The sequence below is a fragment of the Callospermophilus lateralis genome, chromosome 2 (assembly GCF_048772815.1).
Source record: "Callospermophilus lateralis isolate mCalLat2 chromosome 2, mCalLat2.hap1, whole genome shotgun sequence".
NCBI classification, from domain to species: Eukaryota; Metazoa; Chordata; class Mammalia; order Rodentia; family Sciuridae; genus Callospermophilus; species Callospermophilus lateralis.
Window position 1 is genome coordinate 187,931,129 of NC_135306.1, and position 72,089 is coordinate 188,003,217.

Below are 72,089 nucleotides of genomic sequence, written 5' to 3' on the forward strand. Positions count from 1 at the left end.
AAGCACTTGTTTTTGCCCCATAAAATTATGCTATGCCCTAGGATTCATTTAGAAACAGTCATCCAGCTTTTGGGGATGCAATTATGTATAGGTTATGGGAACTTTGCTAAAGATGTCCACCTCATCACTGAAGTTCCATTTTGAGTAGTCAGTGGAGAAATTTGTTTTTGACCTTAACTCACAAACTCACAAAAAGCTTTTCTGTTGCTAAGCAACCAATGCATGTTGATCATATAGGGTTTTGTTTTGTTTTATGTTCTGGGTTTGGTTTGGTTTTGTTTGCTGTGTTGCCCAGCTGGCCTCAAACTTCTGGTCTGAAGTGATCCTCCTGCCTTAGCCTCCTGAACAGCTGGGATTGCAGGCCATGTGCTACCAGATAGGTGAGTCCTTGGGCCTAATTGATACCATACCCGTTTATGTGTCTAATGTCTGTGGCTGCTTTCATTCTACTACAGCAGGGCTAAGAGGTGGTGCCAGAAAAGAATGGCCCACAACACAGATGATATCTATTTGCTGGCCTTTTCAGAAAAAAATTCTCAATGTCTAACAGCTACCTGAACTTTAAAATAGCTATACCTTCCTTCCTTAGGGTTTATTTGCAAGGAAACTGTGAGCCCAAAATTCTTACAATGATAAGAGAAACTTATCACACACATTCCTTTCTTTACGATTCTCTCATTCTTTTGGTATGTTTTATATCACTCTGGCATGGCGTGTATTTCTACTTTCAAGCATGTAGGTTGTCATATTTCCTTACCTCCTGATCATTAGGTATGAATATGTTGCTGACTCTGGCAAAACAAACATGAGCAAAAATTATGGATCTATGTAGGAGCCAGTGACTGTTTCTCCTTTCTTCTTGCTTTCATGCCTATGATATTCCATAGAGTGAAGAGTTCGTCTTCCCAGCTCACACAAGTGGGCCACCCAGAAGCTACTGATTTCCTCGCAAGGTCAGGGAGACCAATTATGAAATGAACCTTTGGTATATTGAGGTGTGGAGGGCACCATCCGGCCTAGACTAACTGATGCATGTAGTAAATTTTTTTCTTAATTGTTTTTCCAATGAGACATCTTATAATTAATGATACTTATAATTATATTTATATGAAAAAACATTCAGGGGTCTTCAATATTTTGAAGGTCATACACCCTTTGCAAGTTTGAGCAAAACGAAAAGTTCTGTCCAGAGAGGATAATTCAAATAGGGAGAGAGAGAAGGGAGTGGGGAGAAAGTAAGCACATTAGGTATAGATAGGGAGATAGATATAAACAAAACTTTACTAGCAATTTCAGGAAGTTATGAACCCTTTGCATACCAATGTATAGACTGTAGAATTATAACATCATAATAGAAGGAGCAAGGGGCTTGGAGGTGAAGTAATCAAGGGTGATTCTCTCTTTCTTTTCATATGTTTTATATCATTCTGGCATGGTGTTTTGTATCACTCTGGCATGGTGTATATTTCCACTTTCTATGTCAAGCATGTAGGTTGTCATATTTCCTTATCTCCTGATTTAGCCACTAATAAATTAGGTGTTTCTATTCAACTTAACTGTGAGAATCAAGTCCCTCATCTGTAAAGGTGATATTCATATCTACTTTGCTTTGGAATTGTGAGGTATAAATGGATTAGCATATAACAACACAGTGTTGAACATAATATGGGGTCAATAAATGCTCCTTCCCTTCATCATATTCTGATAGTGACTGCAATCTAGTGAAGCAGTCTCCATTTAAACCAAACCAAAGCTGGCTTGAGGATGAAAGGAAGTAAGAATGCTTATTTTTGTGAAATAATACTTTAGAACTGATGAAGTCAAAGTCTGTTATTCTTCTTAGCTCTATCATTCTGACTATTGTTAGATAAAGGCCCCTTGAAAAGCAAATAGGTATTATTGAAATAATTCAATAAAGCAGCTTTGCCTCATTGATTTCAGACTGGCAAGTTCAGCTGGCTGCTGAGATGTACTTGCTACGATATACTTATATACGGTTTTAGGTTTAAAACAGCAGATTAAGCTCAATGTTATTCCCTTTGGGAAATTGTGATATCAGAATCATCATGTAGAAAAAACAAGCTTTCCTGGTACAATACATTGAAAAGATGTGATATGTGATTCTTTACAGTTTATCTTAAATATTATAAATATTTCTTATTTTGTATCTATGATGATTATATGGCCATTTAGAAATTATTAATACAGTCATACAACCCTAGATGGTTAAGAGATGGAAGCACCTGTCTATCTATCCTTAAACTTTAGTATTTGACAGATGAGAAAGACAAAACCTAGAAATATTAGGTAACTTTCAAAGATATGGAGTGTATGCATAATAAATGAGACTAGACATATATGAGAGTAGGACATTGTATATAATTATAAGTCGGGAAGCAGAATAATGAAGATGATAATAGAAGAAAGGTCAGTAGACTAGAGCAAGGAGATCAGGGCAAAGGAAGGGGGGAAGGAAAGGAAAGGTACTAGAGAGTGATTTGATCAAAGTATGTGCATGTACACATGGGGCACGATGAATCCCACTGTTATGCATAATTATAATGTACCGGTAAAAATTAAAAATACAAAATAAAAGCAAAACAAAGCAAACACACCCTGAAATCCAAGCATTCCAGAGCTCTTTTTAATGCCCTCCACTTTTTACAATGTATTAATTCATTAGACGGAGATAGTTCAGGCTTACCCATATTCCAGCAGACTTCTGGAAGCATCTGCAGCGGGCCCACCAGCTTCCATTAAGCACAAGTGGCAAAGACATTTCAGATATTGTGGTCCTTCTGCTGCTGTCACACTTCCCCATTCCTTCCAGACTCCTAAGCTCAGGATGAAAATGGAGCCTCTGTGTTCTTAGATGTCTTCTTCCCTGGAGACTGCCACTGTACGGGCACAGGAGCTTTTAGCAGGCCATTCGGAAAGACAGGTTTGGATTGCTAAGATCAGGAAAGAGAGTGCAGCACACTAGTAAGCTATACCTGTTTAGGAGGTTGTTCGGTGCTGTTAACACTCACACTATGCAAACTTAGAATATGCATGTGTGTTGGAGAGAAACCCAGAAACAAGGTAGACAGAGGCAGAGACAGAGAATGAAAAGACAACACGAAAATACACATATCCTGAGAGAAATTGGGCCTATCTGAGAAAATTGACTTTGACGATCTTAATTGTCACATAGGCTGGAGTGACACAGCATACTGAACACTCATTAGTAAAATATGAATAATTTAGCACCAAGCTAAACACAGGTCCTCTGTCTTCTAATTTTTAAATTTTTAAGTGTTTAGTTATCCATTATTTAGTTATTTTGCAAATTTGGTTTTGTGAATGTTGTCAAGCTGACCAGACAGTATGCTCCATGAGATGAAAACGTGTTCATTTCTACCATTGTACTCCTAATACTTTGTGGTGACTAGTGAATCAGTAAATGCAGATGCTTAAAATATTTTTGTGAAATGAATAAAAATTAACTCTTCTACAGGGCAGATATGATTATTTGCATTTTGAAGTGAAAAAGTTGAAGTCTAAAAACATCTTAATTTGTTTCCCCCTGCAGTCTTTGCACTGAGATCCCTCTCCTAATTCTTCCATTCTGAATATCTACTCACTAAATGGAATTATTGCTCACAATTCTGCTTAATGTAGAAGTTCTTGCTTTCTTTCTAAAGAAAGCACCTTTAGTTGGCAGAAATAGAGTTCTAGTCCCCTTGATCAAACTTCCCCTTCTATCTTATAGTTCCTCAGGTGCAAACACATCTCAAAAATAAGTAGCTATAGTGACATATTGGAGGATTCCATTTATATGACTCATTTCACCAGATTTTAATGCACGAGAGGAAAATTAAAGTACAGAGGTAATCAACTAGGCATTCTTAATCACTATATCAGATACTTTTTCTGTGTAAAGATGAACCATAAATTCTCAGTACACAAGAATAAGAATTCATTTGTTCCTGGGTCATCTTGGGTGGCTCTGCTTTGAGGCTGGTTTGATTTAGAGCTGGAGTTTGGTACATTCTGCTTTGAATTATTCTAGACCTAAACTCAAGGGTTGTGGCCAACGCTGGGAGTGAGAGGAATATTTCTACTCCTGGATGATCACTGAAGCCCAAGATAGCGAACCCAAGCCCACCAGCAAATGGCACACCTGCTCATCATGTTGAAATCATCACAAGGCCAGGGCCAAGTCAGTAGGAGGGGGAGTGCATGCCCCACGTAAAAGAGGTAGAGATACTGTGTATGTGTGAGGGGGAGAGGGAAAACAGCAGAGAGAGAGCAGGGTGGGGTGATTACTTGAGGAGGGGAGTCTGATCTTAGTCATACTCATATCTGTGGACGTTATTGCTATTTTCAGTGAATTGGACTAAAATTTGCATGTGAAATGCATGGATTCCTTCATTTACCTTCATTAAATGAGCAACTGGACTGCTCTAGAGTTTGACTGTGCCTCCTCTTCCACTTGTAGCATCCAACTTTGCCTTTCTTTTCAGGATCTTAGTGTCTCACTGAGTGCCACTCAAGCCAAATATCTCCAGTGAGTACTTTGAGGGAAACTATGATGGCACAGTGAAGATGGTATCATCCTACATTGACAGGAGAAAGAATAAAGAATGAAAAAGGAGAGAGAGAGAAAGAGAGAGAGAGAGAGAGAGAGAGAGAGAGAGAGAAGTAGGAAGAAAGGAAGGGAGGGAGGGAGGGACAGAGGAAGGGACAGAGGGAGAGAAGGAGGGAGGGAGAGAAGGGGAGAGAGGGAGGGAAAGGAAAATCACTAGGCCAGGGAAAATGGCAAGAATTGTCATCATAAATATATGTGGCATCATTATAACCTAGGCATATCACTAAGCATTTGATTCCTCCTTCACAAAGTAAGGTTAATAAAAAGCATTTATTCTATGAACTTGTGGGAATAAGAAAAAATTTTAAAGTCCTTTTTTCGAGTTTTGAAGATGGCAGTTCATTTATAAGTGCTTGATAATACTGTTATTTTTGTGATCATCATGATTTTGGGGCAGGTAGACGTCTCATTCCATATGCTGAGATATGCAACAAATTCTCTTTGGTTTCACTTCATTTCTTTTTAACCTAAAAGCATACTGTGTGGCTCCTTACTCTCTGCAAAGTTCATGTCACCCCTTAGGGCATAATAGTCTTTTCTAGAGTGTTAGTCTGTTTGGGGCTGTTAAAACACAATACCCGAAACCAAGTAATTTCTAAAGAACAGTTATTTACTTCTTTACAGTTATGGAGGCTGAGAGTCCAAGGGCCTGGCACTAATATCCATTGAAGGTCTTCCTGCTGCCTCATAACAGAGCAAGGAAGCAGAAGTGTGCAAACTTAGGCCTGTCTTCTTCTTGGAAAGCCATTAATATCATGATGGGGGCTCCACCTCATGACCTCATCTAACCTTATTACCTCCCCAAAGCCCCATCTCCACATGCCTACATGTGAATTAGAGGATTATGCTTCTAGCACATGAACTTGGGACAACACATTCAACCACAGCATCCAGGCTGCTGCTTTTCCCACCACTTAAGTGCTCCAAGTGGCCCTTCCCTTTCTGGGTTCTCACTGCCACCCCACTACCAACACTGCACCCAGAAGCAGTGACCTTCTTCTTTCTTTTCTTCTACTCTAGGTTAATGACCTCCTCCCCATTTCTATCTAAAATGCTTTGTCTGTATCTTGAATCCTGTCCTTCTCTAGTCCTTGGATTTTCAAATCCAAAGTACAAATATTACTGCTTTGAGCGCCACAACCTTGATGGAGGAAAAACAGAGGAGACACTCCCTGCTGGAATGGGGGTGAAAGATGCAGGAAGAGTAACCCAGGCCGGCCTAGGTTGCCACTGTCATCGTCAGTATCCCTGGTCACTTCCTCCCATCCATTATGGTTATTAGCATGGACAAGATCACCCGAGTCCCAGTTAACACACTTCTCAGAACCCTCAGGCCACAGCAGGTGCATCATACATGTTGCCGTTTTCTTACAGTTCAAAGAGCACAACTTTGCAACTCAAGATATGGGTGCAAGTCCTCACGCTGCTCCTCACTGTTCCTGAGTACTTAGATGAGTACTTTTGCTATGCCCGTCTCCTCACTGGTGTAGAGATGGAAAAAATCATCATGTTTCAGGTTTTTCTTTTTATGGAGAGCAAATCATTTATCTAAAGCATTGAAACAGTTCTGGCAATTATTTAATAAATGTTGGCTAGCTTCTGCTAGCAAGGAAGGAATTATTCCCTGATTTTCCGGCAGTTCTTCAATATCTGAGTGCTCCCTCTGCAGGAAGGCTCTGGTTCAGGAAGGTGAAATGCCTTGCTGATCTAGGTTATTTGTTGTGCATGGTGCCTTAAAGCAGCTGCTGTCAATGCTGCTGGTCTTATTGCCTTATTTAACATATTCTGCCTCTTGCTGGGAGCCTTGTAGAGTAAATGCCAGAGGCTCCAGGGTCAGGAATTAATTACAGGAACAGCAAAACCCATTGGCAAGAGGAGCCCCTGTAAAATGTCAATTTGTTGGCCACTGTTGGGGAAATGAAGACAGTAAGCCCAAAAGCCACTTCCTTTCCCTTTGGCTTAGAGCACTTGCCTTTCATTTATGAGGCCATCGGGTTCAATTAGATCTCTGTATAACAAGCTGTCAGTCACCATCAAGGCACCTCCCGGATACATGTCAAGGCAGCCTCCTCCTTGTCACTTGGATCTCACACTGGAAACCTGTGAGTGGGATTTTAAAAAGTTGGGCTGGTGCACATTGTATAACACTCTGTTTTCCTCCCTTTCTCCCCCTAATGTTTTTCCAAAGTCTTCTGCCACTGCAGGCTGGGCATTCAGGGAGTAAGGGGCACCACAATTACAAGTCATCAGGGAGTGCCCACCTAGCTGAGCCTTGACAGGGACATTGAGCTGGTAAGTGCAGCAGCAGCTACACCAGAGTGAGCAGCCCCTGGCCACAGCTGTTTGAGGGTTCACATTAACCCTGTAAGGTGAAAAAAAAAGAGGAGCACAAATTCCAAAGAGCAAAGAAAGAAACTTTCAGCCCTCTTTCCTGATACTCTGAGCAGCTCCATATTGGCTCGACTCTTGTCACCATTTTGAACAGCTGTACTTTTTTCTCCATCAGATACACCTGATAGACGATACTCACATGTGTGTCACTTCTATTTGCAATTTTCCAAATTAGTGTAAACATTACCCCTTTTGCAACCACTCAAGAAAGTGTATCTGAATGCAAATGGGAGAAGAATTTATTGTGGAGATAGCTTTGACTCTGCTTTCTTTAAAGTAATTCCTGGTATGCAGAAACTTTCTATTCTGGATACTATCAGTAAAATATTTTGGGGGGCATACCTCACAGAAGATGAAGGCATACTGTATCATGGTGCTGTGGCTAACCTGGTTGGATGTTTGATGTTTCAAGGAAAAAAAAATTCTTCTTTTTCTCCAAGTCACTCTAAGGAGCATGCAGAAAGAACCACACAGATGATACCATGTCCTCTGATTTTATAAGACAGAACCATAATCCTGTGATAGGTAGAGCTATTCTGGGAAAAGTCCATTACACTGGACCCAAAAGACTGAGATTGCATCCTGCTTTTTGAACTTGATGATATCACAAAAGTTTCTGAATTTGAACTGGTGGTCTTTGGTTTCCTTCACTGGAGAAGAAAGAGATATAATAAGCTCAGAGCTCGTATAGGGATTGAATAATAATTGCTAACTATGATCCATGCACTAGATCAAGAGCTTTGCATGGATTCTTTTGCTCTTAACTCTGTTTGATTCCTTTATAGAGATGAGAAAACTGAGGCTTAGAGATTTGATGACAATGTGCCTGGGACGAGATTCAAACTCATGCTTCCTGACTCTGGAAAATCATTCAGCTGTATTGCCTCCATTTGTGTAAGTGAACAATTGTTAGCTATTGCTAAAACTTAAATAGAAATTTATATGTGTGCTAATGCTGAGAGAATATCAGGAAATAATTTACCCCAAATATTAGAACTACTTCTTAGAAAATTATACATAAATGCATATAAATGATTACCACATTTATGTACCTATTAAGTAATTGTCAAATTTTAGCAATGAAAGAAACTTTAGAGACCTTATATTTTAGCAAGTTACAAACTGCATATTATGGATGGAGTTGGAGAATATCATGCTAAGGAAAATAAGCCAATCCCAAAACAACACAGGACAAATGTTTTCTCTGATATGTGGATGCTGATTTATAATGGGGTGGGGAGGGCACCAGGGGAAGAATGGGGGAACTTTGAATTGGGCCAAGAGTAGTGAGGGGGAGGGGAAAGGGTATCGGGGGGAAAGATTGTGGAATGAGATGGACATTATTGTCCTATGTACTTGTATGATTGCATGAATGGTGTGACTCTGCATCGTGTACAAGCAGCGAAATGAAATGTTGTATTCCATTTGTGTTCAATGGGTTGAAATGCATTCTACTGTCAAGTATTACTTATTAGAACAAGTACACACACACACACACACATATGACTTTGTATTTTTTTAGTTCTCAATGAATAATGAATTTCTGTAGTTTGGCCTTCCAAAATATCAAGTAGAATTTACATGTCTAATTTTAAAAACTGTTTATATACATCTACATGACATTCATATATAAATATATAATGTCTAAATTATAACTAAGTATATAAAACTATCTTTCAAGTTGTTTAATAGGAAATTGAGAATTTTCTTTTTCTTCTTTTTCTTCAAACTTTAATGATTTACTTCAAAAAGTCTTGCCTGACTTTTAGGGTAGGTATTATTCTCCTGTTATACTGTATTTTTTTCTCAACACTCTTGCCTAAAATGTTTCTTCTTTGTCCATTTGAAATCAGTGTTAGCCTATAAGTACCTTAAGGATATGATTGTGTAGAGTTTTCCAAGGAATCCATATAATCCAAAGGCATTTGTATAATTCCATGGAATTTTCTTTCCAGTATATTTTCCCATGTCCTTCCTTCCCATTTCACTTAAAAATATAATAAGTTCTCCAAGATCAAAATCGAATAAGGAAAGGTATTTCTGCATCCCCATGAATATATTGTTTTCACTCTTAAGCTATTAGTCTTTAGCTCTTCTGAACTTGAACTTATAAAGAGTAGTTCAAGCATCACTTTGTCTCTCCATCTCACAGGCAAACTTCATTACCGTTTCTTCTGGGTCTCCATAGCTTTGTGGTGTCTCTTTGGGAACTAGTCTTGAGGACTAGATAAGTCATCACACTTTGGGGATTTTTACAGTAAAGAAAGATAGATACAATACCTCTGTCTTTTTCTTCCCAATATGCTTCCCCAGTCTATCAGCAAATCTTTTGGGGGAAATCGTAGCTTCGGTGTAGACTTTGAGATATAACTATTGGGAGGAAGAACTGGAAATCTATGTTTAACTCTTCTCTCTCTTCAATCTTAAATTGAAATATTTGTAGAATTATTTGGATTTCTGGCCTTACAGATTCCAAGGTAGATCTAGATTACTACTTTCAGTTGACCTTTTCTAGGAAGCTTATTTGGAAAACCTCTTTCAGAAGTGATGAAAAGAACTGGAATAGCAATATAACTGTAGATATATTTCTGCTCATAGAATTACTTTTACTGTCTCTGGGAATTGACTTCCTTGACTGAAGGCACAAAGGTGGAGAAAAAAACATACAGTAGGAAGGGACAAATGAACTCATTAGTCAGTAAATATCGTGCATATCATGGACTCAGTCCCTATTGTTTGGGTCAGTTTTCCCGTATGCCACCACTCAGGGAGGTAGGAATGGTTGCTCCTTCTTTGGCCCATGAGAAAAATAACAAAAAAAGATAACAACAGCAATGGCTAGCATGCATTGAGCACTTTTGGGAGACTCTTTCCTGGAAGTATCTTAGGTATTAGATTTCCAAACATCATTAGCTAATTTTTCTCCTCACAGTAGATGGTCACAGATCGGTACTATTGTTTCCTAGATTTTACAGTTGAGAAAACTGCAAGGTTGGACAATTTATTCAAGGCCACACAACTTATAAGAGAAGAATGGTACCATCATTGCTAACCCTCTGCCCCCTCCCTTCCCCTCCTATCCCTCTGCCCTATCTAGGGTTCATCTATTCCTCCCATTTCTCCCTCCCTACCCCACTATGAATCAGTCTCTTTATATCAGAGAAAACATTTGCCATTTTTTTGGTGGGGGGACTGGCTATTTTCACTTAGCATTATCTTCTCCAACTCCATCCATTTACCTGCAAATGCCATGATTTTATTCTCTTTTATTGCTGAGTAATATTCCATTGTGTATATATGCCACATTTTTTTTTTATCCATTCATCTACTGAAGGACATCTAGGCTGGTCCCACAGTTTAGCTATTGTGAATTGTGCTGCTATAAACATTGATGTGGCTGTGTCCCTGTAGTATGCTGTCTTTAAGTCCTTTGGGTATAGATCAAGGAGAGGGATAGCTGGGTCAAATGGTGGATCCATTCCCATTTCTTCAAGGAATCTCCATACTGCTTTCCATATTGGCTGCACCAATTTGTAATCCCACAGCAATGTATGAGTGTACCTTTTTCCCAATATCATCACCAACATCATCACAAACAACTTACTGTTGTTTGTCTTCATAATAGCTGTCATTCTTACAGGAGTGAGATGAAATCTTAGAATAGTTTTGATTTGCATTTCTCTAATTGCTAGAGATGATGAACATTTTTTCATATATTTGTTGATTGATCATATATCCTCTTCTGAGAAGTGTCTGTTCAGGTCCTTGGCCCATATATTGATTTGGTTATTTGTTTTGGGGGTATTTAGCTTTTTGAGTTATTTATATACTCTAGAGATTAGTGCTCTGATAGACATCATTATCCAAAGTACATGTATGAAGACATGAATTGGTGTGAATATACTTTATATACAACCAGAGATATAAAAATTGTGCTCTATATGTGTAATATTGTTAGAGTCTGTAAACAAGACAGGATGGCGCCTGGCATTTTGCCAGAGAAATGTTAGAGTCTGTAAACAAGTCTGGATGGTGCCTGGCAAAATGCCAGAGGGAGTGGTTTGTGAAGTAAGGCCAGCGAGCCATTAAGTGTGGAGATTCCTTATTGGTTGACTGCTGTATCTAGTTTATGCTAATTAATATAAGCTGTGTGGAATGTATAAATACCTCTGTTGTCTTACAATAAACGGCTTCCACTCCTGCTGTATCAACGTACACAAGTTGTTCGTCACCCCCTGGTTATTTTGCCCAGCCAGCCGGACTGCGGCATAATATGAATTGTAATAGATTTTGCTGACATTTATTGAAAGAAAGAAAGGAAGGAAGGAAGGAAGGAAGGAAGGGAGGAAGAAAGAAAGAAAGAAAGAAAGAAAGAAAGAAAGAAAGAAAGAAAGAAAGAAAGAAAGAAAGAGAAAGAAAGAAGAGAGAGAAAAGAAATCCTGCTTAGTTGTCATTAAAGTATAATTATGTCAACCCAGATTCAAACATATCCCAATGTCTGCAGTCTCAGGTCATTTGACTGGCCAGGTTCCTTGGAGACAGAAAGATAAAGATACTTTCCATTATCCCAATGGAATTTAGTAATAATAAATAAATAAACATATATTATCTTTTCTTAAGAGAGAGAGAGAGAGAGAGAGAGAGAGAGAGAGAGAGAGAGAGAGAGATATGACAGTTTGAACAGTCACTCAGCTGAAACCCAGACATGGGAACCTGAGGTTCAGAAAGGTTGTGTAATATGTGTGAAATCATCCTTCTTGATATAGATTTCTGGGTCTAGAATATAGATATATTTAATAGTACTTTCATAAATCTTGTTACTGATTTTTGTTTTGCTGTTCTGCTTTGCAATTCTAGACACTACTACTCAGGGAAAAAAAATAGTGGGGTCAGAAGGAGAAGTGAAATAAAATGTTTTTTTTTTTTTTATTGACATTATTTTAGAGCAAAATTGGCCTGAGTAGTTGAGCTAGCAATCCTAATTTCATATTTTCCATAGAAACCTCTGGAACCTTAGCAGTATATTTTCTCTCATCTCTTTGATCAAAAGCAAAAGTCGGAAACAAGTGAAAAGATGGCTTTCCTGTCCTTCCTAGAGCTTTGTCTCAACAAACCCAAAGCTTCCTTTCTTCTGTGTTCAATGACACCTTCATAAACCTTCATACCATGTCACTTATGGTATCCATTCTCACTGCCTGCTCTTCCCAAGCAAGTCCCTTAGGTGGGAATGAACCTACTGGATTAGTGAGAGAAGCTTCTGGGCCCCCAGATTTCAGTAAGGTACAACAAGCTTTCTTCAGCTCTATCTTCCTACAGACAAAAAATAAACAGGAGAAATAGGTTCCTACATAAAAATGCCTGATTATCACTTTCATTTCAAGTCTTCCTTTAAGCAGACAGATCTGACTCAATTTACTCTTCTTGAATGACCTTAAACGGCCTTTTGAAAACTTTGCAGACTTAATTACTTGTCCTTGAGCAATGCCACCTTCCTGGGAATCCTGGCTGGAGGAGACACAGACTTGTGGTCAATACTCACATTGTTGGCACATAGACTCCCATGTCGAAGTCCCTTGTGTTCTCTAAAAAGAAAATGCTTCAGCATTCTGAATGTAAAAGATGGCTCAGTGTTTATTTCCACTTATAATGGTGATCATATCCCATTTCTGTGTTGTGTTTTCTCAACGTTAAAAATATGCTGAATTAATTGAAATCATGTGAGATACCTGCCGTCCAAATGACCCCCAAGTCCTAGGAGTCAAATCCAATATGATTAATCAATTAAATATTAGCAAAGAATCTTTTGGGGTAGATGGGTTTCTTTTTGTATTTTGTTCTAGCTTTCAAGGACATTAAGTAACCTACTTCAGGTTCTAATTGAAATGTTAGCCAGTTGATCATGCAGGTAAAACAGGTTAATTATTAGGTTGTTGCTGAATAATTACCTAGCAATTGGCATCTTAGATTACTGTTATAATTATTTTGGCCCTCTTCACCAAAACACAGATTGTCCTTGATAATTACTTATGGATTCACTGAGCATTATTAAGAGGGGGTCTGTTAAAGGCTGAAAACTAATTGTAATTATAGCCCTAAAATAAAAAGTACAAATAAATAAAAGAAAGCTCACATAGTCCCCCTCCCCCCCCCCAATATTGAGTAATGGTTTTGCTTGGGCATATTTAATACTGCATATGGGAAAATACTGATAACTAACAGGGACTTAAATTGGTCATTTAAATTTTCATGATTCCTATAGAAAAGAAGAAGAAAGATAGAGAAACAGGTCAGAAGAGATATAAAGAGGAAAATAAATGGGCTGGGAAAAAAGAGAGAAGATATAGCAGGAAAGTCTAGAAAGGAGAGGATAAAAGGAAGATTTGCTAAATATTAATGGAAAGCAAATGGTCTGGTAGGCTCTCCCTAAAGATATCCACATCCTCACCCCTAAACTATGTCAATCTTGCCTTATGGCTACTTTTCAGAAATTATTATGTTAAGGATGTTGACACAGTGGGATTATCCTGGACAATCTGGTGGGGCCTAAATGCAGTCACATGGATCTTCAGGAGAAGAGACGGAGGGAGATCAGAAAGAGACCATAAAAGACAAGCCAGTGGAAACATGCAGGCAGACAGTGGAATGACAGTGACCATGAGCCAAGGAAGACTCCCATCCTAGAGCTTCTGAGGAGGCACATTCCTGCCCATTCCTTGATTTGGGATGAGTGTTACTGATCTGGGATGTGGGCTTGAAGAACGGTAAGAGGATAAATTTGTGTTATAAGCTGCCAGGTTGGTGGTAATTTGTTACAGCAGCTCTAAGAAACCAATACAGTCATTTAGACATTCACAATTTTTATTTATGGCCTATAAGTACCAGGTGTTGCTCTGAATACCAAGAAAAAGAGAGAGAGAGGAAAGAGAGATGCTACTGCAAGAAAGACAAGCTTGCTTAGACAAACACACAGACATAACAATAAGATTCTTTCAGACAGCAATAAATTCTGTGAAATATATAAATGGGAGAAATCAAAAAGAATATAATGGAATAATGGGGGAGAGGTGCATAACAGGGGACCAGGAAAGCTCTAGTGAGAGGAGATATTTAAGACAGTCTTTTCAGGATACAGTATTTTTCTAGCACCTTTGAAATCATCTCAACCTTTCAGTATCACAAAAACTTTTGCAGATAATACGTTTTAGGTATTTTACAGTTTGACAGTATAAATGAAGCTTTGAGGGCTAAAGTAACTAACCCAAGGTTACAGTGTTGTTGATGGTAGCAGTGAGACTCAGGCCCAAGTTTGTGTGTGCAAACTTTACACATTCCCCATGTGAAATGCAGGTGGGAAGGATAATTACATGGCGTGGTACAAGATGTCCCAATTTTATTTCCAACTATCATCCATGAATATATTAGATTTTCTGTTTAGAGTAATAATTTGAGACTTCATGTTACCTAGCTCATAATGATCAACAATTACCAGTTTAGACAGGATGTTATATAATTCTGAGAGCCAAACCTGCTACTCCCCTGGATAAATAAGAATCCTCCTTGACTATTGTCACCCCTTAGATTCACCCTGTTCAATCTTGGTGTGACTCAGCTCTCCTCTAAGAATGTTTCTGACATTTATGTGAAAATCTAATATGCAGATGAATGTGACAGGCAGGTTGATACCCTAGAGAGATGGAGGAAAATGAATTCTACTGCTCCAGGCCTGAGGAATCTTAATTTGATATTTAGGGCCTTTGGCTTGATTGGGCTGTGGCAATACAGAGATATTCTGTCCTGATGTGTCAGTTTGCAGACCCCAGGGAGTGAGTGGCTGTGAGGCAAGGACCCGAATGACTAGTAACCAGCAGGCAGGAACCAACGCAGCACTCACACCGCGAGGTTAATGGCAGAGCCAGGGCAGCTGGAGATTCCCGGGGGAAGCCTGCAAGCCTGTCAGTGTTCATCAGCATCACTGTGACAACTGGACACTCAGGAAGGAGCTGTGGAAAAGAAGACTAGCTGATAACAAGGCCACCTTGAGAAGTCCTATGCCTTGCGCACCTGGGGAATATCATGAAGGAAAGTTGAATGATGTGGCTCGTATTCCTAGTGTTTGGTCACAGGAATAATAAGTTTTGATGCTCTGATGAAACTTGCATTCCAGAAAGAGTTTATGCCTGAATCTGGGAAGGGCATTAGAAAATGGCACTTTTATCATGGTCTATGTGATCATAGAATGAAGTAGAAATAACAACAGCAGCTACGGCAGAACAATATTTAGCATTCACTCCATCATTCTGTGGGCCAAGTTCCAAGCACTTTGGGCACAGGAACTCATTCGATCCTCACCACAGCCCCATTTAATAGATAGTATTGTTATCCCATTCCACACTTCAGGAAAATGAAGATGTGGTACATTGCTAAACTGAAAGTATTAGTCAACTTCAAGAGGATTAAGCTCAACTTGAAGTCAAGGAAGTATGATTACCTACACTGAGATGCAAATGCTTTTAGAGGAAGAGCATTAATACTGAGATTGACTACCTGAATTGGAAACCTGTTTCCACTACATATTAGTTGGATAGCAGTGGGATAGGTGAAGTCCTTAAAATTATTCGTGATCAATGGCAGGTTCTCAACAAAGGGATGATCAAAACATTTAATCTGAAAGGCCTAGGCACAGAATCTTGCCAGCAAAAGCCCAAACCCTCTATCTGTTTATTTGTTTATAAACTGGGACCACTAAACTTGGCTGGAAGTTAAGTAAAAGATTCATAGTCAATCATGTGTTTTAAAGCCCTTTATAAATACACCAGACCCTATTGAAATACCGGGTAGTGTCAATGATATTACTTTGTCATCTGTACAATGGGATAGAAAGTACTTGGTTATGTGGTTGAGATTGTGAAAATTGAGCCACATGAAATATAACTTGCACATTCCAAGGCTCATGGCCTCTGAACTAATGTTAGTTCTCACAGTGTACTGTAGTGCGATTACAGAACAATTGGTGCCTTCCAAGCATACCCTAATGACCCTCAGAGATTTCTTTTTGTTTGTTTATTTATCTATTTATTCATTTATTTTTGCCGAAAGAAGCATATAGTACAATAGCTATGGGTGAAACTACTGCCCATTAAAGACCTTTTTGCAAGTAAAAGTGAGAAAGGCAACATCTGCCCAAGCTCTAGTTGTCCAGTCAGTTTCCACAGGGGGAAAAAAATGAGGGAGTCCCTGAAACAGTTTATTACACACACCTGTTGACTATTCTTATCCTCTGACTTCATCTAGGAAGGAACCTGGCAAGTCACAGCTGAAGAAAAAGATGAGCAGGGAACAAGTGCTTTTTTGTAAATAATTCATGGTTCATTTCCCTGCACTGCAGATAATTAAGGTGGTTGGAAACAGGTCGCTTTAGATTGCTTAAAAAAAAAAGAAAAAAATACGAAACGCCCTCTTTCAGCTGACTTAGCCTGACACGTGCTAGGTCATCTTGATATTCCACTGCAGAAAGACATCCACTGTGTCTGCTTGTTGCTTTCTGGGTTGATAATCCCCAGACACAGCTTTTAGAAAAATCAATGATCACACATAATGGTCTTTGGTATCCCAACCTGCTCTTCAAAACGGCTAATAGGCTGAGTGTGATAGGGATAAAATTAGAAACAGCTCATTACTGGAAGGGATCATGTTGAGAAGCCTTGGTCACTGGCTTCTTATGACAGCAGCTCAGGGAACTCTCTTTCTGAGCTTGCGAAATGCTCTAGAATATATCATCCTATCACTCCTACCCAAAGACCAATTAAACCAAGGTAAAGCAGAATACCAGTGAAAGAAATGACGTCTTTTGACATAAAGCCAGGACCTCGGTTCTTCTACATGAGATGGAGTTGCTGACTTTAAAAGCAGTGGAGTTGAGTGGGGGATGTGACTGCAGTGACTTAACAAAAAAGCAGGTATCATCTATTGGTTCACATGCCAGCTGAAGCACCATAAAACTCCAATAGTACCCTTCTGTTCCACTTTCTATATCCACACGTCCATTGTGAAGTGGAAAAAACAGAGACCAGATAATGAATTACCTGCCACGATTCACTCAGTGAACAGTCGACCTGAGACATGAGTGGGTGGGATCTTGACTCGGAGCCCCATTACTCTTTTCCCCTATAATGAGTTAGAAAAGGGTATTCTGGTATTTTCCAGGACCCTCTAACAATCTTCACCCTGCACATGCTCACCACGTGACTCCCGATATGCCAAGAATAATTTTAAGACTTGCCATACTCAGACACTTCACTATCCATGGTACTCAGGGAACAGATTCTAAGCTGGTGAGAGAGAGCACAACACAAATGTCACATACACTGCTGGCCTCTACTGAAAATGCAAACTAGAAGTTTCCAGGAGACTGGCAAGAATGGTGACATGACTGAGAAGGTGACAGTATATGAGGAATAATTGAAGAAATCAGAGAAAGCCTCATCCTGGAGAAGTTTTCAGAAACTCTGAGCAAAGTAAATAATAGGATCTTCTCAAAGAGAAATTAACCTCATCCTTTATGTCTCTACATTTTTAGGGACCAATGGAGCAAGAAGGTTTCAGAGAGATAAATTTTAGCTCATTATAAGAAAAAAATGTTCTAATAGTCAGGGTCAGCTTTACTGATGCCTCAAAGACTGAGCAGAGAGGTACAGGGAAGGAACCACTGAACCCAGAGAGAGGAGTCGACACTAATGAATACGCAGCTGTGACTGGCCGTCTATCCTCTCCTGGCCGCAGTTTTCTTCTTTTGCAGAAGGGTGGTGTTTGGAAAGCTTTGCAGGATTACTTCCTCATCTCAAATTTTAATTATATTCATTGGGGTGTTTTTAGAGAAGGTAGACTATTACGTGTCAGTAGTATCATAAGGGATTTAACCATCAAACGTAGATGGAATTAAATTTACATTGATTTCTTTTTTCTAACTCTAGGATTCCATTGATTTAACCCAAGCTAGATTCTTCACCCTACATTAATGGCATATTAACTAAGGCATAATTGACCATTTCACATTTATCATCTGAATCTTAACAGAAATAGAGCTAAAATGTTTAATAAGAGATAGCAGAGAGAAAGAAGAAAGAAGTAAGGAAAATCTTTGCTCCCTTTGTATTGATTTAGGGATGCAGTTATTTTAGGGTGTTATGACAAACTGTCATTCTTGACCCAGAGTCAATTAAGATAACTTGTGTGTTACATGGTATGTGACCTGGTAAGTACAGACATGAAGAACAATTGCACTTACACTGAGCTGTTCCAGTGAGACATGATAAACACCCCACTGACAGTAGGCACTAGAGTTTGCATCAACAAAATCTCAGTATGAGATACTGAACTATATGACTAGAAGATCTCTCATTATTGCATCTGGAACTTTGCTAAAGTTGCCAACTCTACTGTTTTGTTTTGTTTTTGTCACCTGCACTGATTCTGTGCATTCTCTACTTCTTTGCATCATTGATTCTGATTAAAAGTCAAGTGTGTATATATCTGATTGTGAGAAATGGAAACATACTTGTTTCTGTCTACCAGGGATCAAGTAAATATCTAGCCTTTTCAATTTACAAAATGGAGGGAATGCACTATCTCAAAAAATTGAGGCTTTGTCAAAAAGAGGAAGGAGATGGACATGGTTAGCAGCCAAATACATGATTAATATTCACTGAAGCCTCAGAAGCCAAAGAAACTGTTTTTAAGAAACAAGAAACGGTCAGTGAAGATGCCAGGAAAAAGAAGGCTGAGATGATGCTTTTTGCACTGTGCAGACAGAAAAGTATTAGAAGCATTTATGAAGATTGTTTCAGCATAGTGTTGGGATCAGAGCTAGATGTTGTGTGTTAAGAAGTAAATGCAACCAGTGGAAGTACTGTAAATAGTGACTACACGTTCTCCCTGACTATTGATTACATTCTAGACAGGGCAGATGCAATATTTCATTTTCATCAACTCGAAGGCAATTGGCCTTATTTCCCCGAGGTAATTACTGGGCGTAGGCTCTCTTGTGGAAAAAAAAAAAATCATTGACAGAATGGAGCTCAAGTGCTTTAAAGATGAGGAATGGCTGCCACCTCAAATTGTGTACCAATCAAGTCTATTTTGTGAGTCTTTATTGTAGTCTACTTATATTTTAAACTTTATAGCTTTAGCCATCTTAGTAAGGGCTCATTCTCTCTGTAAGAATACAAAACAAGGAAAAAAGGGTTATATGTGTTATGGATACAGGAAAACTGGAAGGGCCATAAAACTTGCTGCTTTTCTTTTTTCTGAGCCAGTTTCACACTCTTTTATAATTTTTATTTTACTTTTAGTTGATAAATAATAGTTGCAGGAATTTATTATGTACAACATGACATTTTCACACACATGCACACACACACATTGTGGAATGGCTAAATCAAGCTAATTACCATATCTTATCTCACATACTTCTCTCTCTCTCTCTCTCTCTCTCTCTCTCTCTCTCTCTCTCTGGTGAAGACTTATAATCTACTTGTCTTAGCAATTTTCAAGTATACAACATATTGCTACTAAGTATGATCACCAAGATGTACAATAAATCTCTTGAAGGTATTGTTCGTAACTGGAATTTTGTCTCCTTTGACCAATATCTCCCTAATTCCCTAATTCTACAAATTTCTTCACCTTCTAGTAAAACCATTCTACTCTCTGCTTCTATGAGTTTGACTCTTAGATTTTGCCTATGAGTGAGAACTTGTTGGATCTGTATCGCTCTGCCTGGCTCATTACATTTGGTATAATATCTTCCAGGTTTCTCTAGGTTGTCACAAGCCACAGCTACTGCTCTTTCACCTTTTCTGCCTCTAACACCTTCTCTGCTCACTTTAGCCTTATGAGATTGTTTCAAAGTGTTTCTGTCTTATCTGTTGAGTTTTGTTAATTTTGTTTATCATTTTCTTCTTCTCTTTCCACTTATCAGTACGAGTTACCATAGCCCCAATTTCATGGAATTCTGTGTTGTTTTTTTTTCCCATGAGAAAATCAGACAAACTCTTCAAAATTATACAATTATGAAATATTTATACTGCTACTGTGTTTGTTCACTCATTCATCAACAACTGTTTGTAAAGCAATGATCATTCATTAAGTACTATTTCTGTCAATTATTCCATTTTGTATTTTTCAGGTCTATCCCACGAAACAAGTGCTCAATAAGTGGTTGCTGAAGGAATAAATAAGCAAATAACATATAAATGGACAGAAAGTAAGGGGGAACAAATGCAATGCAAATATAGTATATAAACAAATATCTTATAAAAATAACACTGTGGATTTGGTAGCGTAAGTAATTATATGGAACTAATAGGGTTCAACAAACATCACCACCACAAAAGGTATTTAGTAAACTGATTAATGCACTATTCATACAAAGAGACAAACTTACATGCTTCACATTGATGTTATTGGTGAGGACAAAATGCAATCTTCAGACAGCCACAGGAATTCTCACAAAATTGTAGATGTCAGAACAGGAAATGTGTGATGTCAAGAAAAAAGGGAACTCGTCTGTCAGAGCATTCTGGTGAGGGTTGGGTGTCTGCTCCTGGCAATAATAATGAACTCCTCAGGGGCTGGAAGGTCAAAGTTCCAAGAGAAGAAACATCACTTGGGAAATAAATGTATTAAATGACAAAATTAATACTGGCAAGGTATCATAATACTGGGGATTTATTCCATGAGAAACAGAGCCAAAAAAGCAAGTTAACAGAACAAAACCAGTGAAACAGGAAATACAAAATGGTAGACTAGTCATGCATACTAATGTTTTTGTGGCTGGAGTATTTGTTACTTCTTGGTTAATGGCGCATTTGCATTTGCATCTCAAGCCATCATAAAAAAAATTTGCAGCAAAGCAAAAATCATAGCTAAAAGATTTGGATAATACTTATGTTCAAATGCTCACATTATGGTGATAACCATTAACATTACAGGCAGTACCTAAAATGCTGATACACGAAATATTATAAATTTGAAGCTTTTGTATTTTTAAACTATCTCTTCCTTTTGTGATTAGAAGATTTGATGCAAGGACCATCCATGTTAAAACAGAGAAAAACTTGGGTAACTGAAAAGTGAAAATGATCATTTTGAATCTTTGATCCTTTTTAGCATATTTTTAAACAAGTAGAGATGAATGATTTGAAGCTTAAATTTTGAAGAGTAACAGATCATGTTGAGACTTGATTCTCTCCATTATCAGTAGTTTGCACTTCATCTCTTTAAGACTTAATTCCCTCCTATATGAATAGACATGGCTGTAGGAATGGCTAAATGAGACTTTAAGGCACTTACCTTAATCCTTCACATATTTCTGGTTTATACTGGCCAGTGATGGTAATGCTTCTGTGAGTCAGTTTTGCATTATTATAACAATATGCCTGAGATAATCAACTTGAAAGAGGAAGGGTTTGTTTTGACTCATAGTTTCAAAGGTCCAGTCCATGATCAGTTGGCCCTGGTTCTTTGAGTCTATGGTGAGGCAAGGACATCATGGTAGGAAACATGTGGTGGAGTGACTTATTCACCTCATGATGGCGAAGAAGAAAGAAGAGAGAGAGAGAGAGAGGGAAAGAGCTAAGGCCCAACATCCCCTTCAAATCACAGCTTCAATGACATAACTTTCTTCCACCAGGGTCCATCTCCTAAGGGATCCACCACCTCCCAATAGCACGACAGCCTGGAGACTAGCCCTTTAACACATGACTTTGAGGGGCATTTAAGACCTAAACTCTAGAAATGCCGTAATAATGTATATGTAGACCATCGTCCCCATCATTCTTTATCTATTACTGAGAGAGGAAATCCATCCTTTATATTGTCTTGCTCTTTTGAATGTTGCATAAATACCCTTTGCCTTAGTTTCTTCAACTGTGAAATGAGAACAGTCATCAACAGGATTCATCAAAACAGCAGACATTTTAAAATATAAGATGTTAGGTTAATTTGATATCCACATTGCAAAAAAAAAAAAAGAAGAAGAAAGAAAGGAAAGAAAAGAAATAACTTATTATGTCAAACCATACACGCATAGCAAGGACTCTGTATATGTCACATACTTTGAAATAGAACAACTTAATGCTAGGCGCAGTGGTACACACCTGTAATCCCAGTGGCTCAGTAGGCTGAGGCAGGAAGATCCCAATTTCAAAGATAGTTTCAGCACCTTAGTGAGGCCCTAAGCAACTGAACAAGACCTATCTCAAAATAAAAAGGGCTGGGGACGAAGCTCAGTAGTTAAATGACCCTGGGTTCAATCCCTGATATGAATATAAAAAATTAATTTATTCCCTTCTCTTACTTACCCCCTGTCAATATCTCTTTAACTACTACTTTTGACCCTTTTTAATCTATAAGCTTCCTATATTTTTATGAACTTATTCATTTTGATAAAGAATTTTGTAACTGTAAGGAAAGTATTTATTAGTTCTCTTTATTTCTCAGTGTTAGCAATAAAACAGGTCCTTGTACACGCTAATCAAGTGCTCTACCATTTGGAGATACAGCTCAGCCCTTAATTTGTTTTGTTCTATGAAATTAAGTATAGAACTGTGAAATAGCATGATTTCACAATTTTGAAAAGGTGAACAAACACTGTACCATATCATGACAGGTGAAATATGCATCTAGCCAGCCCTCAGCTAAAGAAACCAAGCTTTGCCAGCATCCCATAGACTCCCTTTCCCATTCACAACTCCATGCTCCCCTGCTAAATGAAACTGCTTTCTTGACATCTGAGATAACCTCTTGCTCTTTTGTAGTTTTAATATCTATGTGTGTATCCTTCAAGACTATGGGTCAGTTCTTCCTCATCGAAATTTATACTAAATGACTTACTCAATAGGAGTCATTTCATGTTTAGACTTTTTATCAACATTAGGTTTATGCAATCCAAACACATTGTCACATTGAAGAAGACAGGAAAGAAAGAGTCACCCATATCACCCTCCCCCAACTTTGAGCTGGAGAATATGGAGAAAAATGTCTTACTCTAGTGGAAGGAGAGGGAATATGCACATGTCTTAGACTTGGAACCCAGTATCAGGCCCACCACAGTGAAACCCAGTATGAATAAAAGTCTCATGTCCCCTCTCCCATGGGCAGTGCCCCCAGAGAAACCTCTGGACCTTTCTACATGAGCTTGGCAGCCATGGGACTACCTTCACTACCCCTCCACAGCACAGAGAAAGGCTCCATCCACTGAAGGATAGGAAAGGAAAGTAAGAACCGGACTCTGCCTTGGACCAATACCAGCCTTACAATGATGAAAGTTAAGATGGGGCAGTACCCAAAGACTTCTGTCCCTAGGCAAGTGATCTATAAAAGGGGCCTCTGTGCCCATCTCTGTGCTGAGCAGAGGTAGATGGCTTGGTGGGATAGATTTATATTTTGGTTAATATCAACTCTGGATGCCTTCCTTAATCTTGGGCCAAGACTACATCACAGCAGCTGATAATAGTAGTGTGGGCCTTGGTCCTGCCTCTGAATGCTAATCTTAGCAGGTCATGGGCCCTGAGTGTGACCCAGTATTGCCATTTTGGTGATCACAGAACTGCACACTCTATCCTTTCTCTTATCTCCCCAACAAAATACAGAGAGTCATTGTCTGCTTGGGGTAGGAGGAGGGAAGTAGGTACAGTTCAAGTCTGTGGAGAAAGAATATGCTTTTCAAGCATTCCCCTGTCCAACCTGAGAAGAACGCCAAGGGCTGATTTGTGAAAAAATTAGGCTGGAGTGCTCTCTAGTGCTGAAACAATGATATTACACAAACCCCAAACACACAGGAAACAGATTTAGGGCATCATCTAGTGCTAACATACTAGCATTAACAACTGGATCAAAGAAAAAAAGTGAATGGCAGCTTAGAATTTTTGGAAGGACAGAGTCAAACAAAACCTAGTTGTGAAAGGCTATAATAAATACCTAATCCTTCAATGTATGGTCATTGTCATATACCAAAAAGCAGCAAACTTCAGGAAACTATGACATCACCTAAAGGACAAAGGAACCTGCCATAACTGAATATAAAGCATCTGATATGCACAAACTCTTGGACGAAGAGTTAAAAATAGATGTTTTGAGGAAACTTAATGAACTTCAAGAAAACAAACAATTCAATAATTTATCTGAGACATTAAATAGAAAAAAAATGTATTTGAAAATCAAATAGAAATCCTGGAGCTGAAAATTACACTAAACAAAATGAAAAATTTGATGATCAATAGCAGAATCAATAGAATATCAATAGAAGAATAAGAATAAGTGAGCTTGAAGACAGGTTATTGAAAAGATAGTTGAGAATAAAGAATAAAATGAAAGGGAATAAGAAAAGCTCATGATAACTATGGAAGAGTAAAAACAAAGTAAATATTCAGGTTGTTGGTGGTTATGGCAGATTTCAGAATGCAAAAGAGGTAAAATCCTTATTCGAAGAAGCAAATGACAGAAAACTTCCCAAATGTAAAGTATCCACCTACAGGAAGGTCAAAAGTCACCAATTAAACTCAAGTTTTCCAAGTCTACCCCACGACATCTTATAATGAAACACTCCAAGGTTAATGATAAACAACATTTTATATTATTGCTTTGCTCTAGCTGCTCAAAGAAACATTATGAGAAGTTAACAAATATTGCTACTGAGAAGTAGGACCATTGCTATGACTATATCTAACCATGTAGTTCAGAGCATTTGGAACTGGTTTGCAGAAGAAATTTAATTTAAAAGTTTGGAAATGCAGGCTAAAGAAGGTTGAGAATTTTTAAACAAAGCTTCATGGGGGACAATTATGGTATAATCTCCAAAGACCAAAATGACAATACAAAGTGGACAGTAATGACTATGATCATGAAATTTCAGATGGGAATTAGAACTCAACTTGGAATTGGGCAGCAGGCTACCCATGCTGTATTCTAGACAAGCAAATACATACCTTGTCTATATTTTCTCCCTGCTGTAACACTTTCTGTGAGGCTTAATTTAAAGTTGATGGACTACTTAATCTTGTGGAGAAAATTTCAAGGCTTAATGTGATAATCACGAGTAAAAAGAACAGAAATAAAACTTGCAGAATTGTCAGAAATGAATACATTTAAAGTTGGGACAAAGGAAGGTATAACTGTTGAAGAGACTGGCACCATTAAAGAGAAACCAAGAACTTTGCACAAGGACGACAGGAAACATTCCTTGAGGTCATCTCAGCAACACCCAATTCATTATGGGCTCAAGGTTATAAAAGCAAAAACCCACTTGAAAGGCTTTGTTTTGAGCATACATTATGAAGCTGTCCTGCTCACCTAGGGTCACTTAGGATATCATTTCTTAAGGTTAATTTTCACCATGCTCAGTCATCCCAGACACTCAGAAGCCACTTCAACCATGGTCCAAAATGTCTTGGTTTCTGCTTCTACTAGAACTAAGTAAGCATGTTTGGCATCATCCTCATGGAGCTGATTTTTCAGGTAAGAACACAAGAGTTGCAGGATTATCAATGCTTTCACCGACATTTAAAAGGAAGACCTATGATGCCTATTTAAAAGGAAGTATGACTCAGAGATGAAATTCTTGAAGACAGATCCACAGAAGTAGATGTATGAAACTATGAGAGAGAAGCATAAGTTACAATGAAGAACCCAGGAAGTTAGAAATGCCAGGGATATGAAATGTCTGTTGAGCAAAGCTGCACATTGTGAGAAAATCCAGCCTAAGAGTTATTTCCCAACCTTCTTTGGCGCACATTTTGCCCAGCATGCATACCAGATCCCAGGCATGGAACTACAGGATACAATATTTACCCTGTTGGGTTTCTATCTTCCTTAGTATCAATCTCTTATTTCTATGCCTCTAATTCTCCCTTATGGAATGGGAAAATTTATCGGTTCAACTGTATGTTGAAAGTGTATAATGTGCTCTTTGATTTTTATAGAGGCTCATAGTTATAAGTTTGCCTTAAGTCTCAGAGGAGAATTTGGACTTCGACTTTGGAGCAACTCTGGAACTTAAAAGACTATAGGGAATCATGGAGATAGACTGAATTTGGCAATGGGAAATTAGCATGAGGTTTTGAGGGCTGGGGTGAAATGGTATAATTTGTATTTGAAATGTCACCCCAAATTTCATGTTTTGAAGATTTGGTCCCCAATATGTTAAGTTAGAGCTTTGGGGAAGTGATTGGATCCTTAGGGCTCTAACCTTATAAGTATTTGGCACATTTGATGGATTAATCATTTAAATTAATTACTGAAAAGAGATGAAAACTGTGGGTAGGAGAGACATGCTTGGAGGAAGTAGGTCACTGAGGGTGTGACTTTGGGGACTGTATCTTGACCCTGACCCTTCCCTTGCTCACTGCTCTCTCTTTCTGCTTCCTGACTACATGAGGAGAAGAACTTTTCTCTTCTTTGCCCTTTTGCCCCGAGTTTTCTGCCTTGGTGCCAGCCAGCCATGGATGAAAACCTCTGAAACCAAGAGCCAAAATAAACTTTTACTCCTCTATTGTGCCAGGAATTTGGGCACAGCAACAAAAAACTAATAGAAGCATACATATAATTCTACAGGAAGATCTTACAGGAAGCTAAAACATAAGACTCACAATTTCTTAAAAAGGAGTCACACTGAGTAATTTCCCAACCACAGTGCAACAAAATTAAAGATCAATAGCAAGAAAAACTTTAGAAACTATATCAACACATGGAAATAAAAAATATATACTCCCAAAGTCATCACATTTAAAACAGCTTTATAAAAATAAACTATGAATAAATGTAATCAAAGAGGTAAACTCTCCCTAAAATAAAAACTCTGAAATGTTAATGAAAGAAATTGAAGAGATTGTTCAAAAATAGAAAAATATTCTATGTTTATGAATTATAAAGAATCAATATTGCAAACTGTTCATCCTTCCCAAAACAATCTACAAATTAAGTGTGATGTTTACTAAATATTAATGATATTCTTCACAGAATTAGAAAAAATAATACTAAAATTTATGTGAAACCACAACTACCACCAACACTACCACAACAATGAAAAGCCCCAAACAGTCAAAGCCAACATCGCCAAAAATAACAAAGCAGGAGCCATTATACTATCTGACTTCACACTACAACAAAAAGCTATAGTAATCTAAACAGCATGATAATGGCATGCTAACAGGTACATAGAAAAATGAGATAGTGCAAAAAGACTAGAAATAAACCCTCAGATCTGCAGATAACTTATCTTTAACAAAGGCATTAAAATACACATGGGGAAAAGACAGTATCTTCAATAACTGATGCACAAAAAGTTGGATGCCCACTTGAAGAAGAAAAAAAAAAACTAAGTCTCTCTCATAATATATAAAAACCAACTAAAAATACATTGAAGAATTAAATTTAAGACATAAAAGTATGAAACTACTGGAAGAAAACATAAGTGAACGACTTTGTGGCATTGAAAGGGACAAGATTTTTTTTTTTTTTTTTTTTTGGCAGGGGGAAGCACAGCAAACAAAAGCAAAAATAGAGAAATGGCTTTATATCAAACAAAGATTCATCACAGTAAAATAAGCAACCAAAATGAGAGAAAGTATTTATAAGCTATGCATTTGCTAAGGTGCTAATATGTAAAACATTCAAGGAGTTCAAGCAAAAATTCCAGCAAGTTTTAAAATGAGTAATAGGCCTACATAGATATTTCTCAAAAAGAAAACATATTAATGGTCAAGAGGTATAGAATTAAAAAGCCTCAACATTACTAATCATCAGGGAAATGAAAATCTAAACCACATTGACTATCCCTCACTCCAATAAAAATGCTCATTATTAAAAATATTGTTAGCAGGAAGTGCACACAAAATGCTGGTGGGAATGTAAATTATTCACCCAATATGGAAAAGAGTATGGAAAGACCTTTAAGAATGAAAAAGAGAAGTTCATATGATTCACCAATTCCACTACTTGGTATATATCCAAAGAAAATAAAATCAGACATTGAAGGGACATCTGAACACTCATGTTAACTGCAGTGCTATTCACAAAATCCCTAAAATGAAAATAACAAAATATTTATCAGTTAATGAATGATTAAACAATATGTGCCATATGTACACAATGAAATACTATTCAATTGAGAAGAGAAAAAACAATGTAACTTGTGACTACATGGGTGAAATTGGAGATCATTATGTTAAGTAAAATAAGCCAGGCACTAAAAGAAAGTTCATGATCTCAGTCAGATGTGAAGTATAGGGGAATTGATCTCATAGAAGTTGAACATGTAATAGGTGATAACAGAGGCTGGAGAGTGTAGGGGAAGGGGTGTGGGCAAATGTTGGTCCAAGGTTGGTAAGTCATAGTCATATAGAAGAAATAACTCCTCATGCTCCATGGGATAGAAAGGTAACCATAGGTAACAATATAGTATACTTCAAAAAAGCTAAAAGAAAGGATTTTCAATTATTGTACTCCAATAAATGAAGAGTGTTACTGGATGTGGTGGAACATGCCTGCAATACCAGCAACTTGAGGCTAAGGGCAGGAGAATTGCAAGTTTGAGGTTAGCTTTTGCAACTTAGTGAGATCCTCAACAACTTAGTGAGACCCTGTCTCATAATAAAAATTTAAACAAAGGACTGAGGATGTGTCTCAATATTAAAGCACCCTGGGTTCAATCCCTATTATAAGAAAGAAAGACAAAGTATAAAAGGACAAAATAAAGAGAGAAAAATAATGGAAAAATGAAAAACAATATGCTTACCATGATTTGAACATTACTCAATGTATACATGTATCAAAAGAGCATATTGTAGCCCATTGATATGTACTATTTCTATCTTAGTGTAGATATGTACTATTTCTATCTTAGTGTTGATATGTACTATTTCTATTTCAGTGAACAAAAAAATAAAAAGAAACTGTTGCAAATGAATTTCCATGTATTCCTTAAAAAACTGTAATTTGCAGTGGTTTGTGCCCAGTGTCCATTATTTTATGTTTAAACCTGTGTTGTTTTATCTACATTTGTATCATTGCTATTCTTGTTTTACCAACTATTGTTATCATACATTTGCATATACCTAATGTTCAGTTTTGTTATTTTATTGTATCTATAATTATACATTGTGTTCATAGACTTGTTATGAATTCGTAGTGAAATGCATCTTTTATTACAATGTGACTGTAATTGTTTCTAACAATGTTTTTGCCTGAAAGTCTATTTTTTTGTATGACGTATATATACAATTTTAGTTTTCTTTCAAAACTGTTAAGAAGCCAGGACATTGACTTTGTCTAACATATCTTCAGAGTGGAAGTTTATTGAATACTTACCTTTGTTTCTTATTACATAGTGGGAATTTTTTTTTTTTTTTTTTTTACTTTCACTGCTTTAAATGTAATGCATAAATTTTTTTGTTGTTGTTCTGGCTGTTACTTATTCCTGATTTGGTTTCATTGACCTTTTGGTATATGTAGCATAGTGTCTTTCATTATTTTTGGAAACATATCAGCTATTTGTTCTTGAAATATTTCCTAGTGTCCCTATTCTTCTTCTGTAATTCCAGTTATAAATGTTACATTATTTGCTGTTGTCACATAGCTCTGGATTTTTATTCCCTTTTTCCTTCCATCTCCTTTGTTTGTTTTGTCTTTCAATTTTGGTTTTTATTGAAATTTCAAGTTGACTAGTTACAAAGTTCTTTCCCAGATCCGATCAAGGCTATTGATAATATCAGTAATTTATCCTGGGCAGGCAAGGTGGCTCAACATTCTAAATTGAACAAATATAATTGATATAATTTTTTTTTTCTTTTAATTTTTTTTGTACTGGGAATTGAATCCAAGACCCAGGGGTGCTTAAATACTGAGTCACATCCCCAGTCATTTTAAAATATTTTATTTATAGAGAGGGTCTCAATAAGTTGCATAGGGCCTCGCCAAGTTGATGAGGTTGACTTGAACTTGTGATCCTCCTGCCTCAGCCTTCTGAGACACTGGGATTACAGGCATGCATCACCACACTTGTCAATATAAATTCTTAATAGATTCAGAAAATTCCTTTCACAAAATTTAGTATCCATTCATGATTAAAAAAACAAATTCAGCATTCTGGGAATAGAAGAGAACTTCAAACTAATATGAGCAACTTAAAAAAAAAAAAAGCTAATATCACACCTACTGGTGAGAGTTGAATATTTTCCTTATAATATTTTGAATAGAGGAAGGTATTTGTTCTCATGACTTCTATCTAACTTTGTACTGGATGTCCAAGCTTCTATAAAAGTAAGAAAATTAAATTAAAACTTATAGATTAAAATGTGGAACCAAAACTATTAATATCTGAAGAACACAAAATCACCTACACAATTGACCTGAAAGAATCTACCAAAAAATATAGTAGTCTAACAAGTCTGCTGAGTGCAAAGTCAATTTTACGCTCAATAGGGTTGTAATACTATATAGCAATTGAAAATAAAATGCCACTTAGAATAGCACAAAAGACTAAAAATGTTAGATTAAATGAAAATAAAACATTCCAGATTTTTATTCTGAAAACTGCAAAACACTGTTGGAATAAATCAGATTTAAATAAATGAAGAATTCTACTGTCCCGAGACTGGTGTCCTGGGTGTTTTGAGACACCCGATCTGATTTGAATGTCAGCTCTTTACAAACTAACCTAAAGATTTGTTGTATCCCAATAAACTATTCCAGTAGAATTCTGATTTTTGAAAACATTTGCAATTTTTAAGTGATTTTTAAGTTTTATAGAAAAAGACAAAGAATAAGAGAGTCTAAAGAATTTTTTTAAAAGAATAAATTTTGTGTACTACCTGACTTTCCATAAAGCAACATAAACAGCAGTAATCAAGATGATATGGAATTAATATTAGTTTAGACTAATTAATCTATGAAACAGAATAATCAAGATATATATTTATATACATATACATATATGCTCATTATTAGGTAAGTAAATAGATTTTTATTTCATTTTGAAAAAAGTGCAGAGGAATTTTTGACAGAATAATCTTCTAAATTAGCCGAATTTGGATAATGGGCTTTCAATATGTATACATATAGTATATAACTCAAAATGTATCAAGTGTTTTGTATTTTGTATTGAACTAAATAATGCTAAATACAAAAGTTAAAACTACAAATCTAGATAATGTTTAACAGACAATATTTGTAATCTGGGTTAGGTAAATATTTATTAGGTAGGACATAAAACCCTAATTTATCTACTCTATTGTATACTTTCATAGGACCACACAAAATCATGATTCATAAAAATGAGACTAAAGTAGACTTCATCAAAATTAAAATCTTCTGAAATAAACAAATAAAGGAAAAGGAAACAAGCGCATGAAAAGGAAAACCACAAGCTGAGAGGAAATATTTACAAGGCACATATATTATTAAAAGATGTTTCTTTATTATATAAAGAACTGTTTATGTAAATTCATGTGTGAATTCAAAATTCAATCATAAGAAAATCACCTAAAGTAAGATGGGAAAACTTTGAAAAGATGTTTGTCAAAATAAGATCTTTAGGAGGCAAACATGTTCATGGAAAGATGCTTTCCATGATTTGTCATTGGGGAAATGAAAATTAAACAGTGTATTTACATACTACTAAATAAAGCCCTAATGGGTTTATACTTATAAAATGATGTACTGGAAAAAGCAACTGAGACACTTGTATAGTTATCAAGTATGCCTGCTATTCAGTCATTATTAACCTCCCTCAAGCCATTCAGGGCACCTTAACCAGATGGGTATTTTTGAAATGCAAATTGGACCTTGTCCCTCCATCCTTACAACATTTTCAAAGGCTTCCCAGTGCATTTAGGATTAACCTTTAAATCCCTTACATTGTGGGGGTCCGCAGGCCCCCACAAACCTACCTCTTTTTCTTAAATGGTGGGTCCTTACATTAGACATTTGGTATTTCGGGGTGGGGGGGTTGTGGTTTTGTTATACATGCTTTACTATTATCAAGGGAGCCTTCTGTTTATCTGCCTGAAATTCTGTTGCTCACCTCCACCCCCCTTTGACTGGTCATCTCTTCCTATTTTTATGAATGTTGGTCCAATTTTTACAGTTCTAGAACATTTTTAATGATCCCTAGGATTAGGTCTATCACCTCTTTTTATACTTTCATAGGACCACACAATGAAAGTACAAATACTGTGAAGTTACTGTGATGACATGAAAAAAAAAAAAGAAAGAAACATCACATGCTAGTTAAGTGTTGAACCTCCAGACTACAGAGTCACCTCAAAGTCTAATATTAAAAATGTTTTAAATTATTTTACTGTATTTCTGTGATCATCTTACAGGCAAGATATCAGATTCCAAAACAATTGCTGTGATTCCCTAATTTATCTACTCTAAGTACAAGTATCATGTGAAATGTTCATTTTCTTCATCTTGTCATCACTCAGAGTGATAATGTCGAGGTCCTAACGTAATGAATGCCACATTACTTGAGAGTAATAATGTCATCTGTGCCTGCAAAGTGTTCATGATAGTGATCCTGAATCTGACATAATTGAATTACTGTTAAAAAATTTCCACTGCCTCAGGGCATTCTCTTGAAATCTCCCCATAGTCTTAGGTTGGGGCTTGCTGTTATATATATCCCACAAATTAGCAGTATTGAAATATTGAAGAAGTTAATCACTAATTACGTCTTCCGTTATCTCTATTTGAAAAACGCGGAAGTTATTACCTATAACATTAGCAACATATCACTTACCTTGTTATTTGTGTTATCTATGTTGTTATGATTGAAATATTGCCTACTATTATTAGAATGAATGTGAATTTCCTGACCTACAGCAGGCATTCAATAAACAGTAATCATGAAAGAATCCAGCAGTGGAGGAAAAAACAACAACAACAAAAAAGATACATTTTTTTTTTTTTTGGTTCCGTTTGTGAAAGCCTAAAGTGCTAGTTGGGAGAATCAATACAAGTCATTTCCTTAGGTCTTGAGGCATAATTGAATTAAAACACTCCTGTCTCCATCTGCAATTCTATTAATAGATGCCAGGCACTTTAATCAATGTGTTTCAGGCTGTCCTGCCTGCCCAGGCACATGCCTATTTAAAGCAGAGACACCTACATTTGTAAGAGTCAGAGGTTGTCACAGTTGGGGACAGCAGAATAGCACTGGACCGAAATAAATGGTTACTACTTGCAGCTGGAATCCAGCCAAATCAATACTACACAAATTGTCTTTTAAAGTGATTAAAATAATTCCACTTGTATTTCTATTTTTGTCTCTCAAGTAGACTCCCCATCATGGCAAGTTTACCACATAATCCTATCTCAAATCATTTCCATTCCCATATAAAAAGTCCAGAATTACTTATACTTTTCTTGCAGGCCACTCAAATGATGAAGTTCCATTTTAAAAACATGAAATTTGGGAAAATTATTACAGTGAGCAGCACTGTCTTTTTTTTAAACTTATCACCATTAATAAATATTCTTTTAGTTTACAAAATTAATATTAGCTCAATTTTTAATTATAACTTTTTATAATAAATTCTTAACCAGAAAACTACAATAAATGCATTGAGAAGACAAAGTTTCTTTTTTTTTTCCCCCTCCTCAAACAAAGTAGAATAGGGCTGGGGTTGTGGTTCAGTGGTAGAGCACTTACCTAGCACGTGTGAGGCACTGGGTTTGATCCTCAGCACCACATATAAATAAAATTAAGGTCCATCAACAACTAAAAAAGATTTTTTAAAAAAAATAGAAGAACAACAAAAATATCTATTCACTTCACTTTACCCTGGAAGAGGTGTTGAGGGTTACAGTAAAAATATCAATTTGAGAAGAATTTTTGTAGAGGGTGGAAGAAGAAAAAGACTTGCATTTCAACCTTGTCTCAGTCAATTTTTAGTTAGAAGACCACAGGCGCTCATCTCTTTGGGCTTCAGTTCCACTGAGTAGAATTAGGTGCTTTCTCAGGCTGTTTGGCCATTTTCATAGTTAAGAACTAATTATCATTGTAGATAATGTTGAGCTACATGGATGAGGAGGGTCCATGTTTCCCATAAAAATGGAACTGCAGCTTCTCACTTGTGAATGTTTTCAGCGTCACAACTTATCTGGAGAAAATATTGAAGAGATGTATATTTCAACCCTGAGTTCTAATGGCACTCATTTGAATGAAAGGTACAAAATAATCCTGGAAGTTACAACCTGGTGACAGAGATGCGTTCCCTCAAAGACAGCAGCAAAGTGCTGTGCTGTGTGATAGAAAGGTGAGCCCCAAGAGGACCTGAAGAACTGGCAAACCCATTAGCATAGGAAATTGACCAACCTGACTGCAAATCGATGACTCATTATGGCACTCCCCTGACAGTTGCTGAGTTTTCTCCTTAAGACAACTCTGATGAGAAAAGATACGAGGTACATGGTTTCACAGAACAATGGTAAATAGAATGAAGCCTGGATGACCTCTGTCCAGTGGTATCTGAAACAAATGGGTGGGTCATCCTTGCAAAAGCAACCGCCTCTCTCTTGTTCCACAACATGGGTATATTCTTACTGATTTAGGTAACCCAAAGTTACCTTCCAACCAGAGTTGCTGACACAGCATCTGTATCTATTAAAATCCCGGAAGTATATTTTAGCTAAGGAGAGGGGAAGTAAGAAGGTGATACATTTGTCAATGTCTTTAGTCATTCTGTTAAAAATCATACACTGGTCTTACCAGTTCTGTGAAATAACCACTGTCCAAAGGCCAATATTCAGGAGACAAGAGTTAGTAGGAAGGAATCAGTTTTATTTGAGGACTGGCAATCTTGAGAAAATGGAGAGGATGTGAATCTCAAGGTTCTGTCTGAGGAACTCAGGAGTGCAAAGGGCTCTTATAGGGAGGGAGAGGAGGTTCAGCAAGGCACTGGGCATGACACCTGCATGCTGAGCAGGGTCTTTCTCACCCAAGGCCTGCAACCCTTCACTTTCAGCCTGTAGCCAGAACATTACAAAGGACCTTGATCTCCTGAGACTGATTTTGCATTTTACTAAGGAGAGGTGCTATGAAGCCATCACATGTTCTGGGGGCTGTAAATCTAAAGAAAGAAAGATTAATTAGAACCCTTTAGGTGTGCTGTCTCTTTTGAATTTAGACTGCTAGGCCAAAGGGTATAATCCTTGCAAAATGATCAGAGGGTAACTCCACCAAGGACAACTTTCCAAAGGAGGTTCCCTGTTATATATAAAGCCCAGAAATGAAAAAAAAAAAAAAAAAAAAAGGATTGATTTACTTCCCACAAGAAAGCTCATAATCTAGCAGAAAGAAATAGAAAAACATTTCCAAAATACCAATAATATGTGAAGTGTCCTAATCAAAACACAGTATGTTCTCAGAGCACTAGAGGGACATCCTAATCCAGAGAAATGTTCCTGAATGTGTTGCCACAAGATGAATTTTCAAAGGTAAAGAGATTTAGATGGAGAGGCCAAACATCACCTTGACAGACAAAGAAGCTTATGGGCTGAAGTCTACAGAGATGGGAAGTTAGCCTGGGGAGGTAACATTTCAGAATTTCTCAACTTCAAAGATTTATTATTCAGTATTTTTAAAGTGAGTTTTATCAATATTGAATCAATATTGAAACAAACGTGTTGAAACAGTTTTAAAAAGCAAAAAACATTAAGCTTTCTTTCAAGTTGCATATGTTTACCACTGCTAATGACCTTCCTTCATGCATTAATATTCTTCCACTTTCTTCTTCTCAGGACATGCATATACAATATAGCAAGTTAGTAGTCTGCACATGGAGAACTGTGGGTCCAAGGGTTCAAAATTCTAGTTACATATGATGGATAAGTCTAGAAATCTCATGTACAACAACAGAACTGTGGTTAGTAATATATTGTTACATACTGAAGATTTGTGAATATAATAGATTTTAGATGGATATACGAATTTGCTTAACTGTGATAATTATTTCACTATATATGCAAATCAGAGCATCATGTTGAATCATATATATATAATTTTTAAAAAATATATATTTGTGTGAGACTTTCTTGAGGAAACCATGAAAATAATAAGAACAAGAAAAGGATCTTAAGTAAATTTTTATGTATCCATTGTATATTATGCACAGTGATGATAAAACAGGCAATTGAAATAATATACTACATTTAAATCTGTCATAGCAGACACATAATATGTAATAACATAGCTTTTTAAAATGAGTTTACTTTGTGTTTATTTTCATGGGAAAAGATGTATGATACATGATTGAGTACATAATGCAATTTATGAAAATGTGTGTATCATATGATACCATTTTTTAACCACATAACAATTGTATAACTGTGTGTGTATATGTATGAGTTTGTTTTGAATACACATGTAAAAGTATACCAATCGAATATTAATCATTAATGTTACTATTGAGGTTTGGGAGGAAAGAGGTTTTAGTATCTTAACTTTCAAAGAAATTTTATACATCTCATTTATTTTTTTAACAAAGTACTTTAAAAAATATTTTATGTATGCTTTATATATTATAACATATGCTCATGTATTTCTACTTTAAATATACATTATTAATAGATATATTACCTATCATCTGCCTATCTACCTAATGGTTTTAAGCCTTTTAATTTCCAACATACCTTCACTGTATTGACTGTATTTCCTTTCCTGTGTCTGACTTAATTTATTCATTTGGTCATGTAATGATTTTTATGACCGTTAATAGCTCACTGACACTCTGACTGGTTTTTGTGTGTCATGCTAAGAATAAAGTTCAGGACTCTTATAACATCTGACCTTAGCCAATCAATTCACTAAAATTGTTCTTTTTGTTTATTTCTATCACAGAAGACTTTGCAACATCTTATAGTAAAGGAAGAAAGATTGTTTCCAATCAGAGTCACTTTCTTGCCTGATCATAGTCAGGCCATGGGCAAGGTACTTTCTGTCTCTACACCCAGTTTCCATAAGAGAGGAATAAGCAAAAGAGATAATGTATGCTAAGTTGCTCCATGAAATTGACAAATAATAAGCAAGGAAATTTTATTTCCTGGATGCTATTTTATTGTTTTTGTTGCTATACAGGAAACTCTTAGAGGGCAAGATTATGACTAATACCCCTGGGAATCATCTTCATGTATTTTTCCAACAAATGTTTATTAAAAATACGCTGTGTTCCAGGCAATGATTTAGATGTTGGGGAAGTATCTGTATAAAATCATAAAGAAGTATTTACCCTAATGGAGCTTACTTCATAGTGTAAGGAGACATACCACAAGCCAAATAAATAATTAAAATATACAGTATTGTATTTCATTAATCCTAAAATTTTCATCATACAGTCAATGGCATTCTATGGTTGAATAAGTATTTCTAGGTATTTTTCTTTCTATTCTTCCAGTGATACAAACATAACTGTTGCATTTCATAGCAATTGATTTCTAAGATTTGACAGTGCATAGGGTTAAAAGCAGGAAAGAGATCAAAGAAGTCATTAGACAGTAGAGAATTCATTCCACATAGAGCTTCACAATTCGGTGGGGCTGAGTTTCAGACACAATTCTGTGCGGTTGAGTTTCAGACATAAGTCTACATGATCTGAGTCACAGGTCTCCTTGAATACTGCTCTCTGCTGATCTTAGAGGTCCTGGAATGGAAGAGCCCCTTCTATGATCCACAGAATCTTCTAAGTGGTAATTATTATCAAGAATTTAACCAAAACTATTTCGTTCTTCCAATTTTTAGGTTATTTTAATTGTACTCTTTTTGGGACATAGGTCTAATCACCAAAAAGACAAGATACCAAGTACATATCTTAAATGACAATAATGGCTACTTTTATTAAAGGTCAACTTTTGTGAGAGGGTTTGCTTCAGATGAATCACCTGCACTTTTTGCAACTCGTCAGGCTAGATGCTATCATGCCTAATTTAGAGATAAGGAAATGTAAAACATGAGGAAGATACATGAAGACTACTTTGGCAGAATGTTCTTAGGCCTCCAGAGCTATTTCTTACTGTACCATGATCATTAAGAACCTCAGTGGTGCCTCTGACATTGGGTAGATTCCTGCATAATAATAGAGAAACAGAAACTTATCAAGGGCCTTTTATTCTACATGTTTTACTAGAATACATCATATCAGATATCACAGCAAGAAATAGGATCTTAACGTTTTAAAAACTCATATATAAAAGTAAATAGAGTTTATTGATTCTTCAATATTTTTATTAATTGGAAGTCCTAATTTAGCCAAAATTCCACAGTACAACAGAAAACATGGGTTTTGGAGTGACTGGATCTAGATCAAACACCATCTTTCATTTCCCATTAATTTGCATAAAGGACTCTATTCTCTGAACCCATTTTCTTCAAATTAGTAGATGAGAAGGCTGCCTGTCACCTGTGAGGACCAAGGGAAATTTCAATGAAACATAACCAGGTCTACAAAAAGCCATTAACACTATTAAATCAATATTTAGGGAAGAAATTTGGCAAAGATGTTCATGTCCTAATCTCTGGACCCTGCAAACTCATATCATAGGACAAAGAGGAATTAAAGTTGCAAAAGGATTAAGGTTCTAATGAGCTGACTGTATAATAGGAGAACTATCTTGAAGTACATGTGTGGACTCAATATAATTGCAAGGATCCTTAAAAGTGGAAGAGGGAATGAGAAAGCTAGAGACATGGGAATATGAGCAGGACTGAGCCTGATACTGTGGGCTTTGAAGATGGAGGAAGGGGCCAAGAGCAAGAAACAAAGCAACCTCTAGAAGTGGGAAAGGACAAGGAAATGTATTCTCTACCAGAGACTTGAGAAGGAACAGCACCTGTATCATAGACCAGAGATATCTGCTAGACACTCCTGGTCTCCAAAATTGTAAGATAATGCATTTGTATTCCTTAAGTTACCGAGTTTGTTGTAATATGCTTTAGCAGTGATAGGAAACTAACACAGAAAATACTAGCTGGAAAGCCTGGGTTCCAGCTCCTACTTTGCTACTGACTAGTCCTGTTCTCTTTCAGAACATTCTTAGTCACTCCACGTCTCACTGTTTTCATGTGTTGAAAGAAAATGGTAATACCAGATACCTCTTAGCATTGAGGGATGAAGTGAGTTAACACATATCTTAAAGAGGTACAACAGTATTTGACATATGGCAATTACTTAGTAAGTTGTTACCACTTTCTTAGAAGCCAATGTTGGTGGTCTGGGTGATTTGGTTTTCATTTCTTTAAAGGCTGTAAAGTCCTACACATCTGTTTCTAAACCACTAACTGCATAAGCTTAGGGAATGGTTAATAGAGAGCAGGATTCAGATCTAGGAAGGAAAATAGAGGTCATGCGGGCAGGAAGGGCCAAATCAAGACAAAAAGAAGTCCCAGGTTGTGACAATGAGAAGCAAGAAGGAAGGCGAGTGTGTAACAGGCTTTCAACAGTGGCAGAATGGTTGCCATTTTTAAGACAAAATTTCATCACATTTGCCTTTAAAGAACAACCTCCTTGCTTTCAATCATGGGTGTGGAGAATGCACACAATTATTTATCATTTCAAAAAAAAATGTAAAAGAGCCACTAAAGTTATCCATTCCTCTCTACTAAACTTGAAACATCAAAAAATAGATGTCCCTGGCATGATAACACACTGAAGTCATTTTGAAAGAAAATTAGAATTTCCATTCCTCATTTTCCCTTCTCCCCAGTAAGGTTTCAAGCAGATGGGAATATCAATTTAGTTACTTGACATTTAGAAGCATAAATGACTTAAGAGCTTCATGATCCCCTCTCATTGAAGCATATTTGATAACATCTGCCCAACATCTTAAACTCACATCAAAGCCAAGTATGATTTAACACGAAGAGAATGGCTACAATCCAGCACTCTAGGACTCCGTAACTGCCCTGATACTAACATAAGCAGCAATCATATCTAATGACAAATACAGCTTATTATTTTTGAGCAGCTTATTTATTTTTTTTACCCTAGGTAATAGGAAACTATTAATTTTTAGAATTTAGAAATTGGAAGGATATGTAATATTTTTTTTTCAAGAAGAAAATGATATCGCTCATAGGAAACATTTTATTCAAAGTTCTAGAGAAAAGAAAACCAATCTTATTTAAGCCCTTATTTGAGAAACTGCAAAAATATGGAACACCATAACACTATGACTAAGGTCTCATTCTTAAAAAACGAAAAGCCCTCTTTTATTATTGTTTTTTTCTAAAGATATGCCACCACCTTTACTAGAAGTTTTTATTCTTCTTTCATGTAATAAATGACAGTACTATGCTTATATTGTTACCTCACTAGTTATTAGTCTTGAGCTAGGAACATAAAAATATATGTAGTCTGATCTTCCAGCTTTATAGCATCCTTTTAAGGAAAAGAAGGAGGATGTCATTCCTAAGACATTTATGAAGACTTATTGAGCAACCTCCAACAGAAAACAGCCATAAAACAATTAGCAGCATTCATCAAAATCACCAGAACAAATAGGGAGCAGGCATCTCTAGACCTGGTATTCACATCTAAATGAAATATAAATCTCTCCTAATGCTTCAGATGTGGATATTGGCTAATGAATAGTATTAACTCCTTCAGAATTGTGCCTCTCATGGTATTAGGTGTGAGCACATACCACCTCTGTGTCCTGAGAGACTGTACAACAGTCAGGACTTGATAAATTTTTGCTGAACAGACATATTAATTTATTTATTGGCAGTTCTCTGTATTTTATTGAACTGCCTTACAAGATAGAGTAATTTCCAAGTATATATGGTCTCATTGGAATTTAGCTTAAATCCCTCTGTTACATAAATAATGACAATGAAATTTGGAATTCTGAAATTTGAAGTAACCTTAAATATTACCTTATCCAATAACCTGATTTTCCAGTGTGTAGGATAATTTTAGCATTGTTGAGGACCTTAAGAAGTCATCTAGACAAAAGCTTGACAAAATACTTTATGAGAGATGGTGATCCAGTACTTGTACAAACCTGTGTGAAATGCCAATAGTTTAGTTAAAGAAATAGTTTTCATGTTACATTTTCCTTGCTTAACAATGAAATGTTATGCAATAATATGGATAATTATATAATGTTATTCTAAAGAAACTTGTGGCTTTCTAATTGTTTTTAATACCCAAAGATCTTTATCTGGATGAGGGATACACACATGTGTATACACACTTACAAGGACATATATAATACCATTTATCGCTACTTCAGAGGCGATAGTTGAAATTGGGAGGTACAATGGTTAATTTTATGTATCAAATTGGCTGGGTTAAGAGATGCCCAGATAGCTGGTAAGACTTTAGGTCTGGGTATTTCTGTCTTTTTTTTTCTAGAAGAAATTAATGTATGAAACAGTAGGCTAAGTAAAGAAGATCCATTTCTCATTGATGTGGTGAGCATCATTCAATCTGTTGATGACCTGAATAAAACAAAAAAGTAGAGGAAAGGTGAATCTTCTCCCTTCTCTTGAGCCATGACATGAGCTATGCCATCTTTCCTTTCCTACTGTCAGCATGGGTGCTCCTGGTTCTCAGGAGATTGAATTTAGATGGGACATACACCATCAACTTTCTCAAGAGTACTATGACTAATTCAGTAGGCTATTAAAGATATGGAAATGTTTCATTCAGGAACAGGAAAAAAAAACCTTCTAATATTTAAACTACATGAAGATAAAATTATGTGCTTCGATGATGTTAATTTAGCTGTTACCCAATATATTTGATCTAGTAATTAAATTTAAAAATTTAAAGTTATATACTGGGAATTCCTTTTCTGTAGAGTATAAACTCTGTAAGAATAGGGATCAAATGTATTGATGACCAAGTTCATTACTCATCCCGTTGAAGATCAGGTCATCAAGAAATAATTGACAACTTATGCATTGCCGAAGAAACAAAATGAAAAATTGGGTATTTATCAAGAGAGTTAGACCTGCTGTGATCTAAGTACAAACAATAAGGCAAAACCAGAACATCAACTGAGAAAGAAGAAGAAGAAAGTCAGGACTGTGTCAGGAAGACAGACCTTGTGACATATTTTTAAACTGACATGACATAATGACTCAGGACCAAAACATACCATAGCTTTTTGTTTGAGTATGAATCTGTCTCTACTTATCCTGACTTTATATAATTTTGTAGTCTTTAAAAAGACACCCTCCACTGAGGACTTTAAAAATGGTCATTTGATGTTTTGTTGTCTATCGTATTATCTTTTCTTATTGTAACATCATACAATGTGATTTGAATATCACTTGCATCCCAATATTGAATACTGTGTTAGGTATCTATTAGTTATCATAATGAAATATTTAACACAACTACTTATAAAGAAAGGGAGGTTTATTTAGCTTACAGTTTTGGAGGTTCAAAAAACAAGATCAGGTGGCCCCAATGACTTGGCTTCTGGAGAGGTGAGTACATGGTGGCACACAGTGGTGGGAGGGCAGATAGGAATGAGTAGACACCCCCCAAACAGGAAACAAGAGAGATACTGGGTACTACAAAATCTCTTTTAAGGGAAATCTGTCAATGACTTAAGGACTTACTGCCATGACCAGTGTGGCCAAAGTCATGGTCCTGGAAAGGGGTTATGGGGGGTTAGAAAATAAAAGACTCCTACATGCAAATTCTGAAGATAAAGCTGGGATCAGGTGGGGTGCTTCTCTCTGATGGAGAGGCAGATCTAAAGAGTTATGCCAGCAATCTTTACTTCTACATGTCTCGTTTTCAGGTTAAAGACTATACAAGTATTATACTTTGTACTTAGGAAAGCTACAGAACTAGAAACATCTATGCAGCCTTTCCACACTTGGAACCCATAGTTGCAGCGTGCAAGTATAAGAGGTTTATGTAGCACTCAAGAAGGTCCACTGTTTAAAGTTACTATTAAGTGGGCATCCTCAAAAGTAGCAGAACTGGTGAAATACTGTGGTTGTCTAGCATGAGAATCCCTCTATCCTGGGAAGCTATGTGCCTGAGATCAAAGTCGAAACTGATACTGCTCTTGCACAGAGCCTTCTCAGGCAGGGCTTTACCATAGCAACTAGGCAGCCTATGACCTTGCACAGAAATTTTCCCAGGCATGATGACCACGACCTTGAGGTCATCAGAGACCCCAGTGTCAGTCACTGCTCTCCCATTCTCTCTCACCGCTCTCCACAACCTACCACCAGGCCTCACTTCTCAAAGATTCTACTATCTTCCAATAGTGCCACCTCTGGACCATGGCTTCAATCACAACAGACCATCGGGAGATACTCAAACGCACTCAAACTATAGCAGATACAGTTTGGAAGCATTATCAAGCATGGTACACTACCGATTCACAACTAAAATAAAGACATTATCCTGTCTTAAACTCGATAATAATGATCAAAATACTGAAAATATTTGGAGTGGATTTATAGCAGTGGTAGTATCCAAAGACACTATCCAACAGTTTTTGCAACTTGGAGGTCATGAATTATCTGTTCTTTCAACTTTCTTGTACATTCATTCCTGTATCATTCTGGCAATTCAGTTTCTGGTCATGTTAGCCATAGCCAGGTTCTATTGCTTTCAATGAAGAAATTATAATGAATACAGAACTTAACATTTGCTGTATTTGCAGATTTGAAATGAGGGCTTTACAATATCCATATCAGGATGTATATATCACTTACTGACCACAGGATACTCACCGTATTCCTTGCCCTGCTTATGTTTCAGTTTTCCCATGATGGTAAAGTAATTTAGCAAGTAGAAATGGTGTAGGGATTAAATTAAATGGTGCCCATAAGCATATGATCCCTATGCTAATAGAGTTTGTATTCTAGAAACATTGATAAGAAAATCCCAAGTAAATACATGATCTTCAAATTTACATACTAGGTCAAATATATCAGATGATAGCTAAATATCCAGCATTTTGTAAATACTTAGTAAATGATAGCAGGCTAATAGAACTATCAAAAGTAAAGTGGTTCTTCTTAGAGGTATTTTAATCCAGAAAGGAAGATAAAACTGTCAGTTTCTACAAAGGGCTTTGCCATGAAATATTGAACAGGCATTGATAGGCCATTTCTCTGATTTTAAGATGCAGATTAAAAAAAAAAAAACTTCCTAAGATATTTTTTGTGATTTATCCAATAGTCATTTTTTTCATTAATATGTTAGTGTTCCTTTGTCTGATTTTATTTTCTCCCCTTGAAGTCCTTATGACATTGGAGATTCAGGTTACAACTAATAGGGCCTGAAACTAAGAAATGTAATAGCAGGAGTGGGTTTTGAATCACCCATGTACAAAATGTAGTGTGAGGGATGCCATCCATCATACTGTCTTTATTATTCTCTTTATACTCTTACTCACACTTAGTGGAGAAAGCCGTGCTAGTAATCTTACCTCTACCCTTGTGGTGACCTTCCATTTATCTTAAATAGAAACACAAATCTAGTTTGCATTCATAGAGGGAGCTGTGTGTGCAGCCTTCTGTGGCTGTAACAATTGTAGTTGAAGTTTGTTTTCTGTTGGGATAGCAGATAATTAAAGTATATGCTTGCTGACCTATGCTCCTTCCTGGTGTTTATCACCTCTGCAATCATGATCTTGGAAGAAAAAAAGTGGTCCCCTGCTGGAGCTGAGTACTGCTCATTGCTACATAAAATCATGTTAGCATTCACTGAAAGGCACTGACGTTCATTCCCTTGAGGGGTACAGGTGCATGGATGTCCGTAGCCTTTGGACAACTTGCCTCAATTTACCCACTTATTTAGTGAACTACATCCTTGCTACTGTGTAGAAGGGATAAGTATGATTGATTAATAGTTATGGGCCTGGAGATTCAAGGACAACGAGCAATAAAAAAGATACATTGTATTGTTTTGGTGGTGCTTTTTATTAATGTTGACTGAGAAGTATTGAGCCAGCCAAGCACACAGGGTTGTATTGATTTTCAAAGTGAGCACTTAACTGATGCATCAACATTAAATCTAAACATAATCCTTTAGTGGGAAAACAAAAGCCCTGATCTCCCTCTTCTAGCCAATTTCTTTGATGCAGGTTTATTTGAAGAATGAAAACTTTGGTCCCACATGTGTTAGAAGTCGTTCAATTCCAGTGTTCAAATAGGGGATGCTGCAGTGCCAAGTATCTGGTCTATCAATCTTAAGAATTAATTTGAGAAAGGCCAGAGCCATGTGATGATTTCGAAACTTAAAGAAGGCAGAAGGCTGGAACAATTTAAATAATTATGGTTTGGGAGACATACAGAAGTGGATTCCAAACCTCCACCTGTCACTTGCCTTAGACAGCTCTGTATCTGTTGCCTCATCTATAAAATTGAGATGATCTTATTAATAGTCTTTGGTAACTGTTGCAAAGTCTTAATGTATACGTCAATTAAGTACATCTTGGTTGCTTAGAGTACAATAGGTGATCCCTCTCTCCTCTGTTTTAAAAATTGGCTATGGGAGGAAATATTTTCTGTAGACTACAAGGGGGAAGGCAACATTCAAGTTAAGACCATTTAAATTTCATAAGGGAATATATGTAGTTAGTTTTTATGCAAATCAGAAAGCTAAGCCCATTGAAATTCACTTTCCTTTTCTATCAATTACAGAGTCATATCAAATCTGATGAACTTGAATCTTTTTTTTTTTCAGAGATAATTTTCTTGCACTACTTATACAGTGACTACAGGTAATTGACTTCTATGAGCATCAGCTCCCAAATGTGGTATATGGAGCAATAACAACTTATAGGCAGTAGGCGCTACATGGAGTGGGAAAGAACATAAATAGTAGTATAATAAAATATCAGGAATTGATAAGTGAGGATAAATACACAGGGGAGAAAGTATTACTTTAGAATGTTATTTTAGAATGACCTCCTTGGGATGGGACCTTTGAAAAGACTCAAAAAAAAAAAAAAATGATGAAAAGAGTCTTGCAAATATCAGGGAGATTGCATTCCCTACAGAGAGACTGATTGTGTCTGGGGCAGGCTGGTGTAAGAAACGGAGGAGCCAGCCAAGTCTCATTAGACTGAGGCAGGGTGAACAGGGTGGAGGTGGAGAGGACACACCTGAGACTTGGTCACAGGAAATGTAATGGATTTGATTTTAAGATCTGTCCAGGGCCAAGGGAAGTTTTGAGCATTGGAGAGATACGTTCTGACAACTTTAAGAGTAGGAATGGTTTGTGTTTTGGAAGAGAAGGGTGGTCAACATTTTTTCTAACGTGGGAAAACTGGAACTGGGTGCATGTGTTCTGGGCCTCTACCCACTCTACAGCAATGACAAAAATTATGCATGCGCTGGAAAACATCAAGGGAGAATTGACGCCTTAAGAGAAAGTAGTCACTCTTAAAGCACATATTTGTCACTCCCTGCGACAAGGGTACATGGGAGACAGGCAGGATCAGCCTGTCCTCTCCACGGCATCAGCTGTTGGCACCGCCCTCCGATAGAGGTAGTGAAGTGCACTAGACCAGCTAGTGTCTCCGGGGCTGAGCAAGAGGGTAAGTGTCACGGCCCGGCCCGCCACCCAACGTGGCCCAGAATCACACGGAATCGGGAGATGAGTCAACCGTTAAGGTGCAGCAATCTCCACTTTATTGTGTCAGGGACAAGGTTATATAGTGATAGAAGGAGGGAGTAAGAAGAGACAGTAGCAAGAACCAATAAGGAGCAGTTATGTCACTATCACTAAGGGGCCTAGGCAGATTTCAGATTAAACCATTAGGCGGGGCTAAAGTCAAAAACCGGCGCACGGGTTAAAAGCCTGCGAACGCCAATCCAGCCAGGTCCCATATCCGGAAATGCTCTGGAAGAACCCATGAGGCCACCTCAGCCAACACGCAATAATGGCCGCTGTCCCAAGGGAGGTAAAAGGTCCCAACACATATTCCATCAAAATACAAATATCTTAGAAGGGTGATTAAAATGTGTCACCCTTCCTATTATTGATGATACTCCTATGCAAAGTTTCCAGGAATAGTTTGGGGTTTTGGAGTATTTTACTAATCATTATGGGTTTATTCTGGAGAGCATGCCCTGGATCTCTAGTCATTTTTGTACTTGTAGCTCTTACTACAGAACCTAGAGCTATGCAAATTCAATAAATGATAACTAAATTAATGCATTATCAAGACTAATATTTGTACATACACTACCATTGATAATCCAATTGCTTTCATGTTTATTTTTGTCTTGAATCCAAGAATCATCCTGAAAGGACAGCTCTGACATCTTATTATGCTTCCTTAAAGACGAGATGACTGAGGCTCAGAGAAATAAGCAGATGTTCAAAGTTACATATTCAAAAGCTGCAAAAGGGAAATGAATGTAATCAGATGACCTCTCACCATGATTCTATACCACATTTCCCTCAAATGTCCTTCTGATGCTTACCTCCTGTGCTAACTCTAACTCTGTCAGCCTATATCCCAGGACGAATCCTAGCTAGAATTCACACATGAGATGGCTGCAGGTCGATGCAAATTAGACAAATCTCAAGTATTTGGAAACAAGTGCATGGCGTAAGGGCCTCGGTAAATTTTTATTTATTAGCAAGGTCCACTTCTTGCCTTTAATGTATTAGAACAAGGATCGTTAAAATTAAGTAAGTACAGTGGGTGTTGAATGCAGACTGTAATATGGAAAACTGCCAGCTATCCACAGATTTCATTTATTCATGCAATTTATAGTCTATAGCTATATGAAGGCTTTTCAATGTGCTGGCAGGTAAAAAGGCTTGATGTCTTCGCTGTTCTTTCTACTACGGCAAACTGTGTGTCTACTCCCTACCAGACACCATGTTGACTAATTTTCATTTATAGATATCAAATTAGCTTCTCTCTCCTTAACTTATACCTTGCCTTTAATAAATCTTGAAAAGTGCCACACATGCTGTTCACTCACATTTGAAACCCTGGGAAATTACAGTCATTGTTGAATGAACATTTAAGAAGCTTTTTAACTACTAAGAATCTCTGGAGACAGAGCTATCACCCCATCCGATCCTCTCTCCTCTTCATCAGTGACTCATGGGGTCTCATTATCTTCTCTGATATTTCAAAACTGAAGCAATTGTGCTAACACCCAGGGCATTGCTCATTGCCACCAAATAAAAAAAAAGACAGCAAAAAATATGCCAGTGTCAGCATGCAATGAGGGTCTAAAAGAGAAACAGATGCACACATGATTCATCATCATCAATAGGACCTGTCAAGATGAAGTGAAAAGGGAAAAAAATTAGGAACTCCTTCCAAAGTGCTAATGATACTGCTGTCCAAGACTGAAGGGGAGAATACTGCTCCCAATATCAATTAGACTTTGCTACTTGAATTAATTTTATCAACCACTCAACGCAGAGGTTCAGAGGAGATCAGTTTTCACATGTTTATTTAGCACACCAAGAGCACTGACGACAGCTTTGCACTATGAACTCTGTCAATATTTAACTTATTTAAATTCAGAAATTCTTGGTCATTTTTCTTTTCTTACAGATTCTTTCATTTCTCTTTCATCTTCCCCTTCTTTATTTTTATCACGTTACTTCTATGGATTTCAAAAATCCAACCTTTCCTCTAAAAGAGTAATTGACACTCCTGCCCTTACTCTAAGGACATTAAAGAAAATAATTCCATGCATATTTTTATCAGTAAATTAATTTTATCATTAAATTCAATCGAATTTTTTAAATTCTAAACATGCTACTATAAAATTCTTATCTACTGAAACTTAGTGACATCTGTCGAGAGGTCATTATTTCAACTTTGGTTAATCCTGCGATTCTTTCTCTCTGTATACCAGACCCCATTGATATATTTCATGTTTAAATGAGAGGGGAAATAGTTGTTCTAACACTGTTGTAAAAATTGCTAGGAAGCATTTGTTTATAGAAATAATCTTGTTTATTAGAAGAAAAATACAGCATGAAATACCCATCTCCCTCAATAAGTGATTCTTCCAGGCACCTGTTTGGATAAAAAAGAAAATGATTTGTGTTTTTCCCTCTTTATCTACCAAAATCGTCATTTGTTCTGACTGGTAAATAGAGACAAGTTAAAAAAAAAAAAAGAGTGAAATTTAAAAAACAAACAAACAAAACAAAACAAAACAACAACAACAACAACAAAAAAAAAAAAAACGCTGGTCTATCTCTACTTTTCAACCTGTAGAAAAAAAGTTGATCTTGAAATGAGACCATCAATCAAGGAATAGCCAGTGTTGGACTTTGTGGCCAGTGTGTCCTCTGCTGTGATGAAATTTGAATATGACAAAGTGACTGTTTTCCCTGTGAGTTCTTCAGGCAAGTGAGGGGGCGGAGGGGGAGGGGGGAGTTTGTGAAGCTCTACCACCGGCACAGATACTGCTGTCTTCTCCTGTGTGAATGTATTGAATCCTAGTGACACAGCTGACAAAAAGAGTTATGTCTTCTCATGAGCTCGTGTTCTTTATTGCTCACATGAGCTCTGGGGGAAGGAAAAAAATACAAGTGAATTCAACAGGCTATACATCTTCCCTGACATACAGGATGATACTGTCTCCTGGTGGAAGAGAAGGCAAAGGGCTAGAGCACATCTCTCTACCCTAGAACATGTGGGAAGAGAAAGGGAATGTTGCAATACCAAGGCTCTAATCTGCCCCCTCGGGTGGTCTTTCCCTTAGTTCCAAACCATGCCAGTAATGATGGGAGATGATAGTGATCACCAGCAATGTCACTAAACTGGTGTCTCTTTGCTCCTAAGATGCTGAATCTATTTCAGAGAAAGCAAACCACATTAGGGAAATGTGGTTTACATAATTGGGGTTGAGGGGACAATGGAACAAAACCATTGGAAAAAAATAAATCTGGTATAATATAGATACATGCTAAAAGTTTTCACTGGTGCCTCCAATAAATTTTTTTAAAAATACACACAAGATCTAAAAAAGAGTAAAAGCTATCAACTACAATGTAAATGAGAAATAAGAGCATAAAGCAAAATGTGGAGTAACTTTCTAACAACAACTTAATTATAAAGATAGTTTTAGAATAGTAGTATAGTAGACTTAAAGTCTTAAACTAAGATGGAATTGGATTTTTCTCGTTTACTGAGACAGAATAGCCCAGATGGTCATAGTATCTCTAAAAGAGTTTTATTCACTGACCTTCCCCCAATTTTGCTCTAGGGCATGGGATTCTCTTAAAATAAATCAGTATCTATCTATCTATCAATAATATTCCACCTATCTTACCATCTACACAGATATATACACACATATTCATGGACACACATGCATATATATACACACACATAAGCACACATGCATCTATATGAATTTGTCTTCCTATTGCTTGGAAACTAAGTTCTAAATAGTTAAATAAATATGTATCTTTGACCTCTCATCCCTAACTATACTTATTTTATGTTGGCTCATTTCTTACTATGTACGTCTATTAAGAGACTCTGTATTTGTAAACTTTGCTGTAGTTACAAATGGCCACAAAATCCCACTGGCTTACAACAACAAAGATTTATTTCTCACCCATGTTACATGTCAGCTGCGAGTCGATGATGGCTCAGCTATAGCTCTTTTCAACTCAGCTGTGTTCCAAAGATTTTCTTTATAATAAAATCTTGCTGAAGAAGCAGCTCTAGTATGGAATATGATATAAATTTGGCATAGGAAAAAATAAGTATTGAAGAGCAGCAGATTCAGCACTGGCCCTCAACTGACATATGATAATATGAAGATTGCACATTTTGTTTCTCTCCAGAGCCTTTGAGAATTTGAGGCCACTTATCAATATTGCAAAAGTGACTAAGTTTGTACTTAGATATGGAAGACTGTTAAAAAACATAAATAAATAACACCTAGAATTCGTGACATTGGTTTCAGGACTGGGTGTTGAACTATGAAGGAACTGTGAATGAAGATTGGAAAAATGATTTCTGTTGGCTTCCTTTCTTTCTCCAACTGAGAATATTATACTGGAAGAATATTTCCTAAGGTAATTTAGAGGGAAAAATGCATCTTTTTATGACTGAAAGAAAAGGAATAGCAAAACTAAATTATATACTTTGCCTCAATTGCTATTAGGTGCGCTTGGCACAGTACTAAGCAAGATGAGCTCAAAATGCAACTGCCAGGTTTGCAAGCGAGAATTACCCGCAAAAGAAATAATACAAAAATTCATACACTTGGAAGGTGGAAAGATGCAATAGTTTTTCATTACCAAAAATAAGAAATAAAAATGGGGAAAAAAATAGAAGTAAGAATGAGTCATTAAGTACCAACCTTAGGAAAGACGAAATCAATGGCATGTTCATAGAGCATTTGTTTAAAGTTTCTAAAGAGAGCAAGGTGGGCCCCAGGAAATCCTCATTTCAACAAAATAGCTTAGGGAATAAGAACAACTAAAGACAATTTCATGGAAGTCTGGTAAGTTCATAGTACTTGCAATTAAGTCTAAAGTGCAAGATAGACTAGAACCTAGAGTAGCTTCAGTATATCCCAGCTTCTGTTAGTCACCGTCTCATATGATCTGCTTCCTTTATTATCGTCAGGACAGTGACTTCTTTGTAAACAATAAATTGTGAAAAAAAATAATGAAATATTATTGTCATTAATAAGACTCCTTTTTTGCTAGTACACTGTGTCTAGAGATTCTTCTTTGTTGGCTTGATTAATTAAGCAGCCACACTGGGAGAGCTGATGTCAGGAACTGTGGGAATCCTGTCATTGTTGAAGGAAGCCTCCCGCCAAATTTTAGAAAGAACCCAGGTCCCTTGGAAATAAAGACACACGTGGAGATGAGGTTACTAACAACCTGAAAAGGCACTGAAGAAGATTTTTCTCCAGTGGAGCCATGAAGTCTAGCTGACACTGATTCTAGACTCAAGAGACCCTGAGCAGAAAACCCCGTTTAGCTATGCTTGGGCTCTACACTTAAAGAAAACGTGCATTAAGAAATGATGGCTAGAGTTTCAAGAACTATGTTAAATAGACATGGTGAAAGAGGGCATCCCTGTCTTGTTTCAGTTTTTAGAAGAAATGCTTTCAAGTTTTCTCCATTTAGAATGATGTTGGCCTGGGGCTTAGCATAGATAGCTTTTACAATGTTGACATATGTTCTGGATATCCCCAGTGGAATATTACTCAGCAATAAAAGAGAATAAAATCATGGCATTTGCAGGTAAATGGATGGGGCTGGAGAATATAACGCCAAGCAAAGTTAACCAATCCCAAAAAACGAATGCCAAATGTTTTCTCTGATATAAGGAGGCTAATAAATAGTGGGGTTGGGAGGGGGAGCTTGGGAGGATTAGATGAACTCCAGATAGGGTAAAGGGATGGGAGGGTAAGGGAAGGGGATGGGGTAGAAAAGATGGTGGAATGAGATGGACATCATTACCCTAAATACATTATGAAGACACAAATGGTGTGGATATACTTTGTATGTAACCAGAGATACGAAAAATTGTGCTCGATATGTGTAATAAGAATTGTAATGCATTTTACTGTCATATGGATCAAAGTGGAATAAGAAATAAATTAATTTAAAAAACTAAATTCATGGTTGTTTTAACCCACTCAGTGTGCAGTCCTTATGATTCAGCACTAGAAAACTAACACAGTAGCAGAGGTCCAGATAAAATATATATATGATGAAAAAAAATCTACTTTTATCTTAGAAAAGATCTATCTATACAGGGGAGAAGGTCAGAGTATTCCAGGCCTACTGTATGTTAACAGGTTAATTCTGAACACAGTATCCTAGAAACCAATCATGTTTTCATCAAAACTCCTTCATACACAGAACACATGGCATCCTTTGCATTGTTCTTTGTAGTTAGTTGTGGCCATGGGACTGACTTTAACCCAGCGAGATTTTGGAGGATATCATTACACAACTTTCATGCTTGGCCTCTAAAACTTTCTTCAGGGTTCAGGGTTCTCTGCTTTTTCCGTCTTGGATGATCAGTGTTGCTGGGGAAAATCTTGTGTTATGGTTATATACGAGGTGTCCCCCAAAAGTGCACATAGAGACAGTGCAAGAAGGTTTAGAGGTGGAATGTGTTTGGGTTACGAGTGCCTTAACCAAATGAGTGAACTTATCCTCTGACAGTATTAACTGGTAACTGAAGGTGGGTAAGGTAAGGCTGGAGGAGGTGGGTCCCCTGGAGCCTGACTTTGGGGTATCTATTGTCCTTGCTGAGCACTCTTTCTCTGCTTCCTGATCATCGTGCCCAGAGTCACTTTCCTCTACCACATACTTCCACCATGATGCCTCACCTCAGCTCCCGAGGAATGGAGCTGGCTATCTATGCTCTGAGGCCTCTGAAACCTTGAGCTTAAAAATAAACTGTTCCTCCTCTAAAATTGTTCTTGTCAGGTCTTTTGATCACAGCAGTGAAAAAAACGGACTAAAACACATTGGATCTCTGAATAGTTACAGGGAGCAGCTCCTCTTGCTAATTCCCACTAAACAAATTTAATTGAGCGTGAGACGCATTGTTATTGAGTTAAACCCCAGTGAGTAGGAGTTTGTTATAGCGCAGAGTGCCTAATGTACAGATTGTATGTATTTTACCTAATGTCTATATGTAGACCTGTAAGTACTGCATGAGTATCTAGGCGGATAGCATTTAAAAAAAATTAAAATGAAATAAAAAAACAACAACAAAGGAGAGGGTTCTTAAGGAGCAAGGATAATGCTTTTTAGATGTCCCTTCAATGCTAAACAAGAGTAAACAGAGAAAAGTGGAAAAAAAAAAAAAAAAACCACAGACAGCTATGGCTCACAAGCTGAATCTACCCACTATCTATTTTTATAAACAAAGCTTTATTGGAATAAATCCATTTCTATTCATCTGTATATCGACTATGATCGCTTTCACACTTTAACCACAATTAAGTATTAGCCACAGACCACATACCTGGTAAAGTAGAAATACTTAATATTAAGTCTTTAAGAAATTAAATAATCTAATAATTAATTAATTAATTAATATTAAGTTGCTAGTCACTGTATAAAACAAAACCAGTAGTCTATTTAATATTTTGCCTTGCTTCTTTATAAAATACATTAGTTTATATTAGTGGTTATTTTTCTAAGAAGCACAGTCTTTCATTTTGCTTTGTTTTTGAAGTACTGAGGATTGAACATACAGCTTTGTACATGCTATGCATATGCTCTATTACTAAGCTACAGCCCAGTCCAGAAGGACATTATTTTTAAAATCCTATGTAAAGAGTTTTGAGAAAAGAAAAACTAAAACTGTAATTTAAGAAATTTGTACCCAAGTAAGTTTTCACTTACCTGTGAAGATAACAAAAGGTTAAAAGGTCATCATTTGATATTTCACATATCTGATAATTTGAATAACCTGTAGAAAAACAATTTGAGGGTGTATCATGCCAAGAAATCTATCTAATATCATATATGTATATCATACATCATAATATTATCTATCTATCTATCTATATATATATCTTGGATAAAGCCTGGGTTTTGACCTTTAGATTACTCCATCAGGTCTCTGTAGTACCTCCATGTCCTCATGCCCAAATGGGGTTGATAATAAAGATCCCTTAATTATTAAATTGAATAATATTGGATAATACATATATAATCATTAGAACAGTGCATTATGCAATTCGAATTATCAATATATTGTCAGTTATTATTAAGAGATAAAGAAAAAATAACATCAATTATTGAAAGTCAAAAATAATAGCGTAAAATCCTATAAGAAGAATGAAACTATACTAGATATGCAGCTTGATATAACTAATCTTGTCACTTAGAAAATGGGATGCAAAAATAGACACAAATCAGGAAAGATGTTTGATATATAATATAAAAAAATTGTCTCAAAAACTTTTACTATTTCTCCATTTTAAATGAAATTGACATGTGAAATAGCAACAAAGGACAAGTAAAGAAATCAATCTGAAACCATTTAAGAAATAAACCTGTTGGGGCTGGGAGTATAGTTCAGTGTTAGAGGACTTTCTTAGCAAGTGCAAGGCCCTGGGTTGGATGTTCATCACTGCAAAACAAAACAAAATAAAAACAAAAACCATAAGCAAACAAACAAAACACCTAAACTCAAAATAAAACATAGCAAAAGTATATATCATTTATGTATCTTAACCTACAAGTAAGCAAATATCTTTCTTTAAACAATACTTTGTGCTAGTGACAAAGACTGGTTAGTTGAATAGATATGTATTGATGTGAATGTTTAATTTAATAAAATCTTTCAGAAAAGCAATTAGGCAACATAAGGAAAACAGCTTATACTTAGACTTTACAGTCCCAGATGAAAGTCATTGATTAGGCAATATTTGTCAAGGTTAGCCAACACCTCCGGGAGAAAATCATCCATGGGAAAGGGGCTAGACTTGGGTTTACCATATGCTACCTCTTCACTCTTACACATGACTGAAAACTCTCAGTGAATTTTTAGAGTAAAAAACTGAATTTTAAAAAATGTATGTCCTTCAGTTTAACATTTCCTTCCTGGGAAGCAATGCTATGGCAGTCATTATAATTGTGCACACATATTTTTGCATAATTATATTGATCAGATCTTTATTTGGATTGGAAAAAAAAGATATTTGACTTTAGGGTCATAAGTCACTTGTAGAAAATTGAACATTAAGGAAACTTGAATTCGTATGCTTACAAATAATTTTTAGTGACATAGAAAATATATGAGGGATTTTTTGTTTAGTTTCCTTACACTCTACTATAACTCATTCAAGTTTCTATGATAAGCATACATGAATTTATTTGATAACCATTAAAGGAACCAAATGATATCTAGATAAATGACATTGACTTTTATGGGAATTACAGTTTATCTTAAGTTTATAAAATATCTTCTGCTTTTAAAGACACTTATCCTAAAAGTTAAAGAAAAAGTTACCTCCAAGAGTCTTATAAATTTACCAATATCCTTGGAGATGTCCCATAAAGTTGAAGGCTCATTATTAATAAGTGTGGCTTATTTGTTAAAAATGAAATTCAAACATACTGGTGGACCAATGGTACAGAAAAGAGGACACAGACACTAACCCACAAAATTACAATTATCTTGTATTAGACAAAGGCACCAAAACATGCATGGAGAAAAGATAGCCTCTTCAATAAATGGTGCTGGGGAAACTGGATATCCATATGCAATAAAATAAAATTAAACTCCTATCTCTCACCATGCACAAAACTCAACTCAAAATGGATCAAGGATTTAGGAATAAAACAAGAAACCCTGTGTCTAATAGAAAAAAAAAAAAAAAAGTAGGCCCTAATTTCCATCATGTGGTATTAGGCTCCAACTTCCTTAATAAGAATCCTATAGTGCAAAAATTACAATCAAGAATCAACAAATGGGATGGACTCAAGCTAAAAAGTTTCTTCTCAGCAAAAGAAACAATCTATGAGGTGAATAGAGAGCTTACATCTTGGGAGCAAATCTTTACCCCTCACACATCAAATAGAGAACTAATCTCTAGGGTATATCAAGAACTCAAAGAGCTAAGCACCAAAACAAACAAACAAACAAACAAACAAATAACCCAATCAATAAATGGGCCAAGGACCTGAAGAGACACTTCTCAGAAGAGGATATACAATCAGTCAAGAAATATATGAAAAAAATTTTCATCATTGCTAGCAATTAGAGAAATGCAAATTAAAACCACTCTAAGATTTCATCTCACTCCTGTCAAAATGGCGGCTATAATGAGGACAAACAACAATAAGTGTTGGCGAAGAAGTGGGGAAAAAGGTACACTCATACACTGCTGGTGGGACTGCAAATTGGTGGAGTCAATATGGAAAGCAGTATGGAGATTTCTTGGAAAATTGGGAATGCAACCACCATTTGACCCAGCTATCCCTCTCAGTCTATACCCAAAGGACTTAAAAACAGCATACCACAGGGACACAGCCATATCAATGCTTTTAACAGCATAATTCACAATAACTAAACTGTGGAACCAACCTAGATGTCCATCAATAGATGAATGGATAAAAAAATGTGGCATATAACAGACACTAGTATGGCAGTATGTATAAATGTGACTGTATAACTAATGTGATCCTGCAATTTGTACACGTGGGAAAAATAAGAATTCACATCCCATTTGAATCAAATGTATGATATATGATATGTCAAGATCATTGTAATGTTTTGAGCAACTAATAAAAAATGTAGCATATATACACAATGAAATATTACTCAGCAATAAAAGAGAATAAAATCATGGCATTTGCAGGTAAATGTATGGAGTTAGAGAAGATAATGCTAAGTGAAGTTAGCCAATACCAAATAACCAAAGGCTGAATGTTTTCTTTGATATAAGGAGGCTGATACATAGTGGGATAGGGAGTGGGAGCATGGGAAGAACAGATAAACTCTGGATAGAGCAGAGGGGTTGGAGGGGAAGGGAGGGGGCATGGGGTTAGAAATGATGGTGGAATGTGATGATCATTATTATCCAAAGTACATGTATGAAGACACGAATTGATGTGAATATACTTTGTGTACAACCAGAGTATAAAAAATTGTGCTTTATATGTGTAATAAGAATTGCAATGCCTCCCACTGTCATATATAAATTTTAAAAAGTAAAAAAATACAAATAAAAAATAAATGAAATTCATAGAGTGAGTCAGATCATGATTTCATTGAGAAGGTTACTCTAGAGAGAATAACAGTAAGACCAGCAGAAAATTACCAGTCCAGGTTGAGATTAGAGTTCTAAGAACAAAGGAGAACAGTTAGCCTTTCTGAGTTTTGTTTTTACCTTTAACTCTGTGGCTTCCAATGAGGGAAGGGATGGTGTGTGAAAGAGGCTGTGATTTGACATCTTGATAAGACCTTTCAGGAGAAAGCTCTACACAATTCTGACTTTTTTTTTTAATTATTAAAAATTCACTGATTGAATATTTTAAAAATTTTCATTATTTTTTTAATAATAATTGCTTTCTTTTTAGTGTTTACTTAAAAAAAATTATGACTTCCTTTCTGAACTCAGAAACATAATAGCCATTTTGCCCCATGGCTTTGTGTTTGATTTGCTTTTAGAAAAGCAGCATGACATGAAGGATACAGCATGGGTCTCTGAACCAACTCCTGCTAAATTCAAGTTCTTAACTTTGCACCTGTGTAAAACTCAAGTTTTCTCTTTTAAAAATGATAATTGTATCACCTCAATTCCCTCTTGACAATTAAATAATAAAACTAAGTTAAAAAACTGTAATAGTATCTGGCAGATGTTTGACCTCAATAAATTTATCATCTTTAACTTCTCTCTCATACATATGTGCATTTCACTTGTGAAGAAATACTTTTGAAATTAGCATGCCTCTGACTAACTTCATAACCAGGATGAAATGCTTTTAAGAATGAATATTTATCTTGCTGATTTTATAGTATCATTTATCTGATTAATTGGAATGTGCAGTTTTGAGGAGTTCACACCAGATGACTATAATTTCTCTTCTTAATCTTTACCAAAATCAAAGAGTTTTTTATATCATTGTTATTTTAAAATCAAATTATTTTACAAAATATCTGGCCCCTCCAACCTCTCTTATGCAACTCACAGACACTCAAAGGTTAAATTTTAATATAGTTTCAACAGTAGGTAGCTTTGCTATTCTAGTTGGCTCAGTTTTGATGACCCCAGCTTGTCTTCACAGTGAGACTACCAATAGACATTCACCAGGATTTTTTTTCTTTGCCTATTTAAGTTCAATTATCTGTCAAAATAAGACATAACTTGAATTAATTCTCTAACCTAGTATTCTTTCTTTGTTATTTTTGGCACAAGAGGAATAAACTCAAATCTATAATTTAACTTTTACCCCCTTCTTCCTTCTCTTTGCAGTTTGGGGTGAACATTCTAAATGATAGAAACCCTGGCTGCAGAGATAAACATAGCAAACTTCATACTTGACCTGAGATCTGGAAATATTGGGACACATATTCTGGTCATGCTCTCCCTCATATACTCTTCAGACTCCACACTATGCAGTTACTACATTTATATTTTATGCATACAGATATATATTATTTAATAATTTATAGAGCTGGATACACTGCTACAAGGCAATGTGATGTTCTCATTTGATCTACTTTGGTAGCATCACTTTCTGCCAGGGAATTTACTGCAATGATGTGCACAGTAAATATTTAATAGCATTAGAGACATCAGAGTCTATTCATCTTTGAAGAGTGCTTAATTATGTCAATTTCTCATGATGAGATGCTAAAGTCAGTATTATTTGAATTTGGAGTAACTAGGTGGAGGTGGAGAGGTCCTTGTATATGGCCCCTCCCACAAAGAAGTCTTTGTGTGTTTATTGAGGCAGTGGGGCAGAACCTCAACCTCTTTCAGTTTGACCTCACTAATTATTTCTGATATACTTCAGCTGATACTTCAGCTGTGCCTGAGTCAAAGTTTACCTAGCAATACTAATGAAGAAGGGTTAGCTAAGCTAATCATCAGTATAACAAAACAACAAAAAGTAAAAAAAAAAAAAAAAAAAAAAAAAAGCTACATCAATTTTCCTGTGTCTTCTATATTCCAATACTTTGCTAGCTATTATTTGCTTATGTGCTAGATTGAATTATACATTGATATTCAACAATTTTGTTCTAAAAGGAGACAATTTCATATAGGTCAACTTAGATGCTTTTGGTACAGATGCTCTGGTGATAAATGAAACATTTCTGTTGATTTCTTTCTATTGGTGACAAACCATATTACATTCTTGATACATCTTTTTTCCTTATATTATCACTATGACATTCTAAGCCAAGACCTTAGATGATGGAAAAGTTGATAGCACAAGCAACCAAGATCCACTTGGTTTTCCAAATAACTGCATGCATTTGGCCTCCATGGTGATAATTGTAACTTGTAAAGCTAAGTAGAGTCAGAACATATGGCTTCAGTGTGAAGAACAGACTGCAGCTTGGTCCTCTGTGCCTGAGCACAGCTTTGATTCAAATATCTCTTTGCAATGTTATATCTGCATCCTCCATATAACAGGATTTTAAAAGTATATATTTTCTCCTGAACAAAATAAACAATATAGAACTTCAGGAGGTCTTCCCTTTGGAAAACTTTGTTTGCAGAAAGATGGTAATGCTTAATCTTAAAAGTAAACTGCATAAAATACTCATTGTTAATACAATTAAATACCAAACATATTTTGTTCTTAATAACAAGAACACAGGATTTTCACAACAAGTTATGGATTTTTATTTGTAGATTTTATGATATGTGGTAACTTTTGAAATCTTAGAAATAATATGGTAGATAATATCAAATTTATCAGTCTATAGCTGAGTTTTGAAAGTAACTTCTTTACTAGGACATACAATGTCTAAAGACAAAGTATATACATCTTCAGATTCACCAGAATACCTTATACACTAAATCTAGAACAAAATCTGTGCATTAAATTTGAACTTATTAAATTGTATACTTCTCTGCATTGTGTCCAAGGGACTGATACCTAACCCATCTGTGCCTTTCATTTTCCTATCAATAATGGTGGTTCAGTGATAGGCAAGTGACGCATTCCATCTTGCTGGGACTTAATTATATGACTTTTGATAGAGTTGTTGGTAAAGATAATCTTCTTCCATATAGACTGTTGGAGTCTGATACAGTACTTACTTAATTTACCCTTTAGTTACAAAGAAAGAATGCTAGAGACCTTACCTACTGAATCAAAATAGAATAATAAAGTTCACTATCACTCATGTAAACACATGTACATATTAGGTTGTATGCACCACAATAAAAAAATCTCCCAAGAAGAGAATTGAGAGAACTTTAGTGTCTGATGACATTATTTGAGTATTAGAATCTAGCTCTAACTGAAAGCTGTAACTAAAGTTTATAGTTTATAATTATAATTTGTTATAGTTCATTAGGTTGTCGATGCCAAGAAAGAACACATATGGATAATGCAAATGTAATTTTTTGAGTTTGGGTATCATTCAGACAATGTGATTGTGTCTTAAACCCAACATATATAGTTCTAGGAGATAAATCTTAGTAATCATACCACAAATACACCTTTACATTTAACTTACCCAAATCCAATTATGGGTACCTATACTCATACACAATACATAACCACATATGCACACAATTTTTACACAAACCATATACATTGCATACATGCATATAGATGCATATATATATATATATATATATATATATATATATATATGCTAAGATATAAATTATTAGGTGGATATTTCCTGCTCCATAATGAGTATGAAAATGGCAAATATCAAAAAGCTATCCCCTAAGATAATTTTTAGAATGTGTATTCTAGAATGTGTATTTATACCATATTTTACTTTCACATTTATAAGTTGAAATAAGTATTTTTCATAGAATATACATAATTTCTTAGAGAAGTATAATTTTCAGAAATTTTGCTTGAGTCTCTGAAGCATTGTTTACAATAGTGAAATAATTGGAGATTTAAAAGTGTGACCATTGTTTTTGTAATCTATAATAAATCTATATAGTCATCAAAAATGAGAATAGGCTATATACATTAAAAAATAATTGGTGAATGAAGACTGCATGTTTGTATAAATATGTACAATCCTGTTTTGGGGAAGATACATGTGTATATCCTATCTTTAATATTCACATAACTCCCCATCACAAAACCCACACACAAGTCAAAACAAATATATATATATATATATATATATATATATATATATATATATATATATATATTTTTTTTTTTTTAAGAGTTTAAGAAGTACTACCCATGTCTTTTAATAGTTATTAGCCCCGAGAGCCCATTTGTTCATAAATTCTAAAAATAGATTGTTGGAGCCTGATATAATACTTACTTAATTTACCCTTTAGTTACAAGGAGAGAATGCTAGAGACCTGACCTACTGAATCAAAATCCATTGACTATCAATTAATAGTGGTCATAACAAACTGACTTCTCAGTTATTAATATTTTATCTTCTCCTATGTATGATTCTTTCAATTTTTATTACATTGTAAGTATTCAAAATACATACCAGAAGAGGCCATCTGCAAAATATTGGCAGTATAGAAAGGAATAGATTTTTTATTAAATTCAAAATGGATCTCCTTTTCTTTCATTGCTTAGAGACAACTCCTACATTTGTCTTGGTCCAAAATTCTGGTTGTCAAATTAATTCTGGATGCCAATTTAATTTATTCACTTGATAATGTGGTCCTGCCCTTGCGCTTATGATGCCAAATTTGTGATTAGACCCTGGCTTTGTAACTACTATTTTAATTGACCAAACATAGTTGTATTACATTTGTGGAGTACAACGTGATGTTTTGATATATATAAACAATGTGGAATGATTAAGTCAACCTCATTAATGTATCCATCATCTTGATTATTTGATATTTTTGTGGCATTATATTTGTGTTTCAACATAACTTTTAGTTATTTTGAAATGTACATCATTGACTGTAATTGACCCCTGTGCAAAAGATCTCAAAATTTATTCTTCTTGCCCAGCTAAAACATTGTACCTTTAAAAAAAATTGTACCTTTTGAGAAATAGCTCTTATTTCTCTTGCTATCCCTAACCCATTCCTGTTTCTCGTACCTTCATTTTATTCTTTACTTCTATAAACACAACTTTTCAGATTTGACATATATATGAGATCAAGTGGCTTTTCTCTTTCTGTCGCTTATTTCACTTCACCTAATGGTCCTATTTTGATATCTGCAGCGATCCTAATGCCTAGACCAGTCTTATTCAGTCTATTAACTGTCATATGCCGAGATTCCTACTTTTAGGACTGCAGATACAGGCTTATAATATAGATAATTTGTTTCAGGAAGAATTTTCTAGCACTAAGAAGTGATACTAGGGAAGCAACTGTTTTTTCCATCTATGCACAAGATTTTAAGTGCTTCCAAGAAATCTAAATTTGTCCTCTTCATTTAAAAGATGCTTCCACTACTATCTATGTTTGAAAGCTCCCAATAAATCTGAATCACCATCTGGTTCCTCTTCAGTAAAATATCTGAGTACTCAACTGCTACCTGAGCATCTCTACCTAGAAAGATGCTCTGCACACGTCTCCTCCTCAAATGCTAGACTCATGCTTTCTTTTATTCAAAGTCAGCCTCAATCTATTCTTGCATTAGTTACACCAGCTGGTGCTATTTTGTTGATTCTTTTACTAACTCCATAATTTGAGAGGTCTTCTGAGTGACACCTCTCACAACCCTCATTATGTTCAGCCCCGGTGGTTCCTCCTCCCTCCTTAATACAACTCAAAAACAGTTTTCCACTTTTGTTTTAACTTTACTCTCTTTATTTTAGAAATACCCCAGCTTCTGCCTGTGTCTGTGTTAGAGTTCACCCTTCTCCATTTGCCTCCATGATGTCAACAAAGTAATCTTCCTAAGAGAGGAAATTTCAAGTTTTTGACATTGTAAAATCACTCAGTGGCTTGACAATTCCAGGTTAAGTAGTCTACCATTTATTATTGTGTGCACCATAAATTAAAAATAAAAAGAACCAAGAGCACCCAGGATATATCTATTATTTGTGAATTGGGAATTGTCTCTGTATTACACATAATATATATGCTAAAAATCGTCCATGAAACTCCAAGTTTTCTTCCAGTTTTGCAAAGAATTGTTCTGAAGATCTCAAAGGATGGCTCACTGAGGTTGGAGTTCATTTATTCCTTTGAGTCTTTGTATCCTGTCCTTGCTTCTAACATACACCTCATCATGATGACATGTGACTTATAGTTTTTGTGTGATAGGGACAGGCTATGGTTAGGATTAAGATTCAGTTTACCAAAAGCAAAAACCACTGAGCCCTGAGCAGATGGCCTTGTTTGTACTGATGTCTTTGACAGCCTTTTGTGTGCATTTCAGTTCCTGACTCTTTAAGGAGGAACAAGGCCTGTCTTCCACCTACCACCACAAGCAAGAAAACATCACAACAACGGTGTTTTCAGAGAAAAGCAGCACTCAGATTTGGGGTAGGTTAATCTATTTAAAGTGAAGTAGCTGTGTCAATTTAGAATAATTTAAAAGTGTAATGAAATGTCCTCCTGTGGCAAAAAAAAAAAAGATTAGATTTGAGGTTAAAAATAAAATGAACTTATTAGGGCAGGGTACATTGTTGTCTTTCTCTTGCCAATCTGAGTCCTCAGCACATTATTTAGAATATACTTGCTAAATGAATTAATGTAAGTAAATAACTTAACATATGAATTGATGTAGACTGAACTCTCTAAGTGTCACATATATTTGATGAAATTGGCCCTGGGCTTTTTCCACTTTCAGGACAATGTGTTCTCTAATAATTGATATTATCTTAAAATTTGGGTGGGGGAGACTTTTCCTTAAAAGGGTAAATGATTTTCTAACACTTTGGAGAGATTGACTGCTTTAAAATCATATTTATAAATTAAATTTATCAATTCACTTTTCAGGTCTAGAGGAATCTGGAATCAGAAATGTTTTGTATAGAGGCGATTAATACAAATGCCTGTACTTTGAATAAATCATAAAACTTAAATTCTTCACAGTTCTTCTGCAGTTTGGATTCTAGTTGTCCCCCAAGTTTTATGTTTTTAATTTTTTATGCTCTTAAGTTTCTGAAAAAAAATAGGTACTGGCAAGAATTATTATATTTTGAGAAAGAACATTGCTATGTTATCAACTGCTTAAATTTCTTGAATTAGGAACATTAAAGGACGTGAAAACACATTTTCATGGTTTACTTCAGCCACATTTCTTTTATCTAGATGCCTACTGTTTAACTGTCTTTGTGGAAGATGAATAAGAGCCTTGAACCCCTGCTTCACCACTGAGTCCCCAGGAAACACACGGGAGGCTGTACAGCTTGCAAATTGTCACTCACTGCACAGTTTCAAAAAAATGGCCTCCTGAGGCAAGTTACAGAAAGATCTCAGGCTAGTGCAGGAGTTTACTGACCTGAATTTATCACGATGGATTTTTATTTTTTAATTGGCTTTAGCACCAAAAAAGTGATACAGTTACAAAAGCAAAGGCACTAACTTAAAAGTAAATTAATTGCTTTAATTTTTGTGAAAGCAACAGCAAAATTGGCCCAAGATATAAAAGTTTTAAAATGATTTTTTCCCCTTCTTCAAAGCAGATGCCACTGCCACTTTGGCCCGATGACTACAATGAAAGATCATTATTCTTAGGGTTAATTTCATAACCTAAAGAGGCTTTGCCATTTAACATTCCATCACCAGTTTCCATTAGCTAGGTTTCTCAATGTGCCACAGAGGCTCTCTTGTGAGTCTTAGTTAATTCTCTAAGACTGTCTACATAAATGGAAATCACTAATAATAATAGCAATTAACTCATGCAGTCAGATTTTCCCTTCCAAAGTGCTTTACAAACATGCTCTAATCCTACCAGCTAAAAACAGACTTTATTCCCCAGAAGTTTACAGAAAGGGTTGGCATTTGTTTAAAGATCACCTCTCTCACTGGTATAGGGGATGGGATACTCAGCATATGAACGAGATAATAGAGACAACAAGGGGAGTGAGGGTCACAAAAAGAGAAAAGTAGAGATAAATCATTTCCAATGAAATGTGGTGTGTATTATTGAGAGGCATTGGTCATAAGGCATTGGTCCAGAGAGATACACAGATGAATTTTACCACAACCAAATTGTAAGGCTTTGCAGAAAGGGAATTTGCATACTTGTAGTTAAATGATGGAGGTCTGGGATTATGAGAATTTGTAGGTTGAAGATCATCTGCCCATGCTCAGATTTGGCAAGACATAACAGAGGAGGCAGTACTGAAGAAAGCTTGTGAAGAATGGGGAAATTTTAAATAATCAGAGTTGGAAGCACAGAAGGTGTTCTCCATAGAAACATAGACGCGAGTCCAGATGTGGATCCGTATTCAGGCTGTATATCCTGAATCCAAACAGCTCATGGACCTGTTTGGCTGCAGGTATAAAAGTTCTTGGGGTGTGTGGCTCCGGTGAGACTGGGAAAGGTGTGTCTGAGTAAATTGTAATAAACTCTGCATTCTAGTGAGGGAAGCTAAGGCACCACTCAGGAGGTGATAAGAGTTCTTGAATGTATTTTAACACAAAAGTGATGTGATCAGATTTCTGCATTGCCAACAGCCTTCTGCTAAAAGCAGAATTTTACAGCTGGGTTGAGAAATGGTGCGGCTTCGTGTTAATATAAAATGGGTCCTTCCTAGAGGCTGCAAAAAAAAAAAAAAAAAAAAATCCTCACGGAGTTGTAATACAAATGTGTATCCCAGTCTGCCCCTGAGTCAGGAAGAAAGCCCATTAAGGAGTTTCATTCAAGACCTTCCATCTATAATGAGGGAGCTGGCATGGTGGCTCTGTCTGGAAGCTTTTTGAATGACTGATGTTGCTGAGGCATCTAATTTAAACTTACTCAGATTTATTTGGCCTGAGGGAGTTGCTGAAATATTTTAACCGGCAAGGTGGGGATTAACTATTAAAGAGTGATAGAGAAATCAGTCAGGTGTCTTGTCTGAGAGGCAGCCAGGGCTTCAGGCTGGTGAAGTGGTAAAGGGAGAAGCATGTCGTGGGGAGCAGGTGGGGGCTCTTTAGGGCTCCTCTTTCTCTGATTGGTCTAATCAGAAGGTCTCAGACTCCCCAACCTAGAGAGTCTGACAGTCACCACAGAGGACAGTGGGAAAGTGCTCTGTGTATTGATTGACTAAGTTTCAAATCATCTTCTCAGTGACCTTTTCTTAAGATGCAGGCACTGGACAATTGGGATACACTTACCAAGGCTCACCAAGGCCTGCTTCACTTTGAGGTCAGAGTAGACCTCGGATAGGACTATTGGGAAGCTTCTGGACAGCCCCATCTACTTGCTTGACTGACCCAAATTTCTTCTGCAACGTCGCCCCATGTCTGCTATCGGACCACATTGGCTTTTCTGGGCAAGAGTCCAGTAACTATAAAATTCCAGCCTTTTCAACAATCCTTCTTTCTCCAATAATAAAGTCTGACTTCCCAGCTCAGTTCCTTCCCTTGCTAGAGAGATTTTGTTTCAATAAGCAAGAGTGGGTCTGAATTTCTATATTTTTGATAAATCCTTTCCCCGAGCCTGAAACCGCCATTCTCAGACACATTTTCCTGGACGGCAGATTACTTAAACATAAGTATCAGGTCTGTTTTGCTCCCTGTTATTTTCCAGTGCTTAAAAAGTGCTTCTTACAAAGAAACAATTCACCATACAGTTACTGAGAGAAGGAACGATTGAATCAAAAATGGCTACCAACAAGAAGACCCTGACTGTAGAGCTTTCTGCCACTCCCACATCTTAGGTTATAAGGATTCTGACCTGAGATTCATTGTCATTTCAGACATGTCTGTGTGCCTGCCTAATAAAATGAGTAGGTGGACATTTTTAACTTGGCTTGCTCAGGGCCCTTTTGTCAATGTGAGAAGGACGTGAGGGCCAGTCTTTACCAAGAGGGAGGCAACAGTGATGGGTGGTGAAAGGCGGTGCACAAGATGTCCAGGCCTGTGGTTTGAATGATGCTCACAAGCAAATAAGGACAAAGGAGAAAACCCTTGTTTTTCTGCAGAAGTCACCACAATTCCACCAAAGGATGAAGGCAAAGAATGTAAGGCTATTTTCAGCACTACACCACTAAAGTTTGGAAATACAGAAGTTAGTAATGTTGGACTGTACATTAATGAAGGAGTAGATGGCTACAATAGCCATGGTAACAGGGAGGCACTCACTGACCAAGGAAAACTGTGCAATGATATTAGAGAAGAATAAAATCATGTAAAAATACCCCTCTGGGGACCATGAAGTCACTTTACTAGGGATTTTGTGGTGGACCAGAGCTAATGGAACAAGGACCGTGTCAGTATAATATGATTTATGAGTGCTATTATATGATAACCTTAGCACTCGTAGCTGGTAGGGCTGAGAATATTGGGGCTGTGTATACATTGAAGGCACACCTCCTCTCCAGTTTCCCTGGACTTCTATAGTTATTACAGTTCTCATCTCTACTCAGCTGGACTTGAGCTTAATTTAGTTAGTGGATGTGCAAAAATCCCTAGATAGGTTATATATACTCACTCAAATCCTCATACATATTCTTTAATAAGTACTCAAGATTCAGGGAAGAAACTCCAGTTCTATGTTAGGCTTTCCCCAACAGTCTTTAGGGATGATGAATTTACCAGTCCTGCAGTGAATCTGCTAATTTATTCCTATGCTATAGACAGCTCCGTGTAAACCATAGTGTTTTGTTAATCTCTTGGGTAGGAATCAAAATCATAGCATTGTGAAGCTTTGAAGCATAAGTCCACAGGGAGTGACATTAATCGGTCTCAGTGCTGAATCGTGGTGTATAGTTACTTATCTTTCTCAATTAAGGATTTTGAGTTTTCGCGAGGGCTAGCAGTATTACTGAATAGTACCGCTGGTGTTGCTAGTAGTCAATTTCCAAAATGACTACTTTTATTGCCTCCTCTTTACGCTGCTTGAGGGAAGGCTGCATTTGAGACTCTTGACATAGGTGAGGTCAGAAAAACCTTGTTGATTGGTTACTCATCCCCCAGGTCAGGAGGACATGACATGCCGTGCAAAAGCATGCACGGGAACTTAAACTCAGGAACAGAGTGAGCAGTTGGGTTCTGGGATTCAGACTTTGTGGTAACAGCAGGCTGGTATCCCCTCATTCCCATGTGACTGGCTTTTTGGATAATGACAGACTGACAAGGAACAGAAGCCCTCTATGCAGGGATGACTAGGTACTGTACCAATGGTCTCTGTGGTAGGAAGGGTGGTTTGTCTGGGGGTCTTGTCTGTAGGGATAACTTATCCTTCCTGGTTTTAGGTGTCAGGAAGCATATTGTAATGAAATCTTTGTTTCCAGTCTTGCACCAAACAGTTGATGTATACTGAAGTCCTACTCTGTATTACATGCGGGTATAATTTCTCAAAATAGGTTTCTCATTTGACCCCTATATATTGTTCTTCTGACCACCCTACACCTGTGGGAAAATACTATACATAGGTGTAAATAGTAATTCAATTCCCACTGTGAGGGACAGGGTCTGGATTTGAAGTTCTTCTCAATACTGTGTGAATCACTTTACATTAATATCAATAATGTCACTAGGAGTGTTGGAACTTTTAAGTACAAATTTAATTTTAGGATCCTTGAACTTTTGAGCTATAATGAATCCTGGAGATCTCAGTGCATTCTGGAAAAATTTAAAAATGTACTTATTTTGAAATTAAAAAATGTAAAACATGATACATGATAAAGCAATTGTAGACTAAAATTGAACCAATGCTAGTGATGTACAAGTATATTTTAAGGTCCTGGGGAGCTTAGTGATGCTTAAATTGAACAGTCCCTGCTAAAGCTTGAATGTGTTCCCCTGAACTTCACATGTTGGAAACTTAATCCCCAAATTCATGCTAATGGTAGTTGGAGGTAGGATCTTGACATGTTGCTAGATTAAATGAGCTCATGAGTGCAGGGCCCCCATGGTGGCACCAGTAACTTTATAAGAAGAGGAGACATTGCTTCATCTTATTATGTTATGCCCTCTGCTATTTATGATGCAGCGAGAAGGGCTTTACCAGATACCAAACATGTGCCAGAACCATACTCTTGGACTTACCAGCCTCTGGAACTGTAAGAGAGAAATTTCTGTGCTTTGTAAACTATGTAGTTTCAAGTGTTTAGTTGTAGGCACACACAAAAACAAACTAAGCAGTAATATTGCTCATATGAAAATAGTATGAACTATTAACCAAATATTTTACAAAGTAATGAAGATGTTCCTATGCAATACAATTCATGCATTATGAAACTCAAAATTTGCTTACCTCTACAATCTGGAAATACCAATATCGTCATGTTCATATGAATAGAACACATTTAACTACCTTTTATTCCTACTTAGTCAACTATTAGAAGCAGTCCCCCAAATATTCATGATATTACTTTGGGAAAGTCTCAAATATTGTTGTAAACAAATCAGATTTGTCACAGTAATTAGCTGAGCACTCCCTACCCAAACCCTATTCATTCTTGGGTTTTACTGTAGCCACACCAGGACCAGGGACATCCTCTTCCGTCACACTCCTCAGTCCTGTCTTACTGAGCTCCACTGCTGTCTTCAACCAAGCAGGTGATTCATCCTTAATTATCCCTAGCAGATGTGGTGTGTGACAACAGGTGAAGAAAACTCCTTTTTTCGGTTTCTAGTCCTTTAGAATGACTATAGAATGGTATTGTTTTCCTAACTTTGTCATGAGGTGATCAAATGGTTGTTTTGCTTTCCTGAGACCACATATCCTCTTTTTTTATTTTTCCTTTATATTCAAAATAAACAAAGAATGCCTTTTTCTTTTATTTTCTATAAAAATTAGAATAAATAAATAATTTAGTAATAAAAAAGAAAGCCTCTCTCTAAATTTAGGTTCCTGCTAGTGTGGTTATAGAATCCACAAACTCTGCTATTTAAATAATAATAATGTGTAATTTAAACTCAGTAAAACCCACTTTTGATACCTAGTGTTAGGTACTCTGATGAGCAAGTCATACAGACAAGTAGCAGCTTCCCAGTCAAGGTACAGAAAAATGCCATCATCACCAAAAGTCCTCTGTGTCCTTTGTTGTCATCTCTCACCCCACCTTCAGCCTCTGGCATTTACTAATCTGTGTTCTGTCCCTCTATTTTGCCTATTTGAAAATGTCATAGGAATAAACATCCTGTTCAAAGACAAAACAAAATTTGTTTTTATTCATGACTAAGGCGAAAATGGTCTACATTGCCTGGAACTCGTTCAGCTTATACTAAATTATCAATAGCACCCCTTATTATTCTCAAAGTGACTCAGTGTAAATAATGAATTAGAACATTGTACTATTTATCATAGTTCACACACATACTCCATAAAGAGCTGGTTTGAGGTCACAGGTTGGGAAGGGGGAAAAAAACACACACACCCCTCTTACTTAGCTCCACTATTCCTAATTCCCCCAACCTGCCCAACAAAATGAACACAGAGACAACTCAACAAGTTTGAATCTTCATATTTTGAATGTGGTTGGTTTCACCAACTTAATACTTGTGTAATGATCCACCAACTCTGTGATATCAAGATCCTGATAATGCTGAGGAGGTGGATTCTTGTTTATGTTCAAATCCTGGTCACTTAGCTGCACTGTCATCAGTATTTGTTTTTGTTTGGTATCTGAACACAAAATGTAAATGTGTCATATTTCATAAGCTAAATAATATTGTGATAAAATTCTGATATTCCTAGTGTATGAATGTACAGAGAACTCATCCCTGAAAGTGTACCTATACAGGTAGATCAGCTACTTGACTGGGTTATGAAATCCATTATTCAGAAATCAAAATAGGCATTAAGGGCATTTGACTTCCAGATACCTAAGATGCATCCCCATCCAGGATAGTGGTATACCACTGCTGGAAAGAACATAACTGTTTTTGTTTTGTTTTGTTTTTAATATTTTTTCTTAGCTGTCGATGGGCCCTTCTTTTTAATTAATTAATTATTTATTTGTATGTGGTGCTAAGCATCAAATTCAGTGCCTCACTGGTTGTTTCCTGAGACAACCAGTGCTAGGCAAGTGTTCTACCACTGAGCCACAACCCCAGCCCCAAAACACAACATTTTAGTCAATGTGAACCTGCATCTAGATTCTAGATGGGCTCCTTCCTTCCTCATCTTGTGTTTTCTGATCTGTCAAGTGGGAACAATACTTAGTTAATATAGTCTTTAAATTAGATGGTATACCAAATGCAGTTTGTTAGCTTAGTGTCCAGCACATACTATGAGTTTGATAAAGGTTACTTAAAATTGAACTAGGGGTTTTATGAGTTGCTTTATAGAGTTTGAAGGTGTTTAGGGTGATACAAACAGAAGTGGTCAATTTCCATAAAGCT